The sequence below is a fragment of the Grampus griseus genome (genome assembly GCF_964374135.1).
Source record: "Grampus griseus genome assembly, chromosome: 8".
In the NCBI taxonomy this organism is placed as follows: Eukaryota; Metazoa; Chordata; class Mammalia; order Artiodactyla; family Delphinidae; genus Grampus; species Grampus griseus.
This window is the reverse complement of record NC_139002.1, coordinates 81,314,849-81,386,937: the sequence shown is the minus strand read 5'-3', so window position 1 is coordinate 81,386,937 and position 72,089 is coordinate 81,314,849.

Below are 72,089 nucleotides of genomic sequence, written 5' to 3'. Positions count from 1 at the left end.
TAATACCAAACAGAACCGAACAGCACATTAAAAGGATCATACACCATGATTAAGTGGGGTTTATCCCAGGATTGCAAGGATTCTTCAAAATATGCAAATCAATCAATGTGATACACCATATTAACAAATTGAAGGATAAAAACCATATGATAATCTCAGTAGTTGCAGAAAAAGCTTTTGACAAAATTCAACACCCATTTATGATAAAAAAACTCTCCAGAAGTAGGCATAGAGGGAACTTACCTCAACATAATAAGGGCCATATATGACAAACCCACAGCCAACATCGTTCTCAATGGTGAAAAACTGAAACCATTTCCACTAAGATCAGGAAGAAGACAAGGATGCCCACTCTCACCACTGTTATTCAACATAGTTTTGGAAGTTTTTGCCACAGCAATCAGAGACGAAAAAGAAATAAAAGGAATCCAAATTACAAAAGAAGAATTAAAACTGTCACTGTTTGCCAGTGACATGATACTATACATAGAGTATCCTAAAGATGCTACCAGAAATCTACTAGAGCTAATGAATGAATTTAGTAAAGTGGCAGGATAGGAAATTAATGCAAGGAATCTCTTGCATTCCTATACACTAATGATGAAAAATCTGAAAGAGAAATTAAGGAAACACTCCCATTTACCACTGCAACAAAAAGAATAAAATACCTAGGAATAAACCTGCCTAAGGAGACAAAAGACCTGCAAGCAGATAATTATAAGAAACCTATGAAAGAAATTAAAGATGATACAAACAGATGGAAAGATATACCATGTTCTTGGGTTGGAAAAATCAACATTGTGAAAATGACTATACTACCCAAAGCAATCTACAGATTCAATGCAATCCCTATCAAACTACCAATAGCATTTTTCACAGATACTAGTACAAAAAATTTCACAATTTATATGGAAAGACAAAAGACCCCGATTAGCCAAAGCAATCTTGAGAAAGAAAAATGGAACTGGAGGAATCAGGCTCCCTGACTTCAGACTATACTACAAAGCTACAGTAATCAAGACAGTATGGTACTTGCACAAAAACAGAAACATAGATCAATGGAACAGTATAGAAAGCCCAGAGATAAACCTATGCACATATGGTCACCTTATCTTTGATAAAGGAGGCAAGAATATACAATGGAAAAGAGAAACCCTCTTCAATAAGTGGTGCTGGGAAAACTGGACAGCTACATGTAAAAGAATGAAATTAGAACATTCCCTAACACCGTACACAAAAATTAATTCAAAATGGATTAAAGACCTAAATGTAAGGCCACACACTATAAAACTCTTAGAGGACAACATAGGTAGATCACTCTATGACATAAATCACAGCAAGATCCTTTTTGACACACCTCCTAGAGAAAGGGAAATAAAAGCAAAAATAAAGAAATGGGACCTAATGAAACTTCAGACCTTTTGCCCAGCAAAGGAAACCATAAACAAGATGAAAAGACAACCCTCAGAATGGGAGAAAATATTTGCAAATGAAGCAACTGACAAAGGATTAATCTCTAAAATATACAAGCAGCTTATGCAGCTCAATATCAAAAAGACTAACAACCCAATCCAAAAATGGGCAGAAGACCTAAATCGACATTTCTCCAAGGAAGATATACAGATTGTCAACAAACATATGAAAGGATGCTCAACATCACTAATCATTAGAGAAATGTAAATTAAAACTACAATGAGGTAACACCTCACACCGGTCAGAATGGCCATCATCAAAAAAGTTACAAACAAAAAATGCTGGAGAGGGTGTGGAGATAAGTGAACCGGCTTGCACTGTTGGTGGGAACGTACATTGATACAGCCACTATGGAGTACATTATGGAGGTTCCTTAAGAAACTAAAAATAGAACTACCATATGATCCAGTAATCCCACTACTGGGCATTTAACCTGAGAAAACCATAATTCAAAAAGAGTCATGTACCTCAGTGTTCATTTCAGCACTATTTACAATAGCCAGGACATGGAAGCAACCTAAGTGTCCATCAACAGATGAATGGATAAAGAAGATGTGGCACATATATACCATGCAATATTTCACAGCCATCAAATGAAACAAAATTGAGTTATTTGTAGTGAGGTGGATGGACCTAGAGTCTGTCATACAGAGTGAAGTATATCAGAAAGAGAAAAACAAATACCATATGCTACCACATATATATGGAAACTCTAAAAAAAAAAATTGTTCTGATGAATCTAGGGACAGGACAGGAATAAGGACACAGATGTAGAGAATGGTCTTGAGGACACAGGGAAGGGGAAGCTGGAAAGAAGTGAGAGAGTGGCATTGACATATATATACTACCAAATGTAAAATAGATAGCTAGTGGGAAGCAGCTGCATAACACAGGGAGATCAGTTTGGTGCTTTATGAGCACCTACATGGCTGGGATAGGGAGGGTGAGATAGGGAGGGTGGGAGGGAGATGTAAGAGGGAGGGGATATATGTATATGTATAGCGGATTCACTTTGTTATACAGCAGAAACTCACACAACAATGTAAAGCAATTATACTCCAATAAAGATGTTAAAAAATGTAAAGCAATTATACTCCAATAAAGATGTTAAAAATAAAATTAAATTAAATTAAAAAAATAAAATAAAATTCAAGGAACCCCATTATCACCTTGTGAACTCTAAATGGTCCAAGGATTCGAAGTGGCAACTCCTCTTTGGTAGGCAGCTTAATTTTTCTTTTTTTTGGAGGGGGGGGTTGTTGTCTTGTGTTTTTAATTTTTTGTTCTATAGGAGAGCCTTGAGTCTCTTTACAAAGAGGAATATTTGGGCCACAATGGTAAATAATGGAGCACTCAGTCTCATTTGGACTACTCCTGATATAACTGATTGCTCTGATTTTCCATTTGTTCCCATATGCCACAGGCATAATGATCACTTAAAAATATAAATCAGGCCCCGTCACTCCACTGCATAAACCCTCATGGGACTGCCCATTTTGCTTAAAATTAAATCTAAGTTCCTTGCCATAGCCAAAAGACTGTGATATTGTTTTCCAAGCAAATTACTGGATGATTCTCTTTCCCTTGAAAAATGGAATGAACACCAGAAAATCTATGACATTTAGTGGATCTTCCTATCAAAATGACTCATTCACCATTCAGTCACCCAATAGTAGTCCACAAATGCATTCTTACATGCAGAACTTTCAACTGGTCCCTTAGTGCCTAACACTTGCACATGGATTAACATTTAACAACAGGCCTTTTAGGAAATCTTCCAATAAGAAGGAAAAATTTCAGACAAACAACTTATATTTAATATCCTCACAATTAAGATATTGAAGATTTTGCCTTCAGTAAACAAGGAGAAGATGCCATGAGAAAAAAGGAACAATTCGGAAGAAGAATGCACTCTGGGAGATTGAAATTATCCAAAATAAAACATCCAATAGGAGTCAAGGAAATCTCCAAGGAAGTACACAAAACAACAAAGAGAAAATTGGAAAGGAGACAGAAAACAAACAAGGAAAGAATAGTCGAGGGTCAATACAGGAGTTTCAGTACCTCACTAATGTGGGCACCAGGGAGATCTGAAAAATAGAGAAGTGATGAACTTATCAGAGAAGAAATATAAGAAAAATTTTCAGAATGAAGAACCTGAATCTCTGGAAAGAAGGAGAAGAGGGAGCCATAAGAGATAAATTTTTATTTACCTTAAGACAGGCAGTTAAAGTCTAAAATTAACAAGCTAAGAAATAGAAGTATAGCATGTTATTTAAAATTTTGGAGGTAAATACCATATAAACAGGTATGAGAGTTGAAATGAATCCCTCTGAGAAGTAGATCTGGAGGTTAGGAAATGGTAGGCAAAAGCGGAGAGCAAGGGATTGCTGGTTATATAAATAAATACATGTGTATATTTTAAGATACCAAAGAGAGCATATCTTTGAATATATATATATATATATACACACACACACACACAGTGGTATGTTTGTGTATGTACGTATACTATTTTGATTAAAAAATAAAATAAAGATACAGTAAATAAACTTTTATTTTTTTAAAGATTTTTTCCAAGGTATGGTTTCTCTCTCCTAGTCCTATTGGCTTTTTTTGTGGTATCTTTTGAGAATGTTTCCATTATGGTATTTCTTTGGAACTGGTGTGACTAGCATAATTTGAGACGTCTTTCTAATATGATTCTTATGGAAGTGATCTAAGGACCATGCTTTGGGAAACTGATCTATTCCAAAGAACTCCCTGCAACTGCAAGCATTAAAGCTCAGCTAGGGGTACAGCCAGGCAATTTAAGGCAAAACAACAACAGAAACAGAAAACACAGTTAAATGGGACTTTAACTGGTTTCTTTCTTTGTCCCATATCTTCCCTGGGAATTTGTGGAATTAACTGTGATTATGGGAAGTGGCTGGTGGAGTGTTCAGGTCCCTGGGTACCACCATTTCTTCTGTCCACCCCCTGTAAATATGAATCACAGCATCCGACACAGCAGTTTTCCAGTATTAATAACTTAGAAGGTACCCGAGAAATGCTTATGGAAAGGAGGATAGAAGGGAAAGGGAAAATGGGATGAAAAGAGTGATATGGGGGAAGCAACCAACTTTTTAATGCTGAGATGCTACGAAATTAATAGTAATCCACTAGTTGGAGGTTGGGTGAGCACATAGAAGACAGTCTGATTGTTCTGACTTTGAGGAAAGACCCTCAATCTGTAGTTACTGAGCATCTAAGTGTGTGTCCAGCGCAAGATGTAGAGGAAAACAAACAGAAGCAATGCCTAATGCCCACAATGTTTTCCTCTTCTGGAAAACAAAGTTTTCCAGAAGCAATGCCTAATGCCCACAATGTTTTCCTCTTCTGGAAAACAAAGTTGATGAACATGAAAGAGATAGCAAACAGCTGTATGTCTGCTATACAATGCCACACAGGCAGTGAGTGCAAAAGGAATTAGATGTCAAACAGGTCAGAAATTCATGGAGAAAGAATCCTCAAGAATGAATTAGGCTTGAATAATAACATACTTATGCTACCTACATGTGAAGCACAGGAGAACACGCAGCAGAGCCAGTGCAGAGAAGGATTCACATGGGAGGGAACCTGGACTAAATGAGAATTTACGGGCTTTGGAGCCCAGGGATATAAACGTGTTGCAAGAGTTCTGTACTTTTGCTGAGAGTGTCTCCCAAGTTCTCCCCCACCTGCCACACGATGTGAGGGTTTCCTGGGCAAGTCCAATCCTTTTCCTGCCAGGAGAATTGAGGAGGTCTTTGTGCCCCTTCAAAGCAATGTCCTGAGAAAAACATTTGGACTTCAGAGAAGAAACCTTAAAGGGCAGCTTAGGTGCTTAAGTTCAGAGCCAGTGAGATACTCAGAAATCACATCTTCAATCTTATAGTGGGAAATGAATAATAGCTGTGCAGCTTACTGACAGCAGGGAAGAGCGGGAATTGCCCCAGCCTCTGCTTCCTCATCTACAAAATGGAATAACTGCCTCCGAGATTTGTTGGAAGGTTTTGATGGCAGAACTTATCATTTTTAAAGAGCACTCAGCATACATTCTTATTCCTCTTTTCCTGATTGGAACAGAGTATCATTGATGGTGAGAAATCGTGGGAGGTTGTTAGTCACAAACACCTGGTCTAATCATCAGTCACCTGCACAAACTGGGCTGTACCTTATTCATTGGATTCAGACTGGCTCTTTGGTGGTTTTATTTTGACCAACTCAAGTCAGTCCAAACAGTGTGTGCAGCTCTAGGAAACAGGCTGAGTTTGGCCTGTGCATTTTGGCATCCTGGACAAAGGGGTCACTGGGGAGAGGATGGAAAAGTACCTGGTAATGCCTCCTGATTCCGACTTCCTACAGGCGCCATCCACCTCTTGCTGACTCTGAGTCACCAGCAGCATGCCTCCCCTCCCCGCGACTCATCCGCCCCTTAGGCCCGGCAGTTCTCCTCCGATACTGACTTCCCTTGCTCGCCTCCACACGTGTGCTCAAGGTGGAGGCAACCCTAATGAGGGACCACAGGGCAGCAGCTGCAGCAGGTATTTCTTCCGCAGCCAGCAAGGTGAGGCCTGCAGCAGCCCCCCCTGCAGGGCCTGCCTGGTCCCACAGCCCTGCAGGTCACCCCTCAGGTATAGGAAGCTCCATTCCTGTGTCCTGGAGTCCTCCCAGGAGATGGGGAACTGTCTGAGCTCCAGGCTGGGCTCTTAGAACCCAAAGGCACTAGAGCTGCCTCTCTGGTGAGTAGGAGCTCCCAGAAACTCTCTGGGGACTTGTCCTGTGTACCCCCCAAATGCAGTATGTTAAACGAGCACCAGGGAGAAGCTTACCACAAACTCTCCTTGGAATGACTGTTCCTCAGCCTGATATCAAGGTTCTCCATGATGCCTTTTTGGTCTATTTTCCAAGGTGTCCCTCTTCTCCAAATCAGTGTTTATGATGAACTTGACTAATCAGTCATAACGCTGCCCTGAAAGGCTTAATAAAAGCACAGATTCCATGAGTCAGATTCGGTAAATTGGCGTGGAGTGAAAGGACTCTGTATATAAGAAGTCTCTCAGGTGATTCTACTGATCAGGCAGTGTGGGAACATGGTGCCAGCCCAGCGGTTTTCAGTGTTCTTGGTAGGCAGTCCTAAGGCTAGTTAAGGTGCTTCAACTGTCACTATAGGAGACCGGAGTAGCTGCAGCAAGGAAAACTGAGAATCTCAAGAAAATTCCCTGTTTATTATATGATGTCCCCCCAAAAGATAAGGTGAAGTCCTAAGCCCAGGTGCCTGTGAATGTAAAGGGATTGTTACAGATGTAGTTTAAGATGAAGTCTTATTGGATTAGGATGAGCCCTAAATCCAATATAACTGGTGTCCGAAGAAGAAGAAGATAAGGAGATTTGGGTGCAGAGGCACACAGAGACACAAGGAAGAAGCCATTTGAAGACAGAGGCAGAGATTAGAGTTCTGCTGCTGCACACCAAGGAGCACCAAGGATTACCAGCAACCACCAGAAGCTAGGAAGAGACAAGGAAGGATGAAGTATTCTTCCACAGAGCTTTCAAAGAGAATATAGCCCTGCTAACACCTTGGTTTCATACTTCAAGCCTCCGGAACTCTGGCGGGATAAATGTTGTATTAAGCCACCGAGTCTGTGCAAACTGGTATGGAAGTTGTAGGACACTAACATAATCCCTCTGGTTGACCCCTCTCTTCCTCTCCAATCTGTCTCTCAGTCTCTCAGTCTCTCTGCCTCTCTGTCTCTCTGCCTCTCTCTCTCTCTCTCTCTCTCTCTCTCTCTCTCACACACACACACACACACACACATACACACACTTTGACTAGAGCAGCTTAGTGATTTTATGTTACATTTTGGAGTTGGGCATAACCTCTCATTTGGAGAAGGAAAAAAAGATGTTTTACTACTACCCAAAGTTTAAAAACCTACCACTGTGGCCAAGACTGAACCATAAACCTTTCCGAGACACATCCTGAAGTTTTTTGATGCCATATTTATGCTCATGATATTCTTGACATCTGCATGCTTCACCTACTTTTCACCTGTTAAAATATTATCCATCCGTGAAGCACAATTTTACATGATCTCCGCAAAGTCATACCTTATATCCCATCAGTTAGATGTGATTTATTCTGCTTTTGAATCCCCACTGAATTTTAGATCTTCTCTTACAGCATTTACTTTATTGAAGATTGTATTCTAGCCACATGTGAAATGTTTTAGTTCCTCCCCATTGTGACTGCATTCTGGGCCCTATGTTTTATCCAGCTTTCTATCCTGCTCTCCAATCCCACCCAGTGCCTTACAGAGTGTTTTCCACACACCAGTTGGTATTCCATGAACATTTATTCAATAGAAGCTGATGGTAACATTTTACAAAGGGCCCTATTCATTTGGGTTGTGTGTTGTTTAGGTGTGAATGTTTATTGATGTCTCATATATAGCAAACTGCTATAAATTACTTTATTATAACTTTATAAAAAACTCCTGTGAATAAGAATGAGTGAACAGTGTTAAGACATAAACTTTCTCTAACTTTTAATCTTGCTTTATTAAGGAATTTAAAGGGAGAAGGGAAAGTGAAGTCCTTTGAAAACATGATGTGCTAAATAGTCTTCATTCAATATGCTCCACTGATAAAACATAATTCAAAATTCCCGATGCCAGTGCTTATAGTTTAAGGAAATCACTTGGTGCATCGCAAACACAATCTATTTTATTAACTTTTCCCATGATCTCATGAGAAAACAAAACTTTTGCAGTGTTTTTCAAAGAGATATATTAATACATCTCAAATTCCCAAAACCCTTCCTACCTCCAAATATTCCTGATTCTCAAAAAGTTTCCCTGGCTCATTTTCTTTGCCATAAGGTCGTTTGTTTTTTCTTATTAAAAAGTGGTACAAAACAAAATAGACTCACAGACATAGAAAATAAACATACAGTTACTGAAGGGGAAGGGGGGAGGAATAAATTAGGAGTTTGGGATTAAAATATACATACTACTATATATAAAATAGATAACCAACAAGGACCTACTGTATAGCACAGGGAACTATACTCAATATCTTCTAATAACTTATAGTGGAAGAGAATGTAAAAACAGAAATATGTATATGTGTGTGTATATGTACACACACACAGGTATATATAACTGAATCACTTTGCTGAATCACTTTGCTGTGTACCTGAAACTAATACAACATTGCGAATCAACTATATTTCAATAAAAAAATTTTTTAAAATAGTAGAAATATTTGATTCCATCCTAATAATCCAAGACAATGGATGTTTTTCATTGGAGCAAAGCAAATAAAAATATTAATCCATGAAATAAGATTGAACTTGAAATTGATACTATCTTCATTATATTTTAATAATGAAGCTCAACAAACCAAAACCTAGCTAACTAAAGCCTTCTATCTGACATATTTTACCCTCCACATTTAGGAGATGGAGTCTGATGGTGACAAAAGACACTGTTTTAGGGTTCTTAGGTTAATTTCCAGAATACGTTGGTTTCAACCTACAATTATCTCAATATCTTTCAGCTTCAATGGCTACCTTTACTGTTCCTTGGATGCTACAAGAGCAAGTTCCCTATCTTTAAGTCATTCACACATACCAGAAAACCTGCTACATTGTAATTGCTCAATGAAAATCTATTGAATGGATGGAGCCTTTATTATGAATGATAATAATAAATAAATGAATAATAATAAATATTATTATTATATAAATAATAATAAATGAATGGATTTCTTTATTATCCAAAGAAACCTAGCAAGATTTCCAATCTTCCATTAGACTGAGACAGAAAATTTGGACATTTGTGAAACAAGATAGACTATTAAACAAATAATCATAAAATATCATTGCTCAGAGTCCCCTAATCCCCAAACATTCAAGTTAACTGAGATTTTCTGTTTCCTAATGATATTTAACATCATTTCTTTCTTCATATAAAACTCAAAAAGGCCTCTCAATGTGGAGCACACTCTTTTACACCAATGTGCTGCAGAGGAAGGGGGTGTCTATTCTGGTTAATTGGCTCACAGCACTGGTTTTCAGGTATCAACAGTATTCTCTATTTAGTCATCGAATGATCTCCATCAGGTTACCACATCCTGGTGCTATTCTATTTTCATAAGTGTTCTTTCGTCACCAGCATATTTTCATCCTTCTTAATATTTCCAATGGCATCACTTCACTCCACTAACATAAAAAAACAAGCAATCTAAAAATTATCCTCTGCTGTTTCCCACTCATCCACAGAGAGTGAAGTTGCCATTTACGGACACTTGCTGTTGCCATGTTTTTCAGAAAGTTTGCCATTCCACAAGCTGTTTTTAGCCCCCATACCCACGACACTTCTACAGGCATTTAGTATTTCTTTATCTGATGCTTTTCCAAGGCAATACCTCCGCCTCCTCATTGAATCATGCGGACTGTCTCTTAATCAAATGATATTTTTTGAAGTGTTTCCTCACTGGAGCCCACAAGGTTGTTTCTCATATTTTCCCCTACACCTGCTTCATACACTAACCTAAGGAGAACCACTTACGTCGTTTATTGTCCTTTTTGGAACAGAAATATGATATTTGTCATTTCCCCATTCTCCACAATCTGGCCCAACAGTTGAAAGTATCTAAAAATATCAACTAATACATCTTTATTTTCTTGCTCCCCAGAAATATATTTTCTCTGTTTGTATCTGGTATTTCACAAAAGATTGGCTAGATTAAAACTGTGTGTTGCAGTGAAAACAGCTTGAAAATTAGCAGCAGAAAGATTGGTTCAGAGCTCATTTATTAGAGATGTGACTTTGGACACAAGGATATCTGAACCTCAATTTTCTCATCTGCAAAATGGGAAACGCTGTGATGATATTTCGAGGTAGGACCTTTGGGAGGTAATTAGGTTTACAGGAGGTCATGAGGGTAGGGCCCTCCTGACAAGATTAGTGACCTTATAAGAAGATACACCAGAGAGTTTTCTCTCTCTCTCTTCCTCTATACCACACACACACACACACACACACACACACACACACACACACACGGGAAAGGCCATGTGAGCCCATAGAAGATGGAAGCCATCTACGAGGCAGGAAGAGAGTCCTCACAAGAACCTGACAATGCTGGCACCTTAATCTCAGACTTTCAGCCTCCAGAACTATGAGAAAATAAATTTTTGTTGTTTAAGCCACCCAGTCTATGGTATTTTGTTATGACAGCCCAAGCAGACTAGGAAATGTGGTCTCTGTTGTAACTACTCAACTCATTGTGGCAGAAAGAGAGCCATAGGCAATATGTAAACAAATAAGTGTGATTCGTTACAAAAACGAATGGCTGGGGCTTCCCTGGTGGTGCAGTGGTTGAGAGTCCGCCTGCTGATGCAGGGGACACGGGTTCGTGCCCCTGTCCGGGAAGATCCCACATGCCGCGGAGTGACTAGGCCCGTGAGCCATGGCCGCTGAGCCTGCGCGTCCGGAGCCTGTGCTCCGCAACGGGAGAGGCCACAACAGTGAGAGGCCCATGTACTGCAAAAACAAACAAACAAACAAACAAAAAACGAATGGCTGGGGACTTCCCTGGTGGTGCAGTGGTTAAGAATCCGCTTGCCAATGCAGGGGACAAGGGTTCGATCCCTGGTCCAGGAAGATCCCACATGCCGCGGAGCAACTAAGCCCGTGTGCCAGAACTACTGAGCCCGCATGCTGCAACTACTGAAGCCCACGCACCTAGAGCCCGTGCTCAGCAACAAGTAGCCACCTCAATGAGAAGCCTGCACACCGCAACGAAGAGCAGCCCCCACTTGCCGCAACTAGAGAAAGCCCACGCGCAGTAACTAAGACCCAACGCAGCCAAAAATAAGTAAATAAATAAATAAACTTTATTTAAAAAACACAAAAAAACCCGAATGGCTGGCTACTACTGTCCACAGACAGTAATTTGTCAACTGCTGTTCTAGACCAGGGGTCAACAAACTACCTGCCTCAGACAAAATCCAACCAAGTGCCTGTTTTATTTATTGTCCTGTAATCCAAGAATGGACTTTATATTTTTAAATGATTACATTTAAAATGATTATATAGGTAACTACATAATACTCAATATTTTGCTTCTGGTCCTGCAAATCCTGAAATACTCACTATCATTCTCTTTATGAAAACGTTTGCCAAGCCCTGTACTAAAACATAAGGTCCAGTTGACACCTAAGTTCCATGTACATTGGGTCAGAATTTCTGTCCCTTATGTTAAAGCCCAAAATTGACATTTTGGGAAGGAAATATGGAGGGAAATTTCTTGTGAACTCTTAAATTTCTCCTAAAACTCATCTTCTGCATCTCAATAAAAGGCACCACCAAATTCACAGCTGAGAAAGCACATAACCTGGGAGTTTTCATTAACTCTCTCTTAAGCCTTTATTTAAGCAATTGGAAAGACCTGTCGGTCTCATTTTGAAAATATCTGTACAAATCCAAGCTACTGAAATTATCACTGATGTTGCCCTAGCCCGTGTTATCATCCTGGTCTTCCTGAGATAACTACCACACCCTCTTCCTAACTGCACTTCCAGCTCTTCCTCCCATACTCACCGCCATCTAGTCCATAAGAGAAGCCAGAGGGATTTCTAAAAATTTAAGTTCCTTCTTAACCCCTTGCATAAAATCCTCCAGTAATTCCCCTATAGCATTTAGAGTGAAAATCTAAACTCTTGACTGCGGTCTGAGGGATCCTGGAAAATCTGGCCCCTATCTGCCTGTCAGACGTAAAATCATGTGATCTGAACCCACTTCAGTTTGGTCCCCTCTTGTCTTCTGTCAGTTCCTAGAACCTGGACACACTCTCACTCAAAACAAGGGCTTAGAGCTTGCTTTTCCCTTTGCCGGGAATAATTTTTCCCTGGCTCTTCACCTTGATGACATGCTTTCATCATTTATTTCTCAAATTAAATATCATCAGAGATGTCTGTCATATCTCTCTAAAGTAGATCTCCCTGATCATTCTCCATCACAGCACATTGTTTAATCCTACACGATGAGTTTATTTTGTTTGTAAACTCCATGCACAGTATCCACTTCACCCAGCACAATGCCTGGCACTCAGTAGTGGACACTCAATAAATACGTGCTGAGTAAATGACAGTATGTAACAAAGTTCATACTAATAATCACAAAACCACCCAACATTTGTATCACAATTTGGCAGTTCATAAAATTTTTCAGATGGACTAACTCATTTAATCCTCATGGAAAATGTGCAAAGCCTCAGAGGTGCACAGCTTAGTAAGAGAGATGAAAGAATCTCTGATAACAAGCAGAATGTTATAAGAGCACTGAGAGTGGTACCAATAAGGTATTCTGTGAAGAGAGAAAAATTTTGGGGTCCAGAGCCATTAGGAAAACTGTATTAGTTTCCAACGGCTGCCATAACAAAGTACTACAAACTGGGTTTTTTCTAACAACAAAAATGTATTCATTTATAGTTCTGGAGGCTGGAAGTCTGAAATGAAGTTGTCAGCAGAGCTATGCTAGCTTTGAGACCCTGAGTAGCATCCTTCCTTGCCTCTTCTTAGCTTCCAGTGGTGCCTGTCAATCATTGCCATCCCTGGGCTTGCATCTGCATCACTCCAATCTCTGCCTCTGTCATCCCATACTGTTCTCCTCATGTTTCTCTATCTGCATTTCTGTTTCTTCTTGTTAGACAGCTATCAGGTATATTGGATGAGGGTCCATCCTAAGCAAGTATAACCTCATTTTAACCTGATTACATCTGTAAAGACCCTATTTCCAAATAAAATCACTCTCAAGGTACTGGAAGTCAAGACTGAAACATATCTTTTTGGGGGAACACAACTCAATCCATAATAGAAAGCTTTGCAGGGGAGGTAATAAAAGCAATACATTGAAGGCAATTATACTAAAAATGACGTAAAAGGATTTTCTCAATCCAGTTTCTGCAACAACTCCAAAATTTCAGTAACTTACAACAATAAACATTATCTCACTAACTAATCTGTGGGCTAGGCAAGGGAGTTCTGCTCCAAGTGGCAGGTCAGGTTCAGGTCTTCTTCAAGTCTCTCACTCTGAGACCACTGGTTGCCAGGTGCCGGCTCTTCTCACTTTGGATAGTCAAAGTGCAAGAGATCAAGCACTCCAGGCAAGCACACATGAAGCTTCTGCTGTATCACCTCTGCTAAAACTAAATTGGCCAAAGAAGCTCACCAGACCTAGGCCAATATCCAGTGTAGCTTGGAAAGATACCCTGCCTACTCTCATGGCAGGCCATGGCAAAAGGAATGAAGAATTAAGAACAATTATCCAATCTTCCAAAGGATTATCATCAAATGTTCTCATTCTTCCCATGAAGCTCAGAGACAGAGGCCCAGACCCAGACTTTCTTCTAAAAGTCCTCATGAAGGTCTTGCATATGGGGATATTTATTTATATTGTGCTGCAATTACATGTCTCAGATGAGAAATGTCCTAGGAATTTGAGTATGATGAAGAACTCTCTAGAATTAATGAGAGGCTAGTTTTACTTCACATTATATATATTATATATATTTTATATACATATATATATGTGTATATATACATATATACAATGTATACATTATATATATTTTTTCTTCAGTAATAGCCAAAATGGGGCTTGACAGTGTAACATACAAGAAGGGTATTAGAGGGAAAATGGTCCAAGAGCCCAAAATGAGGGGACAGATATCTTATCTGAGGTCATTTGGAAGAAAACAAGCCAAAAAAATAAGAGCCAATCAAAGCCTGTAAAGAAATATTAACTCAGGTGAAAATTATGAAAGTATCAAGTCTAAAATAGGGAATGGGTTCAAGTGGAAACTAGACAGGAGAGTGAGGGGAGTCTTGGAAAATTGCCAAAAACTTCTCTTAAGCATCCTTAGCTCACCTTCAATGACTGGTATGTGTGGGGTCTATGGGCACATCATACTGGCTCAAATACAGATTCAGGGTACATGTTTTCCATCTGAATACCCCGACTGCAGAGTAACATGCAAAACTAATTTCGTTTTGCTGAAAGAACCCATTCCACTTCCAGGAAGAATGTACTATTGGAAGGTGATGACAGGATAGAGCTGTAGTGGAGGGAATTCCCTATCAGTTAGTATGAAATGAGTCAAAGAGGTCTGAGTGAGGACTTTGCATTTAAATAAATTATCACACCACTGTATTGACAGAGCAGCTTCATAGAGCCAAATGAATGCAAATGTCTATGTTTTCCAGGGCATGGGTACTAGGAGACGAAACAGGAGAATGAAGTTTCTGGAAACTGTGGCATCTAAGAAATGCTAAGTTACTAGAGATATTTCAACCTTGGGGACCCATGGTGAGTGTCTACACATGTGTAAAGGGCCTTTTGATGGAAGAGGGAGTGGACCTGTTCCACATGACTCCAAAATGTAGGTGGATGCTACATTATCATTTCAACATATAGAATGAGAGCTAGTGAGCTTTCTGTAAAGCCTATATGGTAGGAGTAGGTAGGATGGGGTGTAGAAGTATAATTCAGTTTAGACCTCACATTCATAAGAGCCTTGAGTCAAAACTCAAGGTTGTGAGATTGTGTATTTAATCACTGTTTTTCTTTAGTGTTTTTATATGTGCGTCAAAAATATTTATTTACTGTAAACATTATAAATGTAAAATAACCCTTGGCACTTTTTTCTTTTTATATTTTATGAATCTCCAAGAGAAATTGACTTGGGTCTCTCTTAACCTCTAAGAAAGGTTGGTTTCCTGCCATTTACACGGTTCAAAAGGAGGAGGCCATCTATTTATCTAGGATGAGATCAAGGTAATTTGTGTGCTGGGTATTAGTATTGGATTAGATGTCTAAGATTCCATTCAATATTGACATTCTTTAATTCTAACTTCTCTAGTTTATACTTTTCTTGTCTGTAAATTAAGGCAGTTGGACTAGCTCAGCATTTCTCAATGTGGAATCTGAAGCAACACTACATCTTCCTGGAATGCTCTTTGCCCTCTACCCACAGCACCCAACCCCACAAGAGTCTAGATGACTCATATTCCTCCTGGTTTTAATTTGAATGTCAGTTCCTCAGAGTAAATTTTACTAGTTTTTCAGATTAGGGTAAGACCTCTGTTAGACACACGCCTGCCTCACTTAAGCTCCACAAGGGGCTGGACTGATTTATCACCACGCCATTACTGAGCTCATAGCACAGTACCCTACAAAGAGCAGAGACTCAACAAATAGTTATTACATCAATAAACAAATTACTTAGAATATTAATAGGTGTTAAATGATAAAGGGCTTTCATGGTCAAATTTATTGAACAAAATATTCTTAACAGATTTCTTTATTACCATTTTCAAAGTCTAATATGTGAACAACTATGGAAAGGGTACATGTTGTGCTTGCTCAGTTCTGAGATTTACTTTTAAAAACAATTTTATATTTCTCAAATTCTATGTGTTTTTCATAATATAGTGTTTAATATGTTTCTTCCCTACCCTCTCTACAGCTCCACCAAAATCTGTTATTAAATCTTAGTAACTATTTCCTACAATTAATGGTGTCATAGAATTAAAGGAATCCATTAGTTTAGAGTATTTCTCAAATGTGGTTGATTATGGAATCCTTTTTTACAGAGCTTCTCCTGGGACTGTGTTCTGTGGTATACATTTTGGGAAACAGTGGAATAGAAAGCCCCTCCCAAATTTACTAACCTTTGAGTCTATTGGCCAGAATTAGAAAGTGATAACTGTAGGTAAAAAGAACAATAAATATGATTATTGAGACTTGAATATTCTAGAACCTGTTTAGTAATCTCAAACAAGTCACTCAAACAATCTGATTCTCAAGTATTTTATCAGTAAAAGAGGGACAATAATTTCTCTCCTGCTTACTTCATAGGACTATTATTAGAGAATAACAGGAAGGTTAAATGTGGAGAGGTCAGATTCTGGTTAAAAATATTAGAATGAACAGCTTATGTTCCTGTCTTCCCCAAAATAAACTGAAATGACAGTAAAGTGATCATTTAAAAAGGGCTAAGCTTGAAGAAGGAGGAAGAGGAGGAGAGGGAGGAGAAAGAAGAGAAAACAGCAACGTTTTGGAAGCTGGACAGCAGACAGATGAGTGATAACTGATTCAGCAGATCCTAAAATGCTGAAACCTAGGGAGGAAAGCAGACAATTTTATTTGCACCCCTTAACCTCAGGATGTATGTGTAGGAATAAAATCCCTGAGAAGGCAAGAAAAAGAGATCTAGAGCAAAAACAGGACTTGAAATTCTTATTCAAGGAGAAAAGGAAGAGAAGAACATTACCCCCTCCAAAGAGAGAGAGGAAGAGAATAAAAAATAAAGGTCCCAGAACTGACATATGTTTCCTGATTGGAAGTATCTGCTGAGTGCCCACCACAATGAATAAAAGAGAAATACTACCATTATACCTAATCATAAAATTTTAGAATTCAGAAGGTGAAGATAACTGAAAAGCTCTCTGGGTTGATGTGGGGGTAGGAGAAACTCAGAGTGGAATCAAACTTCTCAACAGCAATGACAAAGTTGACAGTTTGCCTGAGGTGTCTGATAATATTGATAATAGATTTACATTTATACAGAGGGATTAAAAATGAATTAGTGACAGGTACATAGAAAACAAATCAAAGAAAACTAAGACAAGTATTTATCCTGGAAAATAAAAAATTTAAAAAGAAAAGACAAAACTGAAAAATGTGTTCATAAAATTATAATAGTATAAACATGGCACATAAATTTTGATATAGCTATATTCAAAGGAGGATTTATTATTTTTCTATTGTGATATAATAAAGTATCACAAATTTAGCAGCTTAAAACAATACACATTTATGCTCTCACATTTCTGTGGATCAGAAGTTCAGACCCAGCCTAGATGTGTCTCTGATCAGGGTCTCACAAGGCCTCAATCAAGGTGTCAGCTGGGCTGCATTCTCATCTGGAGGCTTGACTGGGGAAGAATCCACTTCCAAACTCATTCAGGTTATTGACAGAATTCATTTCCTGGTGACTGTAGGATTCATGGCAAGTTTCTTCTTCAAAGCCAGCAAGGGTGGCATGAATCTACTAGTAAGAGGAAGTCTTATATAATATAACATAACAATGGGAGTAACATCCCATCACCTTTGTCATATTCTATTGTAAGAAGCAAGTCACACATCCTGCCCACACTCAAAGGGAGGAGATGATGCAAGGGTGTAAACACCAGGAGATGGGGATCATTGGGGCCAAAGTCTAAAATATATCAGACAGCATAGAGGGCAGCTTTTTTTCTTTTCTGATACTACATAATGTAGCATGGTATGGTGGAGTTAGATCTGGATGGAATCCTAACTTCTCCACTTAAAAAGAAAAATATATATATATATATAAATATATTTACAAAGCTGTGTAACCATAAATGATTATTGATCAATCAATAAATGATTACTGTTGTTTAAGTCACTAAGTTTTAGGGTAATTTGTTATGCAACAACAGGAAATTAAGACAGATTTTGGTACTAAGAGTGGGGTGCTACCATTACAAAAGCTTAAAATATTGGGTGGTTTTGAAAAAGGGCAGTGGGCAGAAGCTGGAAGGACTTTGAGGAAAGTGTCAATGAAAGCCTGTAGAAGCCTTTGTGGAGGCTGCAGGTAAAAGCTTACAGGAAAGTGAAGACAGTACTACCGAAACCTGGAGGAAAGAGGAGCCTCCTTACAGAATAGCAGCAAGCTTAGCAGTACTGTCCCCTCTGATAACATGAGAAATAGAAAATATACCTAATGAACTGGGAGACCCAGTTAAGTAGACTTCCAGACAACGTGGTGAAGGTGCTACTTCACTTCTTTTGCTGTATATAGAAAAATGCAAGCAGAGAAAGGCTAAAGGAAAGACCAATAAAACAGAGCCAAGAATTGTTGAGTTTAAAAATTCTCAGCCTCTCCAGATGACCTGTGATGCTAAAATTAAGAAATGGCTTCTGGGCAAAGATCAAATCTAGGACACTTTCAGGAAAACATAATCTAAAAATGAAGCCAAAGGTGTGTACTCAGGAAGATTCAAGACAGTACCTCACAGAATCAAACCATAGAACTTCTAAGCAGTTTAAGGATATTGACCTTCAGTAATCTCAACAGAAGACCAAGGAAGAGAAATTCTTATCTCAGAGATATTTGCAGGTGTGGCTTTTGTCTATTTAATATCTCAGAAGGAATAAGAAAGAAAGTAATCTTTATTCCTTTGTCCTATCACAGTGCTTCCAAAAACCCTGACTCAGAATGTTGACCTGGAGACTTTGCAATCCCTAAAGAGACTTCCATCTCAAGGACAGCTGAACAGTGTATGTCCTGAATGACTCCAGTGACCCCAGGAAAAGTTACTGTATGAAAAGTATACATCTGTTTCTCACCTATGCTTTCAGAAGTGAATTTTTAGTTTGTTATGATAGTTTAAATTCACTGAGAGAGTGGTCATTCCAACCACTGGCCCTTCTTCCCTCAACGGCCCCATTTCCACATTAAGGGGAAGATATGCAACTAATATGAGGAAAGGGTTATCTCCTTACAGCTATAATATTTTACTTATACACAAAGACAACTACATTGTTCCCAGAAATTACAGAGATAATGAGATAAAGAGGGAAGGGGGAAGGGAGAGAACAGGTTGGGAGTTCTTGAAAATTTTAAAGTAAGCTATCTCCACCCTCACTTCCAGTGTCCCTCCCATGTGCACTCTAAGTCCCTGAAAGAATCAATCAATCTTAATTCAAGAGTAATGAGATAATCCAAGGGAGTTTGAAATTCAACCGGACAAAGGAGAAGTTCTTAGAAAACGCAGAGTAAGAGTAGAGTCATTGTGTTGTCCGAGCAAATTATTGCATAAAATTGAAAGTCTGCCTCAAACACCAAAATAGAAGGCTATTGTATGCAGGGTCAGTAAATTACCTCAATTGAGTATGTACAGTAGAACAGGTGTCAAAATCTATTACTTGTATAAAGCAGTAACTTAAAGGCCTACTTGTGTATGGAGATCTGTCTCTTTTAGATATAGGGTTAAATGAGAATTTCCCAAAATGACTAACATAGTTCCCCAAATCTAGCTTCTCTAAGGAGAAGGTATCTGGTCAACAAGAACATAGAACTTCATGAAGTAAAGAGACTTTGTAATTTAATGAATAAATCGTGCAGAGGTTTAAATTGACCAAAGAAAATGACCTTAAATAAGAATGGAGGTCCACAGAATAGTCAAGTAACAATTGCCATGGTATGAAACCAGGAAAGAAGAAATTCCTGGGCTACTCAGATCATTTTTATTCATAAGTAGCAAATGATAGGCATTTGGGAAAGCTTTTCCAGGGATTAAACTCATTTTCTGTAGATGATAATAATAATAAAAATAACATATTTTTTAACATCTTTATTGGAGATTAATTGTACAATGTTGTATTAGTTTCTGCTGTATAAAAAAGTGAATCAGCTGTATGTATACATATATCCCCATATCCCCTCCCTCTTACGTCTCCCTCCTACCCTCCCTATCCCACCCCTCTAGGTGGTCACAAAACACCGAGCGGATCTCCCTGTGCTATGCGGCTGCTTCCCACAAGCTATCTATTTTAAATTTGGTAGTGTATATATGTCAATGCTACTCTCTCACTTCATCCCACATTACACTTCCCCCTTCCTATATCCTCAAGTCCATTCTCTACATCTGTGTCTTTATTCCAGTCCTGCCCCTAGGTAAATCAGAACCTTTTTTTTTTTAGATTCCATATATATGTGTTAGCATATGGCATTTGTTTCTCTCTTTCTGACTTACTTCACTCTGTATGACAGACTCTAGGTCCATCCACCTCAAATAACTCAATTTCCTTCCTTCTTATGGCTGAGTAATATTCCATTATATATATGTGCCACATCTTCTTTATCCATTCACCTGTCGACGGACACTTAGGTTGCTTCCATGTACTGGCTATTGTAAATAGTGCTGCAATGAACATTGTGGTACATGACTCTTTTTGAATTATGGTTTTCTCAGGCTATATGCCCAGTAGTGGGATTGCTGGGTCATATGGTAGTTTGATTTTTAGTTTTTTAAGGAACCTCCATACTGTTCTCCATAGTGGCTGTATCAATTTACATTCCTACCAACAGTGCAAGAGGGTTCCCTTTTCTCCACACCCTCTCCAGGATTTATTGTTTGTAGATTTCTGATGATGGCCATTCTGACTGGTGTGAGGTGATACCTCATTGTAGTTTTCATTTGCATTTCTCTAATGATTAATGTCGTTGAGCATTCTTTCATGTGTTTGTTGCCAATCTCTATATCTTCTTTGGAGAAATGTCTATTTAGGTCTTCTGCCCATTTTTAAATTGGTATTTTTTTTTTGATATACAGCTGCATGAGCTACTTGTATATTTTAGAGATTAATCCTTGGTTAGTTGCTTCATTTGCTAATATATTCTCCCGTTCTGAGGCTTGTCTTTTCATCTTGTTCATGGTTTCCTTTGCTGGGAAAAAGCTTTGAAGTTTCATTAGGTCACATTTGTTTATTTTTGTTTTTATTTCCATTTCTTTAGCAGGTGGGTCAAAAAGAATCTTGCGGTGATTTATGTCAAAGAGTGTTCTTCCTATGTTTTCCTTTAGGACTCTTTTAGTGTCTAGCTTTACATTTTAGTCTTTAATCCATTTTGAGTTTATTTTTGTGTATGGTGTTAGAGAGTGTTCTAATTTCATTCTTTTACATGTAGCTGTCCAGTTTTCCCAGCACCACTTATTGAAGAGGCTGTCTTTTCTCCATTGTATATTCTTGCATCCTTTATCAAAGATAAGGTGACCATATGTGTGTGGGTTTATCTCTGGGCTTTCTATCCTGTTCCATTGATCTATATTTCTGTTTTTGTTCCAGTGCCATACTCTCTTGATTACTGTAGCCTTGTAATATAGTCTGAAGCCAGGGAACCTGATTCCTCCAGCTCTGCTTTCCTTTCTCAAGATTGCTTTAGCTATTCAGGGTCTTTTGTGTTTCGATACAAATTGTAAAAATTTTTTGTTCTAGTTCTGTGAAAAATGCCATTGGTAGTTTGATAAGGATTGCATTGAACCTGTAGATTGCTTTTGGATAGTATAGTCATTTTTACAATGTTGATCTTCCAAATCAAGAACATGGTATATCTCTCCATCTGCTTGTATCATCTTTAATTTCCTTCATCAAGGTCTTATGTTTTCTGCATACACGTCTTCTGTCTCCTTAGGTAGGTTTATCCTTAGGTATTTTATTCTTTTTGTTGCAGTGATAAATGGGAGTGTTTCCTCAATTTCTCTTTCAAATTTTTCATCATTAGTGTATAGGAGTGCAAGAGATTTCTGTGCATTAATTTTGTATCCTGCTACTTTACCAAATTCATTGATTAGCTTTAGTAGTTTTCTGGTGGCATCCTTCGGATTCTCTATGTATAGTTAGCATGTCATCTGCAAACAGTGACAGTTTTACTTCTTTTCTGATTTGAATTCCTGTTATTTCTTTTTCTTCTGTGATTGCTGTGGCTAAAACTTCCAAAACGTATGTTGAATAATAGTGGTGAGAGTGGGCATCCTTGTCTTCTTCCTGATTTTAGAGGAAATATTTTCAGTTTTTCATCATTGAGAACGATGTTGGCTGTGTGTTTGTCATATATGGCCTTTATCATGTTGAGGTAAGTTTCCTCTATGCCTACTTTCTGGAGAGTTTTTATCATAAATGAGTGTTGAATTTTGTCAAAACCTTTTTCTGCATCTATTGAGATTATCATATGTTTTTTATCCTTCAATTTGTTACTATGGTGTATCACATTGATTGATTTGCGTTTATTGAAGAATCCTTGCATTACTGGGATAAATCCCACTTGATCATGGTACATGATCCTTTTAATGGGGTGTTGGATTCTGTTTGCTAGTATTTTGTTGAGGATTTTCACATCTATGTTCATCAGTGATATTGGCCTGTAGCTTTCTTTTTTTTTGATATCTTTGTCTGGTTTTGGTATCAGGGTGATGGTGGCCTCATAGAATGAGTTTGAGAGTGTTCCTCCCTCTGCTATATTTTGGAAAGGGTTTGAGAAGAATAGGTGTTAGCTCTTCTCTAAATTTTTGGTAGAATTTGCCTGTGAAGCCATCTGATCTGGTCCTGGCCTTTAGTTTGTTGGAAGATTTTTAATCACAGTTTCAATTTCCATGCTTATGATTGGTCTGTTTATATTTTCTACTTCTTCCTGGTTCAGTCTCAGAAGGTTGTGCTTTTCTAAGAATTTGTCCATTTCTTCCAGGTTGTCCATTTTATTAACATATAGTTGCTTATAGTAATATCTCATTATCCTTTGTATTTCTGCAGTGTCAGTTGTTACTTCTTTTTTATTTCTTCTTCTGTTGATTTGAGTATGCTCCCTTATTTTCTTGATGAGTCTGGCTAGTGGTTTATCAACTTTTTTTATCTCCTCAAAGAACCAGCTTTTAATTTTATTGATCTTTGCTATCATTCCCTTCATTTCTTTTCCATTTATTTCTGATCTGATCTTTATGATTTCTTTCCTTTTGCTAACACAGGGTTTTTTTTTGTTGTTCTTCTTCTTTCTCTAATTTCTTTAGGTTTGAGGTTAGGTTGTTTATTTGAGATTTTTCTTGTTTCTTGAGATAGGATTGTGTTGCTATAAACTTCCCACTTAGAACTGCTTTTGCTGCATCCCATAGGTTTGGGGTGGTCATGTTTTCATTGTCATTTGTTTCTAGGTATTTTTTGATTTCCTCTTTGATTTCTTCAGTGATCTCTTGGATATTTAGTAGTGTGATGTTTAGCCTCCACGTGTTTGTATTTTTTACAATTTTCTTTCCTGTAATTGATATCTAGTCTCTTAGAGTTGTGGTTGGAAAAGATACGTGATATGATTTCAATTTTCTTAAATTTACCAAGGCTTGATTTGTGACCCAAGACATTTTCTGTCCTGAGGAATGTTCATGAGCCCTTGAGAAGAAAGTGTATTCTGTTGTTTTGGGATGGAATTTCCTATATATCTCAATTAAGTTCATCTTGTTTAATATGTCATTTAAATCTTGTGTTTCTTTATTTATTTTCATTGTGGATGATCTGTCCATTGGTGAAAGTTGGGTTTTAAAGTCCCCTACTATTATTGTGCTACTGTCAATTTCCCCTTTTATGGTTGTTAGCACTTGCCTTATGTATTGAGGTGCTCCTATGTTTGGTGCATAAATATTTACAATTGTTATATCTTCCTCTTGGATCGATCGCTTGATCATTACATACTGTCCTTCTTTGTCTCTTGTAATAGTATTTATTTTAAAGTCCATTTTGTCTAATATGAGAATTGCTACTCCAGCCTTCTTCTGATTTCCGTTTTTATTTTGTCTGATATGAGAATTGCTACTCCAGCCTTCTTCTGATTTCTGTTTGTATGGAATATCTTTTTTCCATCCCTTCACTTTCAGTCTGTATATGTCCCTAGGTCTGAAGTGGGTCTTTTGTAGACAGCATGTATACAGGTTTTGTTTTTGTATTTATTCAGCCAGTCTATGTCTTTTGGTTGGAGCATTTAATCCAATTACACTTAAGGTAATTATTGATAGTATGTTCCTATTACCATTTTCTTAATTGTTTTGGGTATTTTTTCGTAGGTCTTTTCCTTCTTTTGTGTTTCTTGCCTAGAGAAGTTCCTTTAACATTTGTTGTAAAGCTGGTTTGGTGGTGCTGAAATCTCTTAGCTTTTGCTTGTCTGTAAAGATTTTATTTTCTCTGTCGAATCTGAATGAGATCCTTGCTATGTACAGTAATCTTGGTTGTAGGTTTTTCACTTTCACCACTTTAAATATGTCCTGTCACTCCCTTCTAGTTTGTGGAGTTTCTGCTGGAAGATCAGCTGTTAACCTTATGGGGATTCCCTTGTATATTATTTGTTGATTTTCCCTTGCTGCTTTTAATATTTTTTCTTTGTATTTAATTTTTTGATAGTTTGATTAATATGTGTCTTGGCATGTTTCTCCTTGGATTTATCCTTTATGGGACTCTCTGCACTTCCTGGACTTGATCGACTATTTCCTTTCCCTTATTAGGGAAGTTTTCAACTATAATCTCTTCAAATATTTTCTCATTCCCTTTCTTTTACTCTTCTCCTTCTGGGACCCATATAATTTTAATATTGGTGTGTTTAATGTTGTCCCTGGGGTCTCTGAGACTGTCCTCAATTCTTTTCATTCTTTTTTTTTTTTTATTCTGCTCTGTGGTAGTTATTTCCACTATTTTATCTTCCAGGTCACTTGTCCTTTCTTCTGCCTCAGTTTTTCTGCTATTGATTCCTTCTAGAGAATTTTAAATTTCATTTCTTGTGTTGTTCATCATTGTGTGTTTCCTCTTTAGTTCTTCTAGGTCCTTGTTAAACGTTTCTTGTATTTCCTTCATTCTATTTCCTAGATTTTGGATATCTTTACTATCATTACTCTGAATTCTTTTTCAGGTAGACTGCCTATTTCCTCTTCATTTGTTTGGTCAAGTGGGTTTTTACCTCTCTCCTTCATCTGCTGTATATTTCTTTGTGTTCTCATTTTACTTAACTTACTGTGTTTGGGGTCTCCTTTTCACAGGCTGCCTGTTTGTAGTTCCCATTGTTTTTGGTGTCTGCCCCCACTAGGTAAGGTTGGTTCAGTGGGTTGTGTAGGCTTCCTGGTGGAGGGGACTGGTCTCTGTGCTCTGGTGGGTGGGGCTGGATCTTGTCTTTCTGGTGGGCCGGGCTGCATCCAGTGGTGTGTTTTGGTATGTCTATGGACTTAGTATGATTTTCAGCAGCCTCTCTTCTAATGGATGAGGATATGTTCTTGTCTTGCTAGTTGTTTGGCATGGGGCATCCAGCACTTTAGCTTGCTGGCCTTTGGGTGGAGCTGGGTCTTAGTGTTGAGATGGAGATCTCTGGGAGAGCTCTTGCTGATTGACAGTACATGGGGCCGGGAGGTTTCTGGTGATCCAATGTCCTCATCTCGGCTCTCCCACCTCAGAGGCTCAGGACTGACACCAGGCTGGAGCACAAATACCCTGTCAGCCACACGGCTCAGAAGAAAAGGAAGAAAAAAAGAAAGAAAAGATAAATAAATAAATTTATTTAAATAAAAAATTATTAAAATAAAAATGTTTTTAAGTAATAATAAAAAATGAAGAGGGCAACCAAACCAATAAACAAATCCACAAATCATTACAAGCTTTAAAAACTATACTAAGATAAATATAAAAATCAGAAACAAGTCAGTTGCAGACAGCAAACCACAATTCTACAGTTGCTCCCAAAGTCCACCACCTCAATTTTGGGATGATTCGTTGTCTATTTAGGTATTCCACAGATGCAGGGTACATCAAGTTGATTGTGGGGACTTCCTCTACTGCTCCTGAGGCTGCATGGAGAAATTTCATTTCTTTTCTTTGTTCTCACAGCTCCTGGGGTTCAGCTTGGTTTTGGCCCCAGCTCTGCCAGTAGGTCACCTGATGGCGTCTGTTCCCCACCCAGCAGGGGGGAGTTAAAGCAGTGGCTGATTAGGGGGCTCGTGCTCACTCATGCTGGGGGTGGGAGGAGTACTGTAATTATAACTGGAATGTAGGGCGAGCCTGAGGCGGCAGAGGCCAGCATGACATTGCAACAGCCTGAGGCGCGCTGTGTGTTCTCCTGGAGAAATTGTCCCTCGATCACCGGACCCTGGCAGGCGCAGGCTGCACAGGCTCCTGGGGTGGTGTGGATAGTGACCTGTGCTTGCACACAGGATTCTTGGTGGCTGAAGCAGCAGCATTAGTGTTTCACGCCTGTCTCTGGGGTCTGAGCTCATAGCCGTGGCTCGCGCCCTTCTCTGGAGCTCATTTAGGTGGTGCTCTGCTTTCTGTGGGCAGATGGGGGAAGAATCCCCTCTCCTCTTGCACCCCAAAACAATGGTCTCTTGCCTCTTGGCAGCTCAAGACTTTTTCCCGGACTCCCTCCCGGCTAGCTGTGGTGCACTAGCCCCCTTCAGGCTGTGTTCACGCAGCTAACCCCAGTCCTCTCCCTGGGATCCGACCTCCGAAGATGCAGCCTCAGCTCCCAGCTCCTGTCCGCCCTGGTGGGAGAGCAGACAAGGCTCTCAGGCTGGTGAGTGCTGGTGGGCACAGATCCTCTGTGCAGGAATCTCTCCACTTTGCCCTCCGCACCCCTATGGCTGCACTCTCTTCCGTGGCTCCGAAGCTTCCCCCCTCTGCCACCCTCAGTCTCCGCCCACGAAGGGGCTTCCTAGGGTGCGGAAACCTTTCCTCCTTCACAGCTCCCTCCCACTGGTACAGGTCCCATCCCTATTCTTTTGTCTCTGTTTTTTCTTTTTTCTTTTGCCCTACCTAGGTATGTGGGGATTTTCTTGCCTTTTGGGAAGTTTGAGGTCTTCTGCCAGCATTCAGTAGGTGTTCTGTAGGAGTTGTTCCACTTGTAGATATATTTTTGATGTATTTGTGGGGAGGAAGGTGATCTCCATGTCTTACTCCTCCGCCATCTTGAAGGTCCCCCAGTAACACTTATGAATGCTGAATATGAACTAAGCCCAAGTAACCTACTCATCAGTCCTCACAACCACACAATGAGCTAAGTGCTATAAGGTTTCACAGTTTACATATAGGAAGAAGCTTAGAAGTTAAATAAGTAGCCCAACATTACGTGGCTAGTACATGAAAAGGCAGGCAATGGAGGTAAGCTCATGCTTTTAACCACACCAGATAGGGACAGTAAACAAAACTAACCTTTGAAAAATTATAGAAATATCAAACTATTCTATGCATAAAAATTAGGACCCTGTTTCAAGAAGGCACAGACCAGTATGGAACACACAGCAGAAGATAAGCACACGATAGTTTTCATAATTGTTGGATGTAAATTTTAGTTAAGTTCACTGTTTAACAGCAGAAAGATATGGATTTTATTCCAACATGTAGATACATTCATTTATACAATGTATCTTGTTATCTTCATTAGTCCTGAGTTTGAAACCACTCCAGATATTGTCTTTATATCAGAAATAACTAAATAACTAGTATAAAATAACTAGGTTGACTGCTTAACTACCACCATTAAGACTATGATGCTCAGATGGAACAAAACCAAGAAGCAGCTACCTCTGACAGGATGCTATTGTGATAAAGTTTAGTTTTGTCTCAGAATGGGAAAACAATGCAGTTTAATCTGGTGTGACCAAAATAAAATGCTTAGCTAAGTTCCTTTAATTGAACATCCTTTTACCACTCACATAAAATATCCTATTTTTACTGCTTATTTCCACTAGTGACATTTACTAAAGTTTCTTATAAAATCTAAAAAGGTCTATACAAATTCCAAAATTATCTAGGCTTTGAGCTATCTTCTAAATTCCTGAGTCTAATTGATTGTGCCTCTAAAGAAACATTCCATACAAGTGAGACAAATATCCTAAATATACCTCGCACATTCTTAACCACGTCCTCTTGTGCATACCCTCCCTGACCCTGAAGGTCATACCATTTTCCTTTAGATTGGATGGACATTCATCCAATGAATCACTCTCAGGAGTTGTCTTCCACTTCCCAGCCCTAATTGATAGAGATGGGACCTTTCAGAAAGTATCTGTAATAACAACTGAATATTTTGCAGAAAATTTTGCAATGCTGTAAAAGGGACTAACTGCCAAAATGATTTCCATCCCAACCACTCTGTTCTGGATAAAAACAAAAGGGGTACATGACTTTGTACTAATGGGATGAGGTGGATATTTCTTTGTTGGGAGGAGTAATCTAAAATTGAATGCAGACTTTAATGAACTATTAAACTCCCTAACAGGACATCTTGAAACTTGATAAGCATAGGAATGTAGATTTCGATTCCTTTTCTATAAAATCATATAGCTCTGCTAATCCAAAATTTATACAAACCAAAACATCTAATTCTTTTATGAAAGAGAAGGAGCATTGTTTGGGTGCTTTTTTTTTTTTTGGATGTGTTGGGTCTTTGTTGCTGCGCAGGCTTTCTCTAGTTGTGGTGAGCGGGGGCTACTCTTTGTTGTGGTGCACGGGCTTATTGCATTGGCTTCTCTTGTTATGGAGCATGGGCTCTAGTCGAGTGGGCTTCAGTAGTCGCAGCACATGAGCCCTACAGTGAGCAGGCTTCAATAGTTGTGGCTCGGGCTTAGTTGCTCCTCGGCATGGGGGATCATCCTGCACCAGGGATAGAACCCGTGTCTGCTGCATTGGCAGGTGGATTCTTAACCACTGCACCACCAGGGAAGTCTTATTTGGGTGCTTATTATGTGGCAGGCACTGAGGCACTGAGGACTCTGACAGCCATGATAGTGAGCTCTTTAAAGATAAGGATGATGTCTGATATTCTTTTGTATCCTAAGTATCTAGTACATTGCTCCCAACTGTTTAATGATTTAAATGAAACAGATTTAAAAAAGAAAAACTTTCCCTAGTTTTAAAACACTTGTTTAACTTTTTTTGTTATTATTTCTAAATGTCAGATGGAACGTAGCTTGTTATTCAGATGGGTTTTAATTGGACTTTAATCCTTTGACACAAGAAACGAGAATCTAAAAAGTTGACAAGATTGGCCTTGGTAAGATGCAAACCTCAAGGCATATTCTGGTGGATCAAATTCTCTTTTATCTTACTTAAAACACAAGTGCTTAAAAGAATGTGGCCTTGTGAGATTGTTTAGTAAGACATGAAAGAGCAGCTCAAGAGGTTGACTCTAGAGAGGACAAGTAGGAGAAGCATGGTCCTGCTTTGCCTCCTGCATGTCAGGTCTCCTGTCGAGCACTCGGACTTCAGAGAAACCACTGGAGGAGTCAAGGTGCTGTCAAGAGGTCCTGCATGGAACAAAGAAGATAGGGAGGCAGAAATGTGAATTTTCTGTGGAAGTAGAGAATAAGAATCAAAATGTTAATGATTTTTTACAGTGGCAGGGTGTAGTGGAGGCAATTGAAGGAGATGAACAATTCAACCACGATATTCCTCTGGAAGTTGGGAATTTTTTTTTTAAGTAGTAAAGTTTTATTGTAAAGCAGCTCACTACACAATGCGGTCAATTTTCTCTGTATCAGGTTGAGTCGTGAAGAGATATAGAGTTGAATATACAACGTGTGATTGCTCACTAAGCCATAGGAAACCAGAATCCTTTAACATCCTTGTCCTAACTATGGTTATTTGTATATTTAAGATTTATACCCCATCAATTCCAAAAAAGCTGAAAGCAACTTACTAGCTAATACAAAATGTAACTTAAAGCAAACCAGAGACTCCCCTTAACTAGAATAATTTCTCAGCGAAGATGCTCTTGTGCATCTTTGGATAGGTTGGGCAAGCATTCTGATAGATTTGAAAAAAAACTGGCTCTAAACATTCTGATAAATCTCACAAAAATGCAAAAACATTGAGTTATACCAATTCCATTTCCTGTCATAGCAAGGGTTTAAACCTAGGTAGAGTTAGAATTTCTCCTGGGATTTGAATCTAGGAGGAATTTATCATGTAAAACTAGCAAGAGGGATGCTGTATCACAATAGCATAGATGCTGTCTTTCACCTCAGTTCTACAAAAGTCAGAGAAAGATTGTTCAAATGGATAATTTTTATATCAAACCTCTACAAAGGCAGAGAGTATCATCTTCTGCATAATAATATAAATTATTATTAAATTATTATATTTTAACTTATTTATTATTAATAAAAATTTATAAATAATAATAGAATTATTATATATAATAATAAAATAAATAACAATAAAAATTATTATTAATAAAAAATATTATATTAAAATTATTATTATTAAATTATTATAAATTATTATCAAATACTCTGCTTGACTTAATACAGAGATAGAATATAAAGTCTCTAGTTCCACAGGTAATTGGCATGTTTATTTAAATGTCAGCAGTCTTAGGAGAACACTTGGCTAAATTTATGATCAAATGCCCTAGTAATTGCCAATGATACAAAAAGTCTATATTATTAATTAGTGACAATAGTAACTAATGAGTGTAGAGATTTTTTTTCAGCTTATCAAACACTTTTTACAGTCATTATCACATTAAATTTTTATTATAACCCTATAATCAGATAGGTATCAGGATCAGCCTTCTTTTAGGGATGAAGAAAGAAAGGCTTGAAACTGTTATGTAATAGGTCAAGATGGTGTATCTGGTAAGGAGTAGTCAGAACTCAAACACAGGTTTTAAGTTTTACTACTTATGTCCCTAAAATTGTATGTCCCTTCTACTACATATTTTCTTGTCACCTCTAGTTAAATATCAACCCAAAGTACAGTTGTCTTATGAAACAGGCGGATTTGGTTTGGGATCAGATAAAAGCCTTACTTTAGCAAGTTTTAGTCAACAAGGTGAAAGAAGATAGAAAGAGGGGGAAGGTTCTGAAAATATAATTTGTTGGGATGTGATCCAGATCCTGCCATCCTTGTAGACTACTGTAAGAAAGAAAATTGTCCTCTTCTCAATCATTGATACTAATCATTGAGAAGGCAGAGTTTGATAGCATATAATACAAACAAAAAATTTTCTTAAAATTGTATAATAAAGATATTAAAACTATCCAGTTTTCCTTAATGAATTTCATCCTCACTTTTGTAATTCTATAATACTCTTCATTGCCATCAAAACCTTTCTTCTTAGCACAATTGCTGGAAAGTCCTCTTGGGGAAGACATAATTTTCTAACTCCCTTCCAGTGGTCAAGGGCAAGGATAGGTTCTGCCAAGTGACAAACTCTCTATTCAGTGTCCCTGTCTAATTCTTCTAGGAAACCAGTGGTATTTATTCCTCCAACAGACTTTCAGAGGTGGAGGCCCAGTTAGGGATTCCATAACTTGGTTACAGAAAACAGTATATTCATTCTCTTTTAATTTGCCTTTTTGCCCTAAATTTACACATTCCTCTTTTTATTTATTCACTCACTTAAGCTGCTAGGCCTGCTAGGGGGGTTGACTCCAAAAGACAAAACCAAAAGTGTGATTCTTGAAGGGAAAACAGCTGCTGATAAACTGCTCTTTAAGGTCTATCCTTGCTATAAATAACAAAACCACTTTACCAGCGTCAAAGGACCTAGTCTTCTCAGGAGGGAATGTGCATGCCACACACGTCAAGCCTGTATACTCCAATGTTGTAAGTACTAGAGAACTGATTAAAAATTGATTTATGCATGTTGACTAATATTACATATCCTGGCTTCAAGACAATTATGTAGACAAACTGGGTTTTTTTGTTTTGTTTTTCTTTTGACAAGGCAAATAGTAGAAATGAGAATGTCAAATAACCTGAGAAAATTTATGAAAATTCTCCCTGATAGAATGCAATAGCCCTTTTGTATTTCTGAGGACTCTTTAAACAAAGTCATTTAGGATGACTGAGATTTTCCAGGTATAAGCCAGGGATATTCAGATTATTTTCCCAAGTTTGCTGGTGGTATGATCTGAGGCATATGACTTTGGTATCTACCTGGAAGGGACATCACTTGATTAACTTGATACTACTGAGTGCCCTAAACAGTAAGGTTAGACGTGGATTGCATTAAAAGAGACCACTGTAAGATTTACAGGGCAATCTTTATTAATCTGATAAACATTTACTGAATGGGTAGCTACAACATATGAGGACAAATCTTAAGTGCTGGGGATGTAGCAGTGAACCAGACAAATGAGTTCTTTGCCCTAACTGACACTATGGTCCAGTAGGGAAGACAGACATAAAAGAATCACAGAGAAGTTATATATTTAGAATTGTGCTGATGTTTTAACAGAAAATTAGAAAGGGCCTATTAGCAGATGTAACCTGCAAGATGAAACTTAGACTGGGAAATTGAATGATCAACCCAGGTCTCCTTGCGAAGTCCCTTTTGAGGGAAAGGCTAAAACAGTGAGTAGGAGTTAGGTAGGTAAAGAATGCAGGGATGTGTGTGTGCCCATGTGTATCAGGGCATGCATGGGGGAAGTGAGAAGATGAACATTCTAGGAAGAGGGCACAGCAACATTTGATGACACAAAGGGGAAAAGAGAGAAGCTTAGAGTGAATACAAGGAGACAGTTTGGAGGTTATTGCTAGAGCTCATGCAAGAGATTATTATTGGACTAAGTTGTGGGAGTACAGATGGAGAAAAGTGAATGGACTGTACAGGAACTGGGAGGTGACTGGATGTGAAGGGGGAACACTCTAGGTTTTGGTCATGAGTAACTCTTTGGAGGGAGGTGCCATTTTCTGAAATGGAAAACACAAGAAAAGATTTACAAAAGCAAAATTGAAGTCTTAAGAGCAAATTATGAATTTATACATACACATATAAACTATATTTTTTTGGAAAACAAAGTTATAGGAAGATTGTATGCAAAAACAAGCAGTACTTGAATGTGAAAATAAAAGGAGTAAGTATATCAACATATCACCAATCACTTTAAGGGTCCTCTAACCAATATTTTTGAGTAGCTTACTTCTTAAAGTATTGTTCTAATGTGGGTATTTGTTTAAAATTTCTCTAGAACACTTTAGAATATTCCTAAGTTAAAAGAAAATTATGAAAGAGCTTTTACCCTGTATCTCAGATACCAGCTTTCCAGATGAAAAAGACTTGGTCTTGCACATCACTGAGAAGAATGGCAGATGTGGTATGAAAAAGTTTAAGATTGGTCTGGCCAGTGAATGTTTTTCATTTTCTTGGGGATAAAGCTCCCAAAGGAACTCTTCTGTTGCAAGTAGCATTTAGACTTTAAAACAACATCACAAAAGTAGATAAGCTATTTGACAAAATGACCAGGACCTACAAAATGTTTGGATGTGAAGTAGAGATAACTCCTAGGTTTTGAACATGAGTTAAAAACAACAGTAGAAATTATAAAAACTTTATAACTTATAGAAACTTCTAGAACATTCTTATCTTCGTAACTCATTTGCTTATGTTATTATATTTCTCATGGGGAAAACATGATGATAAGCTAAAAATCCTGCAAAATGAACTAAATTTTGGAACACTATAACTATTGTGCCCCTTTAAAGCTTGGAAAAAAACACATATGTTGAGGATAAATTAAAGACATTCTGCTCCAGACAGTGGATAGCAAATTTGCCAAACCAAGAAACACTTTCTCCCCAGAAATCACCCAGGCCAACATTTATTTAAAAGACTGAAATAAATTAAAAGATGACACATCTAGAGCAACTTATTAAGGGAAACCCAGTATTTCAAGAGCAAGGTCTCTAACATTCATGGAGGATGCCAAGAAAGATTAAAAACCTACTCTCCCACAACACAGCTGTTGGTACCTCTATTATCGATGGTTCTAGGCTGGCTGGACAAAAGGTCTGCTCCAAATTGGCAATCCTTATGTTCTTATTATGCATGTTTCATCACTGTGTTCTAGAGGAAGAAAGACCATTGCCACCAACCAACATCTTCTCATTCTGGAGTCATCTAAAAATACCTGCAGACAGTATTACCCTGCTATTACCTCACACTCCTGCCCATCAGCCATGGCCACCTCCTACCTCCCCGCTCACTAATAGCACAGTCCTGTATCACCTCCCACTCAGCCAAGCAACACTACTGTAGCTGCTTTAGATACACTCATATCTATATATATAGTCTCATATATAAATATATATTCAGACATATACTCATGTGCACGCAAAAATGCTTTTACAAAAGAAGAAGGGGAAGCTAGTTATGTGAAAGTAGCTGTACTTTGGAAAGTTAACGTGATATGCCATTTAGGACACAGTTCCCGTTCTGTCCGGGTGTCCACGCAAATGTGTGTAGGGAGGCATTTGCCAATCCCAAACATGAGAAGCATTTGCTTTTATTAACCTCTGACCCTTGAGCAATTGCAGCCTCCGTTTCCTAAATCTATTGCATTATGCATTCTATTTCTTCCCTTTAAATATTGTAGTATAATATTATAAACTTAATATTTAAATTATAATTTTCTAGACCAGGCTGGTACATTTTCTATTTTAAGGATATTTTATGGATACTGTCTCAGAATTCAACAGATATCTATTCTACTACTATTTCATTTTACTGTTTTTTTTTCATTATTATTATTACTACTATTTAGTGACAGACTGAGTTATTGGTATGTCATTTGGTGACAGAAATGAGTGAGATAAAAAGGGTTCAGGAGCTGAAGCAGTAACAAGACTGGGAGATGCTTGGTCTCTGATAGCAATGGCAGGCAAAACCACCGCTCATATAATCAGAGCAACCACGGCTTGCAGCTGGGAGCTGGGATCCCACGACTCCTCAACTAGTCTGCACCTAGCACCAAGCCCAAATGAACGCCGCGCAGTAGCACCTAGGGCTGTGACAAGTAACTGAGATCACAGTTGCGGAAGCCCTCTGCGGGTGAAAATGGCACGGTATGGCGAGGAAAGTTTCCATTACTTGCTTCATCAGAACATCTGCGCTGATCATTAAGCAGATAGTGGAGTGGGCACTGGGGACAGAGGACTAGGCTAGTTGTCACAAACCCAGGATTCAAATCCTGACTCTGACACCAACTTGCTCAGTGACTGAGCAAATCTCTTCAAATAGCTGAGCCTTAGATTTTCCCATCTGGGCAATAGATACCTCTTCCATTTGCCCTACAAATTATTGTAAACATTGAATTAGAGTTGAATGTGAAATGCTTTAGAAAGTAAACCACAGGATATGGCTGTGTGTTTACGACTGAAAAACTGCACCTGGATACTGTCCATATTCGAAACTAAAAGAAGTGTCTTTCACACACACACATACACACACACCCCATCTTCCCTGTCTCAGCTAATGACACCACATCCGTAGAATGTAGGCTCCATGAAGGCAGGTATTTGGAAGAGTACTAGTGCCAGACATACAGTGGGCTCTCAATAAGTATTTATTGCATTAAAAAACTGAATCTACCCAGTTGCTTAAATGAGGCCATGTTATCTATGATACATTCTTGTCCTTCATTCTGGCACATCTAATAAATCACCTCCAGCTGGCTCTGACACCTGGCTATGTCAGTCTCTTCCACTCAGTGGTGTACCAGCAAATGCTTAACACCCAGCTGTCAGGGAAATGTTTCTGGCATTTGCCAATTTTAGTGATGTATATATTCCCATTATGGCCCATTTCAATCAACCAACATGATGGCACATTGAGTTGGGAAGAGGTCCCCACAATAGACTCTCAGGGCTGGTGTGTCAGCTCTAGCTCACCACAGCTCCTGGGGTTCTCATCCTAGACAAGGCGCCCTCCTAGCAGCCTGGCTTGATTCCTGGATGGTCCTCATTGTAACCCACCACCCACATTGCCAATAGCATGATCTTTCAAACACATATATCTGATCATGTGGTTTTCCTATTTCAAAACCTTCAATGCATTCCTCTTGCTTACATAATAAATATCAAATACATAGTATGATAGACAAGGCACTTCTTAATCTGAAGGCAGTTTCCTGAGACCCTCTTCAGTGTCAACGTGTACTCTAGCCATACTGAACACAGGTTCTTCAACATCTTATGCATTTTTATTTCTCTCTGGTCTGCTCATGCTGTTCCCACTTCCTGTTTAGGCACTTTCCTCTCCACCTGGTAGACCACCTCCAAGTTCTCCAGGCCCCAATAAAAAAAATCATTTCCTCATCAAAGCATTCTCTGATTATTACTTATTTTCTCTTCACCCTTCACTTACCTATCAGCCCAGACAGAATGAATTTCTCACTCACTTACATCTCTATATCACTGTAGTCCTACTCATGATAACAAATATGAGCTTTTCTTACAGTTATTTGCTTATTTCTTTCTCTCTTTCCTGCTGGTCTGTGAGCTCCTCTTAAGTAGGACCTTGTCCTTAATGAGCCCTCGGAAGATGCTGAATCACTAAATTGATGTCTTTCAAAGCTACTCAAAGTTCTCTGTGGACAGGCAGCATCAACTTCAGCAGGGACCTTGTCAGAAAAGCAGAATCTCAGAGCCCACCCAGACCTACTAAAGCAGAATTTGCCTTTAAAAAGAGTTCCTGGTGATTCATAAGCACATTAAAGTTTGAAAAGCCATACTGAAGTTTGAAAAGGTCTAAAGAAAGATAACTAGGGCCAACTATTGAGGAACTTGACAGCTAGGCAAAAATATTAAAGTCTTTGGGAAATAGGAGTCTATTGACTGTTCTTGAACTGAGACAATATAGAAGAACACTATTTGTAGGTAATTAATCTCACAACTTGGATGAAATGATTTAAAAGGCAGAGACTATAGCAGTGGTTCTTGACTTAGGACATTTATCTCCCCTCTCCACATCAAGGAATATTTGGCAATGTCTGAAGACATTTTGGGTTGTCACAACCGGGAAATTGCTACTGTCATCTGGTGGGTAGAGGTCAGGAATGCTGTTAAACCTCCTACAGCACCCCTCACAATGAAGAGCCATCCAGCCCAAAATGTTAACAGAGGAGAGACTGAAAAACCCTGGAATAAGAGGAAGGAAAGGCAAGAAGCTAATGAAGTTATTCAGGCTTGTGGTGATGAACCATCACTTGTGTCAGGGTGGTGCTAGGTCAGCTCAGAAGAAGGGGAAGAAATAAGAGTGGCTTCACAATAAATTAACAGAATTTAGTGATGAAGGCCAAAAGAGAGGGAGGTAGAAGAGAGCTCCCAGTTTTCTCCTTTGGGTAAAAGGAAGAATGGCAGGAACACTGGCAATAATAGAAGCAGCTGTCATTTAGATGCATGAAAGCAAGATGCAGAAGGATTTAGACAAGTCACAGGGATCCTGATTTCACTAAACTTATCTATTGAGCACCTGCTAAGTTACTGGAGCTGTGCCCATTCACATATTTGACCTTTTTCATCCTCCAACAACAATCTTTAAAGTAGTTATTAGTAGATTTTTCCTGCTGAAAAAACTGAGGTTCAGAGAAGTTATCTAACTTGTTAAAGAAAGAACTGGGCCTCAAACCCACAACTTCTGACACTCAAACCCAATATATTCTCCTCTCTAGGGGATATAGCAAATGGAATTTTATCAGTTGCTGCTGACTCATCATGACATAGCTGCCTATCTGAAAAGGCATTCAGAGGCATGTTCAGGTTCATCAACAAAAAGTGTCATTATCAATTAGATCCCTGTCACGGAATGGGAGGGAGTCATGAGAGTACATATGCTGCATATTTGTGATGCTCATTCTGTACTACGTGGACTCAGAGTCAGAGACTGTAGACTCAGCCCTTCATTCATTGTAAGGACCAGACATAAACATTTGAAATTAACATGATTTTAGTTCTCACAATTAGTGAACTTTTACTCTTCCATATAACATCACTAAATCCCTATCCTATTTCTTCTTATAAACCAATGGAAATGAACAGAAAATTAGGTAGCATTCAATATACACGTTATTAATGTCAATTAATAGTGACATTATCAATATTGACAAATTATTAACATCATTGAGCAAGAACAAAGCTCCAATCTTGCCCAAATTTATAATATTCTAGATCTTTTTTTGATAGAATAAAACCAAAATTATTTAAGTTTATGTTAAAACTGGTGATTTGAGGAGGAACCACCAATTGCAGGGCCAAGGGAAGAGACCTGAGTCGGCAAAAAGGAAAGGAGAAAGCTAAAGACATTTTCCTGTTCTATGCTTTCTTGCCCCCATAAAGGTGCACTCCAGTTTCCTCCCTGACAACCCCTACTGATAGTTTAGAGCCAAACAAAAGCGATACCTCCTTTTTGTATCTTTCCTGGACCCTCCTGGATAGAATTAGTTTTCCCTCAGTTGAGCTCTCATAGCACAGAATATATAGTTCTGCATAATACACTATATTAATGATGTATTTACATGTTTATATCTCTACAACGGTATGACCTGCTTTGAATCAGGGGTTGTTTTTGATTCATTTTGTAGCCTTAGCATACAGAGCAGGGCCTGACTCCCAGCTGGTACTTAATAAATGTTTGTTGAATTCAATTAGCATAAAGTCAGTCCCAGCAAATGAGTGTTTTAGGTTGACCTTTTGCTGCATCTTTGTCTCCTTTCAAATGTACTTCATCTTCTTAAGCTGTTTGCATTGATGTACACTGTTTAAATGATTTAGTGAAGAATAAAGAGAGATGGGTGTCTGGTTTCTTCCACTTAGCATATGATTTCAAGGTTTATTCACATCGTAGCATGTGTCACTAATTCATTTCTTTTTATGGCTAAATAATATTCTATTGTATAGATATATCATTTTTTAATCCATTTTCTCTTGATGGATATTTATTTGAGTTGTTTCCACATTTTGGCTATTATAAATGAAGTTGCTATGAATATTCAAGTACAAGTTGTTATTTAGACACCTGATTTCATTTATGTAAAATAGCCAGAATAGGTAAATCCATAGAGATCTAAAGCAGGTGAGTGATTGCCAGAGCCTAGGGGAAGGGAGGAATGAGGAGTGACTGATTAACAGGTATGGGGTTTCTGTTTGGGATGATGAAAAAGTTCTGGAACTAAATAGTAACGTTGGTTGTACAACATTTTGAATTACTTAATGCCACTTATTATATACTTTAAAATTGTTAAAATGGTAAATTTTATGTTATACATATTTTACCACAATAAAAAAATATTTTAAAGAGATTGATAAAAAGTCAATACAATTGGACAAAATTAGCTACCAGGAGCAAGATTCTTTGTTCATGAAAAACATTCCACCTGTGTTTCTGCAGCTCCCTTAAGTTTGCATGCAGAATCTGAGTTATTATTTCCAATGCTGAAGAAAACCTTATCTAGTGTTTCTGGTGATATCGACACAAAAATTTTGTATAATAATTTTGTAATATATATCAAGAACCATAACAGTGTTCATGCCATTTAAACTTAGAATAATTCCAAGGATTTATGTTAAGGAAATGTTTCACAAGAATAATATAGCTCTGTGGGGAAAAAAAAGTTTATTACAAATATGCCTATAATACCTGAATGATGAGAGAAAATACAACAATAGAGGATTGTTAGTTAACATCTGCAACATTAACATGATAAGATATCTATGGAAACTATTTAAATATTTTATGTTAGGTAAAAAGAACAGAATACTACATTTTTTACTCCTTATGAATACAATTTAGTTACAATGTATGCAAGCGATTGACAGAGATTGCACATTGAAATAGAAAGTGTAATAGGACTGAAAATGACTCTTTTTCCTTTTTACAAATCCCTTTACTATCCCTTCAGTTATTCTTTCATTCAAAGAATTTTTCATTCAAATGAATTCAAATGAATTCTTTCATTCAAAGTATTTTTGAGAAACTATAATGTGCCGGGCACTATGTTAAGAGTTGCGGCCACCATGATGAACAAGACAGTCAGGTTCCCTGCCCTCAGCAAGCTTTCACTGTAACAGAGAAGATAAACAGAAGCAAATAATTATACAGTTAATTATTTAATTGCGATTGTGACAAGTGGTATGAAGGAGATGTATAAAGTTTCTAAGAATAAGCAGATGTTTCATTTGAGGTCTCTCTTGGATACTTAGTGGAAATGTTTAGTAAAACACTGAATATAAGAAGGGAAGTCAGAACTATCCAAATAATTTGGGAGGTTATTAGACTTTTGATGGTAATTTAAGGCAACTGCTGTGACTGCCTGGAAGGGAAACATAAAGTGAGAAGCTAAGAAGGCTTAGGAATAAGATCCTGAGGAATTCCAATAAACAGAAGCAGTCTACAGTAGTTGCCAAGAACAGGGATTCTGGAGTTATATTTCCTAGGTTCAAATTCCCAGATTTGAGAGTTATTTAAATTTTCTGTGTCTCTATTTTCTAATCTGTAAAGACAGGATAACCTCTCATAGGATTTTACAAGGACTTATTGATATAGTATACATAGGGTACTTAGAAGAGTGCCTAGCATATACTAAAATCTATATAAGTGTTGGCTGTGTGAAGGTCAGATATAAGACAAGAATCTCCCAAAGAATCCTAAAAAAAAAAGCCAAGGCAGTAGGAGGAAAAAATCAGGAGAGTAAAGTAAAAAGGCAGTGGATAAGAGTGTCAAATATTGCTGAAAATTTATATAAAATGAGGACTGGAACATTTACATTTCATTTATGTTACAGAGATGCTGGTGGAGTAGAGGATAGGGGAGCAAGACTGGTGTGTGATAAGGAGGGAATTCTTATTTGTTTTCTTTTTTCTAACAACAGTAGTAATATTGTTATGATTTTTTAAAAGGAGATAGAGGAAGCAAAGAAAAACTCAGAGAGTTAAAAGTCACATACACACCGTCATTACAGTATTAAAGCATTGTAAACCTGACTACATATCTACTTTTACAGTGAGTTTTATACTTTCATATGTTTTCATGTTGCTAATTAGGTTCCTTTTATTTCCCCTTTAAGAACTCCTTTCAGAATTCCACTCCTGAGTATATATCCAGAAAGAAAAATAAAAATGCTAATTCAAGAAGATACATGCATCCCACTGTTCATAGCAGCACTATTTACATTAACCAAGACATGGAAGCAACCCAAGTGTCCATCAATAGACAAATGGATAAAGAAGATGTGGTATATATATACATAATGGAATATTACTCAGTCATAAAAAATGAAATTCTGCCATTTACAGCAACATGGATGTACCTAGACAATATTATGCTTAATGAAATAAGTCAGACAGAGAAAGACAAACACTGTATGATATCACTTATATGTGGAATCTAAAAAATAATGCAATTGCATGTACATGCAAAACAGAAACAGACTCACAGACATAGAAGACAAACTTGTGGTTACCAAAGGGAAGAGGGAATGGGGGGAAGGGTAAATTAAGGCTATGGGATTAACAAATGCAAACTACTATGTATAAAATAGAAAAGAAACAAGGATATATTGTGTAGCAAAGGGAATTATAGCCACTATTTTGTAAAAACTTATAATGGAATATAATCTGCAAAAATACTGAATCACTATGCTGTACACCTGAAACAAATATAATACTGTAAATCAACTATACTAAACAAAAAGAACTCGACTGAGCTCTGCCCACAAGAGCAACAGCCAGCTCTACCCACCACCAATCCCTCCCATCAGGAAACTTCCACAAACCTCTTAGATAGCCTCATCCATTAGAGGGCAGACAGCAGAAGCAAGAAGAACTACAATCCTGCAGCCTGTGGAACAAAACCCACATTCACAGAAAGACAAGATGAAAAGGCAGAGGGCTATGTACCAGATGAAGGAACAAGATAAAACCCCAGAAAAACAACTAAATGAAATGGAGATAGGCAATCTTCCAGAAAACAATTCAGAATAATGATAGTGAAGATGATCCAGGACCTCGGAAAAAGAATGGAGGCAAAGATCGAGAAGATGCAAGAAATGTTGAAAAAAGATCTAGAAGAATTAAAGAACAAACAAACAGAGATGAACAATACAATAACTGAAATGAAAAATACACTAGAAGGAATCAATAGCAGAATAACTGAGGCAGAAGAACAGATAAGTGACTTGGAAGACAGAATGGTGGAATTCACTGGTGCAGAACAGAATAAAGAAAAAAGAATGAAAGGAAAGGAAGACAGTCTAACAGACCTCTGGGACAACATTAAATGCAACAATATTCGCATTATAGCGGTCCCAGAAGGAGAAGAGAGAGAGAAAGGGCCCGAGAAAATACTTGAAGAGATTATAGCCGAAAACATCTCTAACAAGGGAAAGGAAATAGCGACCCAAGTCCAGGAAGTGCAGAGAGTCCCATACAGGATAAATGCAAGGAGAAACATGCCAAGACACATAGTAATCAAATAGGCAAAAATTAAAGACAAAGAAAAATTATTGAAAGCAACAGGGGAAGAAGGACAAATAACATACGAGGGAACTCCCATAAGGTTAACAGCTGATTTCTCAGCAGAAACTCTACAAAGCAGAAGGGAGTGGCATCATATACTTAAAGTGATGAAAGGGAAGAACCTACAACCAAGATTACTCTACCCAGTGAGGATCTCACTCAGGTTTGATGGAGAAATCAAAAGCTTTACAAACGAGCAAAAGCTAAGAGAATTCAGCACCACCAAACCAGCTCTACAACAAATGCTAAAGGAACTTCTCTAAGTGGGAAACACAAGAGAGGAAAAGGACCTACAAAACCAAATGCAAAACAATTAAGAAAATGGTAATAGGAACATACATATCAATAATTACCTTAAGCGTGAATGGATTAAAAGCTCCAACCAAAAGACACAGGCTTGTTGAATGGATACAAAAGCAAGGCCCATATATATGCTGTCTACAAGACACCCACTTCACACCTAGTGACACATACAGAATGAAATTGAGGGAATGGGAAAAGATATTCCATGTAAATGGAAATCAAAAAAAGCTGGAGTAGCAATACTCATATCAGATAAAATAGACTTTAAAATAAAGAATGTTATAAAAGACAAGGAAGGACATTATGTAATGATCAAGGGATCAATCCAAGAAGAAGATGTAACAACTATAAATATATATGCACCCAACATAGGAGCACCACAATACATAAGGCAACTGCTAACAGCTCTAAAAGAGGAAATTGACAGTAACACAATAATAGTGGGGGATTTTAACACCTCACAGCAATGGACAGATCATCCAAACAGTAAATTAATATGGAAACACAATCTTTAAATGACACAATAGATCAGATAGATTTAATTGATATTTATAGGACATTCCATCCAAAAACAGCAGATTACACTTTCTTCTAAAGTGTGCACAGAACATTCTATTCTCCAGGACAGATCACTTCCTGGGTCAAAAATAAAGCCTCAGTAAATTTAAGAAAATTGAAAGCATATCAAGCATCTTTTCTGACCACAATGCAATGAGATTAGAAATCAATTACAGGGAAAAACCATAAAAAACACAAACACATGGAGGCTAAGCAATACGTTACTAAATAACCAAGAGATCACTGAAGAAATCAAAGAGGAAATCAAAAAATACCTAGAGAAAAATGACAATGAAAATACGATGATCCAAAACCTATGGGATGCAGCAAAAGCTGTTCTAAGAGGGAAGTTTATAGCTAAGAAAGCCTACCTCAAGAAACAAGAAACATCTCAAATAACAATCTAACGTTACACCTAAAGGAACTAGAGAAAGAAGAACAAAAAAACCCCAAACTTAGCAGAAGGAAAGAAATCATAAAGATCAGAGCAGAAATAAATGAAATAGAAACAAAGAAAACAATAACAAAGATCAATAAAACTAAAAGCTGGTTCTTTGAGAAGATAAACAAATTGATAAACCATTAGCCAGAGTCATCAAGAAAAAGAGGGAGAGGACTCAAATCAATAAAATTAGAAATGAAAAAGGAGAAGTTACAACACACACCACAGAAACACAAAGCATCCTAAGAGACGACCACAAGCAACTCTACGCCAATAAAATGGACAACCTGGAAGAAATGGACAAATTTTTAGAAAGGTATAACCTTCCAAGACTGAACCAGGAAGAAATGGAAAATATGACCAGACCAATCACAAGTAATGAAATTGAAACTGTGATTAAAAATCTTCCAACAAACAAAAGTCCAGGACCAGATGGCTTCACAGGTGAATTCTATCAAACATTTAGAGAAGAGCTAACACCAATCCTTCTCAGACTCTTCCAAAAAATTTCAGAGGAAGGAACACTCCCAAACTCGTTCTATGAGGCCACCATCATCTGGATAACAAAACCAAAGATACTACAAAAAAAGAAAACTACAGGCCAATATCACTGATGAACATAGATGCAAAAATCCTCACCAAAATACTAGCAAACAGAATCCAACAGCACATTAAAAGGATCATACACCATGATCAACTGGGATTTATCCCAGGGATGCAAGGATTCTTCAATATAGGTAAATCAATGTGATACACCATAGTAACAAACTGAAGAATAAAAACCATATGATTATCTCAATAGATGCAGAAAAAGCTTTTGACAAAATTCAACATCCTTTCATGATAAGAACTCTCCAGAAAGCGGGCATAGAGGGAAACTACCTCAACATAATAAAGGCCATATATGACAAACCCACAGCAAACATCATTCTCAATGGTGAAAAACTGAAAGCATTTCCTCTAAGATCAGGAACAAGACAAGGATGTCCACTCTCACCACTATTATTCAACATAGTTTTGGAAGTCCTAGCCACGGCAATCAGAGAAGAAAAATAAATAAAAAGAATACAATTTGTAAAAGAAGAAGTAAAATTGTCACTGTTTGCAGATGACATGATAATATACATAGAGAATCCTAAAGATGCCACCAGAAAACTACTAGAGCTAATCAATGAATTTGGTAAAGTAGCGGGATACAAAATTAATGCACAGAAATCTCTTGCATTCCTATACACTAATGATGAAATATCTGAAAGAGAAGTTAAGGAAACAGTCTCATTTACCATTGCAAAGAAAGAATAAAATACCTAGGAATAAACCTACCCAGGGAGACAAAAGACCTTTATGCAGAAAACTAAGACACTGATGAAAGAAATTAAAGATGATACAAATAGATGGAGAGATATAACATGTTCTTGGATTGGAAGAATCAATATTGTGAAAATGACCGTACTACCCAAAGCAGTCTACAGATTCAATGCAATCCCTATCAAATTACCAATAGTATATTTTACAGAAGTAGAACAAAAACTCTTAAAATTTGTATTGAGACAAAAAAGACCCCGAATAGCCAAAGCATTCTTGAGGGAAAAAAACATAGCTGGAGGAACCAGACTCCCTGACTTCAGAGGATACTACAAAGCTACAGTAATCAAGACAATATGGTACTGGCACAAAAACAGAAATTAGATTAATGGAACAGGATAGAAAGCCCAGAGATAAACCCACGAACCTATGGTCAACTACTCTATGACAAAGGAGGCAAGGATATACAATGGAGAAAAGACAGCCTCTTTAATAAGTGGTGCTGGGAAAACTGGACAGTTACACTTAAAAGAATGAAATTGGAACACCATACACAAAAATAAACTCAAAATGGATTAGAGAACTAAATGTAAGACCAGGCACTATAAAACTCTTAGAGGAAAACATAGGAAGAACAGTCTTTGACATAAATCACAGCAAGATCTTTTTGATCCACCTCCTAGAGTAATGGAAATAAAAACAAAAATAAACAAATGGGACCTAATGAAACTTCAAAGCTTTTGCACAGCAAAGGAAACCATAAACAACACCAAAAGACAACCCTCAGAATGGGAGAAAATATTTGCAAATCAATCATCAGACAAAGGATTAATCTCCAAAATATATAAACAGGCTCATGCAGCTCAATATTAAAAAAAACAAACAACCCAATCCAAAAATGGGCAAAAGACCCAAATAGTCATTTCTCCAAAGAAGACATACAGATAGCCAAGAAGCACATGAAAAGCTTCTCAACACCACTAATTATTAAGGAAATGCAAATCAAAACTACAGTGAGGTATCACCCCACACCAGTTAGAATAGGCATCATCAGAAAATCTACAAACAACAAATGCTAGAGAGGGTGTGGAGGAAAGGGAACCTTCTTGCACTGTTGGTGGGAAAGTAAATTGATACAGCCACTATGGAGGACAGTATGGAGGTTACTTAAAAAAGTAAAAATAGAATTACTATATGACCCAGCAATCCCACTACTGGGTATATACCCAGAGAAAACCATAATTCAAAAAGACACATGCACCTCAATGTTCATTGCAGCACTATTTACAATAGCCAGGTCATGGAAGCAACCTAAATGCCCATCAACAGACGAATGGATAAAGAAGATGTGGTGCATATATACAATGGAATATTACTCGGCCATAAAAAGGAATGAAACTGGGTCATTTGTAGAGACGTTGATGCATCTAGAGACTGTCATACAGAGTGAAGCAAGTCAGAAAGAGAAAAACAAATATCGTATATTAATGCATATATGTGGAACCTAGAAAATGGTACAGATGAACCAGTTTGCAGAGCAGAAATTGAGCACAGAATTAGAGAAAAACATATGGACACCAAAGGGGAAGGTAGCGGGGGGTGGGAATTGTGGTGTGATAAATTGAGAGATTGGGATTGACATGTATACACTTATGTGTATAAAATGGATACTAATAAGAAAAAAATTTTTAAGTAATATTATAAATTTTAAAAAGGAAAAAGAACTCCTTTCAGTAATTTCTTGTAAGGCAGGTCTAGTGATGATGAACTCCCTCAGCTTTTCTTTGTCTTGGAATGTGTTTATTTCTCCTTCCTTTCTGAAGGACAGCTTTGCTGAGTATAGTATTCTTGGTTGGCAGTTTTTTTCTTTCAGCACTGTGAATGTATCATCTCACTCTCTCCTGGCCTGCAAGGTTTCTGCTGAGAAATCCACTGAGAGTTTTATGGCGGCTCCGTTGTAGGTTTTCTGTCATTATTTCTCAAAATAAGCTTTCAGTCTCTTTCTTTTTCTCTGCTTCTTCTGGGAAAAGCGGCAGTTTTGTAAGATAAATAAGTTCTAGAAACCTACTATAAAGCATGGTATCTATAGCTAACAGTACTATATTGTATACCTAAAATTTGCCAGGATGGCAGATCTTACATTAAACATTCTTACCACACACACATACACACACACACACACACACACACACACACACACACATGCATGCATGCAAATGATATTAACAACAAAGAGGCAGGAGGAAACTTTGGGAGGTGATGGATATGTTTATGTCCTTGATGGTGGTGATGATTTTATAGGGTTATACTTATCTCCAAACTCAAGTTGTATACTTTAGATACATAAAAATTTTTACATGACATCATACCTCGATAAAGTTGTTTTGAAAAATCTCAGAGAGCATCTTACACAAAGTGTCAATGTGGCCTCCAGCCCTAAATGTCACACAGACTATAATGGTACATAAGAAATTACTCTTCAGGATGGTAACTGTTTTTTTTTTTTTTTTTTTTTTGCTCTGCCACCAAACCTAAATGTAAAGGCTTAAATATTTCCAATATCTCTTTTAAAGGCCAGCCCTATAATTGCTGTCCTGGCTCTTCCCTTAAGCCCCTACAATTCCCTTTGTTAGTGTCCAAATGATTGAGTTACAGAGGAGATGGTCAGATTTATCATCACAATTGGTTTCACTGTAATCACATTTGGACCCAAATCTGAGTAGAGTGAAAGCGTGAGTATTGAGACCCTTTTGCTAATAATGAGAAATGCTTTGGACATTTCTGGTTTGAAAAAGAAATGCTAACTGTTGACTGCCAAGAAATGAAGGAGATTCCATAATATGAGAGTGGTAAATATTGGCTGTGATGGTGATAGCAATAGATGACACTCAGAACAGTGGTGCTTGAATCAAGAAGGACTCTCAAGTACTCTGGGATGACCAGCCATATAAGGACAGGCAGGAACTAGGAACAGGCAATCCTGGGTCTCTGAGTAGGATCATAGGGTCCAGCATCACCAGTATCAATGGGTTGGGTGAAGGCAGGGAATCAAACACTCACAGGTCAGACTAGTCATATCCATAACAAATATGGTGTGAGAAAATGGCTTGAAGCACACAGCCTGATCTGAAATCTTCAAAGGAAAAATGAAATGGAATGAAAGGAAAAGGAAGGGAAAAAAGGGAAGGGATGGGAAGGAAAGGGATGGGAGGGGAAGAAAGGAGAAAGGTAAGGGAGGGGAGCGGAGAAAGAGAGGAGCACTGAAATTAAAAGGGGCTTAGACTGGCTGGTAGCTTGAGCATCAGAGAACTTCTTGTTTATGACTTAACCCATTTCCTCCTTTGTAAAATGGGAGTGATGTTGATGACTTCAGAGGATTGCCATGAGAGAATTAAATAACAAAGTAAAGTACCTGGCACATAGTTGCTCATCAGCTGTTGATTTTCTGCCTTCCTCAATGACAAGTATTGCTCCAGCAGCTGCCTGGGGATTTCATGTTGTTATTTTTATTGAGGCAGCCAGACCTCCATGTTGGGCCTATCCAGAAAGTCTAAATTTTAATTTCAGAGAAGCTTTAACCCAGATAAGGAATTGGCTCTTTTGGTTTCAAAGAACCTAATGATCTGCTTGACTTTCTGCCCCAGTGACTCTCTGCTCTTCTCAGCTGCCAGTTCTATTATACCACAGACTAGAAGGGCAATGCTACCCCTATATAGAGCCATCTTAAGGATTTCTAGACAAATGGCTTAGAAGTTCAATGTCAAGTCACCCTGCAAATGATCATGAAGTGTACTGCAGATGTGTCCTAATTTCACTCTTCTTAGCCTTGGTTTCATAGGGTCTTAGATGAACCAAAAGTTGTATTACTTTTGTTGATACCCATACTTATTTCTTAGAGTACTGCCCAACCTATAGCCTTGGACTATGATATTCATACCATGTGACCTCATTGCTTGATCATGGCCGATTGAACCAGTGACAAGCATCGGCCCAAGACTGGCCAATCATATTTCCTCTTCTATGCATTTAGAATCTGGACACACAAAAGCGTTACTATATTTTGCAGCAAGCCAAGCAGAGAGTCCATGCAAAGCAAAGACCACTAAGTTGGGGAGATATAAACCAATTGGGAGTGAGTAGAAAAGACCAATCTGCTGAGAGAGAGGGATGAAATATCTGCCTGGAGAAGGAGAGATGAGAGCCGGTGTGTCTTCAGAAACAGAGCAAGGACAGAGAATGGGTGTCTGATGATTTTCCAGATCCCTTGAGGCTTGGCTGTAATTCTAGCATTTTATTTATGGGTAATTTTCCTGTGACTGCACAATGCATTCCCTTGTTCTTAAGTTATATGAATGTATCTCTTCTTTTGTTGCTGTTTTTCAACCAAATATGCCCAAGACATCAGGCCAAGAGTCCTATCTTTGAATCAGTCTTGGGGTAGAGTGTCTCCTGCCAGACTGTCTTAACTCCACCCCCCACCTGCCTGCAACACTCTTCTTCCAAAGTCAGCTTCTGCTCTCTGGCTCTGCCCATATGAAAGAAACTGCCCACTGCCTAGATTCACTACTGTTGTCCATTGTATCAGTCATTCTCTTAACAAGTCTATGGGTGACAAAGAGTGGGACTATATTTTTTAAATAAAATAGAAACTTCTCAGAGTTTTCAGGATATAGAAAGAAAGAATATAAAATCACATACATACACATGCACTATAATTTCCAGTTCAGGAGGGAAATGTTGAAAATTCGAAGAGGGTATCTTTGGTTCTAATTCTAGCTCTGCTGCATTCAAAATAATGTGGCCTTGGGCAATCATGGCCTAGGAAAAATTCAGCCATTTAATCTTAAAAACAGGGATATTACCCATCTCATGCAGTTATTGTAAGGATTAAATGAGAGAATGAATATGAAAATATTCTGTGAACAATTCAGTGCTATACAAAAATAAGGAAACATCATCTCCTTTACGAGAAATATACTTAAAGACCTGGGTTAACAGAAGTATCTCAAGTAGCAATACCAGTAAACTCAGAAGCTTAGATTTTGTATCGAGATCTAAGTGACATATAACCTTGTGTATGTTTAAGGTTTACAGTGCATTGATTTGATACATTTATATATTTCAGTATGATTACCACTGTAGCATTAGCTAACACGTCTATCACAGCACATAATTATTTCTATTTTGTGGTGAGAACAATTAAGATCTAGTCTCTCAGACACTTTGAAATTTATAATACAATATTGTTGACTATAATCACTATGCTGTGCATTGGAGCTCCAGGATTTATCTACTAGTTGTAAACTTATACTCTTAAACAACATTTCTCCAATTCCGCTGCCTCCCAGCCTCTGGTAACCACCATTCTACTCTCTGTTGCTTCAACTTCAGCTTTTTGAAATTCCACATGTAAGTGATATCATATTTGTCTTCCTCTGTCTGACTTATCTCACTTAGTATAATGCCTTCAAGTTCCATTCATGCTATCGCATTTCTCGTGGCTGAATAATATTCCATTGTACATACAGACATACATCAGAGATACTGAGGGTTCAGTTCCAGACCACTGAAATCAAGTGAATAGCTCAATAAAGCAAGTCACACAATTTTTTTGGTTTCCAGTGAATATAAAAGTCATGTCTACACTATACTACAGTGTTTTAAGGGAGCAATAGCATTATGTCTTAAAAAATATACATACCTTAGTTAAAAAGTACTATATTGCTAAAAAATGCTAACCATCATCTGAGCCTTCAGCTGATGGAGGGTCTTGCCTCAGTGTTGATGGCTGCTGACTGATCAGGGTGGTGTTGCTGAAGGTTGGGGTGGCTGTGGCAATTTCTTAAAATAAGACAACAATGAAGTTTGCCACATTGATTGACTCTTACCTTCATGAATGATTTCTCTGTAACATGAAATGCTGTTTGATAGCATTTTACCCACAGTAGAACTTCTTGCAGAATTGGGATCAATCCTCTGAAACCCTCCCTCTGCTTTATAAACTAATTTTATGTAATATTCTAAATTCTCTGTTGTCATTTCAACTGTCTTCATCACATCTTCACCAGGAGTAGATTCCATCTCAAGAAACCACTTTCTTCCTACATCCATAAGAAGTAACTCCTCATCCATTAAAGTTTTATCATGAGATAGCAGCAATTCAGTCACATATTCAGGCTATACTGCTAATTCTAGTTCTCTTGCTATTTCCAACACACATGAAGTTTTTCCCTCCACCGAAGTCTTGAACCCCTCAAAGTCATCCATGGGGGTTGGAATCAGCTTCCTCCAAGTTACAGTTAATGTTGATATTTTGACTTCTTCCCCTGAATCATGAATGTTCCTAATGGCATATAGAATGGTGTATCCTTTCCAGAAGGTTTTCAACTGACTTGTCCTGATCCATCAGAGGAATCCCTACCTATGGCAGATATAGCCTTATGAAAAGTATTTAAGTAATGGGACTTGAAAGTTGAAATTACTCCTTGATCCATGGGCTACAAAATGGATGTTGTGTTATAGCAGGCATAAAGAACATGAATCTAGTTATACGTCTCCATCAGAGCTCTTGGGTGACAAGGTATATTGTCAATAAGCAGCGATATTTTGAAAGGAATCTTTTTTTCTGGCAGTAGGTCTCAACAGTGTGCTTAAAATATTCAGTAAAACATGTTGTAAACAGTTATGCTGTCATCCAGGCTTTGTTGGTCCATTTATAGAGCACAGGGTAGATTTAGCATAATTCTTTAGGGTCCTAGGATTTTCAGAATGGTAAATGAGCATTGGCTTCAACTTGAAGTCACCAGCTGCATTAGCCCATAAGAAGAGAATCAGCCTGTCCTTTAAAGCTTTGAAGCTTTGACTTCTCCTCTCTAGCTATGACAGTCCTAGATGGCATCTTCTTCCAATATAAGCTTGTTTCATCTACATTGAAAATTTCTTGTTTAGTATAAACACTTTCATTAATTTCTCAGCTAGACCTTCTGGATAACTTCCTGTAGCTTCTACATCAGCACTTGCTACTTCACCTTGCACTTGTATGTTATAGAGATGGCGTCTTTCCTTAAGCCTCATGAATCAACTTCTGCCAGCTCCAAACTTTTCTCCAACAGCCTCATCAACTCTCTCAGCATTCAGAGAATTGAAAAGAGTTATAGCCTTGGCTTTGATTAGGCTTTGGCTTAAGGGAATGTTGTGGCTGGTTGGATCTTCTATTCAGACCAGTCAAATTTTCACCATGTCAGCAATAAGGTTGTTTCACTTTCTTATCATTCATACTTTCACTGGAGCAGCACTTTCAGTTTCCTTCAAGGACTTTTCCTTTTCATTCACAACTTGGCTAACTGTGTGGCACGAGAGGCCTAGCTTTTGGCCTATCTTGGCTTTCAACATGCCTTCCTCATTAAGCTTAATCATTCCTAGCTTTTGATTTAAAGTGAGAGATGTTCAACTCTTCCTTTCATTTGAACACTTAGAGGGCACTGTAGGGTTATTAATTGGCCTAAATTCAATATTGTTGTATCTCAGGGAATAGGGAGACCCAAGCAGAAGGAGAGAAATGGGGAAATGGTTGGTCAATGGGGCTGTCAGAACACACACAACATTTATCGATTAAGTTCATCATCTTATATGGGTGCAGTTCATGGCACCCCATAACAATTACAATAGTAACATCAAAGATCACTGATCAGAGATCACCATAACAAATATAGTAATAATAAAAAAAGTTTGAAAATTGCAAGCATTACCAAAATATGACACAGAGACACAAAGTGAGCAGATGCTATTGGAGTGTGTACCAGTAGACTTGCTCTACGCAGGGTCGCTACAAACCTTCCATTTGTAAAAAATGAAATGTCTGAGAAGCACAATAAAGTAAAACACAATAAAACAAGATATGCCTGTATTTGAGAATCATTTACTTCAAAAACAGTAGAGACTCCCTCTCTACTATTTTTGAAGTAAATTAATGTCTTCCACTGACATACCAGCTACTGTTATTTTGCTGTTTAGACTGAGTTGAAGAGGAGGAAGAGAAACTGGGCTTCTGGGCTGATATATGATATTCCCAAACCAAAGAAACTACCTAAAAAATATGTATAAACTTCATTGGGCAGTGACCTCTATGACCTGCTCAATTATCCATACGTTAACTCAAAAAAAAAAGAAAAGAAATGTAGGGGCTTAAAATTAGCTTAGTACTATAATAGGCATAATAAGGGTAAAAAAGGAAATGATCTAGTTTTTATCCTCAGATAGCTTTTGATCAGTCAGAAAACAAGACAATTTCATTTAATTCAGCACTTATTCATGCGTTTATCACTCATATGTTCAATCATTCAATCAACTAACATTCATGAAGATACTACTCCGTACTAAGAGTAAACTGCTTCAACTAAAGTGTTTTTAAAGAACATCCCAGTTCCTATCCTCAGGGACAGAGGTAAAGAAATAACTATAATTCCTTCTTTTCTTCATTGTTCTTTCCTTTCTCTCTCCTTCTTTTTCCTTCCTTATCTTCCTTCCTTCCTTCTCTTAATCCAGTTACTATTTAGAAAGCCTTGACTATTGACAAGCACTGGGCTCTGTGCTTGTAACCCACAGGACAGAAAAAGGCAAGTGTAGGTTGTGGTAATTAGCTTCCAAGGTGGCCCAAAGATCCCTGCCTCCTGGTGTTCACACCCTTGCTAATCCCTTTCCAGACTGATCTATGCAACCAATAGGATATTGTGGAAATGATAGTTTATGACTCTTGAGGCTGGGTCTTAAAAGACACTGTCTCTTCTATCTTGTTCTCTTGGGGCACTTGCTCTGGGGGAAACCAGCTGATGTTTTATAAGATACTCAGGGAGCCATACGGACAGGGTCACCCAGCAAGAAACTTAGGCCTCTTGCCATCCACCAGCAGTAACTGGGTAGGTATGTGAGTGAGCTAACTTGGGAGCAGATCTTTCAGACCAAGTGAAACCATTAAATGACTGCAGTCCCACTGACATCTGGACTACAACCTCATGAAAGACTCTAAGCCAGATATGCAGAGACAATACAGACACTAAATACGTAATTACAAGTGTGAATAAGTAGACACATTGTGAGATACATTATTGAGGAGATAGGAACAGAGTGCACACACAGAAGTGGATTACCCAGCCCAGCCTAGCAAAATTGAACAATGTGTCACCGAAAGAGGCAAGAGTTAGGTCTTGATAAATGATTTAGTGTTAGTCGAGTAGTGGGACCTCATGTGTAAAGCAATAGAGCTGTGAGCAAACTTGGCAGAATGCAGTTTCTGAGTGACCACCATTTTTGAAAGGAAAGGAAATAAGATTCCTCTCCAGGCGTTAAACAATGAATCTACACATTATGAATTGGAGTTAAGATATTTGAAACAAAATTTAAAGAAAGAATGGCTCTCATACCTGTAACAAGATTAAGAATGTTAACATATGTAAAGAAATAATTATAGGACTTTCCCACAGGATGAGTAAGGCAGTAATAGGTCAGTGCCTATCCAAGTCTTATCTACAAGGGTGGGGAGGGGAGGCTGCTGTCATGCTAACACAGGTACCCTGCCCACCTTAAGGTTATACCCCCGTAGTGGAGAGTAGAGTGCTATCAGAATTTGAAGTTATGAAGCATGAGAAGCATATGACTTGTTCCCCCTGCTTTGATACTGTGCTCTTAAAAGGGTGCTGTGTTTGTGTAGTCTAGCTAATCCAATGGAGAGTTACAGATCTCATTGTAATTTAGTAAACAGGCATTCTGGCTTCATACATCAGGTCATTGTGACTGTAGGTAGGAATAGTTTTGAGAACAGATTTCTGGACCTTACAAGGATGTAGACCAGACTAAGACCTTCTTAGCCACCTGATTGGGTGGTGGGCTGGTCGTCCTCCAAATACGTTTTCACTGCATCAGCATGCCCTACCTGCTTTTCCAAGCATGATGGCAAAGAACAGGAACTCTGGAGCCAACACCACTTAGATTTAAATCCAAGCCATGTGAAATTGGGCAAGTTACTTAATCCCTCTGTGCCTCAGTTTGTAAGCCACTCTGTGTTTCGTATGGTGATTATAGTGCAACAGCCCTCATGGGGTTGTGTGAGGATTGAAAGAGTTAGTATCACATGTAAAGGGCTTAATACACTATCTGGTTCCATATTATTATTTTTCCATCGAAACTTTCTACAGAGGAAATTCTAGTAACTGAAAGTAGTTCATTCACTTATAAAATACAAATGGGGAAAGTAGAAGACAAAAGACGAGAGGCCACATATAGAGGACCTTGGAACTTAGACTTTATTCTAAAGGCAGTTAAGACCATTGAAAGATTATAAGCTAAAGACTGGTGATTATATGTGCACCATAGAAAACTCATGGCTGTAGCAGGTAGAGGATGATTTACAAAGGGTGAAAAACTGGAGGCAGGGAAAGTAACTAGGTGACAGGGGCCCACAGTTCCATGAGATGGCAGTGGGGATTGAAAGAAGAGTAGGGATTCAAAAGCCATTTAGAAAATAGAGTAATAGGACATGGTAATCAGTTAGAAATGGGGTTGAGGATAACACAGTGGCCAGGCTGGGGTAAAATACAAGCTCCTCCTCACGGAACCACATGCCAGTTATTTATTCACTCTGTGCCTTGGTTTACTCATCTGTAAAATGAGGACATTAGTGGTACTTACTCCAAGGATTGTATGAGTATTAAGGTTTTATTAAAATGTAAAATGTGAGGTATACTAATACTGACCTCATACGGTTGGCATGACAGAGTGCTTAGAACAGTGTGTGGCACATAATAGGTGCTATAGGAATGGGACGAACCTAGGATACGTCTTAGGTTATTGGCTTGCGTGAGTGGGTGGGTGGTAATGTGAATCACTGAGATAGGGAAGGAAAGAATAGAAGCAAGTATTTCAAATGCTGGGTTTTATGTGCTTGTGCTGTCCAAGTATATAGGTTCAGCATGTGGGCGTGTGTGCATGAAGGTTCACACATGCATGTTTACTAGTGTCACACACAGTCACAAATCTTGTGCATACGTTATCTTATTTACAGGAGAGGTAGCTATTACTGAAACAGCAATTACTGTAAATAATACATGTCACATATGAAGTTGCAACTTTGATCAAGCATTATGGTGTCCACCTCATAAGGTCATTATAATGATTGAATGAGAGTACATGTAAAATATCTGCACGATGGCCTGGTACCCAGTAAGAACTCAGAAGAGAGTCATTATTAACACCGTTAGTGTGGCCATGTTGTTGCTAATGTGCTTTGCATGAGGTTAGACAGCTATTGAGCAGCAAGGTTGGGCTTCAAATCCAGGACTGTCCAATTGAAAAGCGGAGGCTCATAATCACTGCTAGTGAGTAGGTCTGTGGCCCCTACAGTGTAGATGGCTCAAAGCTAAGTGGTATGAAGGATACACACAGACTGAAACACACAAAGACCTTAAAGTCTTACAGGGGTTGCCGGACAGTCTGGTTGAAAAGAAAAGAAGTATCCGATGTGGGATGAAGCTTGCCTTGACCAGAACAATGAATCATCAACTAGGTTTTAAAATTCAGTCAGGTGAGGAGAGTTGGGAGGGTGCCCTGGTGTCAGGGTGAGCAGAGTCCAGAAGGTGTGAATGAATAGGAGGCATACTGATGATTCAGAAAAGCCATGATAGGAAGTGTCAGCTCCCCAAACACAGATTTGCAGACCAAATGGGTACTAACCTAACTGCTCCAATGCCCTGAGATTAAGCCCAAGCATTGCCTCTAGGACTGACCTGGAATGAAACTTCAGTTGTCGAAAGGAAGCAGCCAGGGCCGTGTTTGCTTGGCGCTGCTTGCAGGAGTTACACCCATAAGAAATTGTAGGAGGTGCACATGGAACTCCCCACCCACTGGGGTTGGTATCCGAGCTAACTGAACACATTTCCAAAGCCTCCCGTGTGAGAAGGAAAAAATAAAAATGTTCTCGCAACATTTTTGAAGTTCATAAATGTGGCAAATGTTCAATAACTATATTTAACTCTCGTTGCGTATTCCCTGGTTTTTGAAATATATTAAACCAACAATTTTACGCACTTGACAGGAAAGGCACAGTTTTCTGCTCCTTTTCCTTTCACCCTTTGAAGTGACCACCCACGTCCGCTACTATCTTGAAGTTGGGGCTCAAGATTTACCTTTTCCAAAAGTTGTCCTGGCTAAACATGCCTCTCATTGAGTTTTTCCTCCCTTTGCTTAGCATTTTGATATTGGATGTGAGCGAGGTCCTGGTGGCAAGCAGGAGAATGGAAAGATGGAAGGAAAAGGTTCAGAGTCCAACATCCACAAGGCAGAAAGTCAGAGGTGAACAGTCAGGATCTGCTGCGCCTTCAATTATCCCTGTTGCACTGTAAACATTGCTCTAGGTTCCTGCTCCTGCAAAGTAGGGTCCTTGGACCAGAGTCATCATGAACACCTGGGTGCTTGTAAAAAATGCACTCTTAGATCTGCCCCAGATCTACTGAATCAAAATCTTCATTTTTACAAGCTGCGCAGGTGATCCTCATACACAGTGACATTCTAGAAGCACTGTGCTAATGCAGATGTTTCACACTGCATTACAGCTGTTTTGTCTCCTTGCCTGTCTCTCCCTATGCTGTGGTTCTTCCAAGGATGAACTGCATTTTATGGATTCCTATAGCCCAGCACCTAACCCAGTGCCCAGGAAAGAGAAACAGTTACCACGGATTCTGTGCTTATTATTTGCCAGGTGGTGATATACATACTTTCAATCATTTAATCTTTACAACAATCCTATGAGGTCACCGTTATTTCCATTTTGCAGATAAAATAATCAGGGCTCAAACACCATAAGTAATTCATCTAAAGTCACAGAAATAGAAAGCAGCAGAACTGGCATTCAGATGGACCCTTATCGGACTATACAAACCGACCTCTTCACCACTATTTTATACTTCCCTAGATGTTTAACAGATATTTATGGAATTACACAGAATTTGCTGTGCACAATCTCGGCTGAGTCTCTGCTTCTTTCTGTCATAAAGTGAAAGGACAAGGGCTGCAGTTTTCATTTACCATGCAGTTTCTAAAGTGCAGAAGCATCCTGTCTGCGTTCAAGGAAGTGGCCTGTAACTATACTAGGAATTCCGCATCCCCCAGCCCTCTCCTCTTGTAAGATCGGCAAGTGTTAGTAAGCCCTGCAGACAAGCAATCCGTCAGGCAGAAGGCAGCCCAGAGCCCTTAAATAAAACATCCTCACAACCTTCCTCAGAGAGCATGGAGACAAATACCGCGGATGTGAACGGTGTCGCTGGGATTACCAATGACGTGCTAATGGCTGCTCAGGCAATCTCCGTGCCTCTTGCGCTCTGAGTCACCCGCTCCCTTTGGAGCCTGCGCTCACGTCATTAAGGGACCGAGAGCTATTCACAGATCACTGACTAAAGACAAGCTTGAGTCCGGCCTGCACCCCCCTGGCCCTCTGCAAAAGACTAAGGTCACGGACAGGAGGCCCTGGAGCTTTTTACCGCCTCCACAATGAAGGGAGAAGGAAAGACAAGTCTTTCTCTCTTCCTTGCATCCATCACTTTAGCTGTACTTTTGCAGATGCGAACTTTCCTCTTGCTCCAGAATACGTTGAAACTCTTTGCAAGGAACAAGCAGAATCTTGAGGAGGGTGATATACTTTTGACAGTTTATTATTATTCTAAAAAAAACTTTCTGATGTTATTTTTAATTCCACAGACATTTCATTACTAATCAACCCCAGAGCTTTCAGTTTCTAGAATACACACACATTTCCTTTTTTGGATTTTTTGTGTGACTGCTTGGTTGAAATTATTGTAAATTCACTTGTTTGTTCTTGCCATAATGGGATCATCTAAAAGACTAGGAAACATTAAATGTAATATTTCCGGACACCACATTTTCTCCTACCCTGACTTAATCCTTTGAAGTAAAACATCACTTGGTTTTCCCACTGGGCACTTCTCCCTAAAATAAAATCACAGGTCTGCTTTGGTCATCTGACACTTAGATATTTCCAAGTTAACTTTCAGGGAGTCACAACTTGACAAGCCTAAAAAGTACTGTATTTAGCTGCAATTTGGGAGTGATTTGGGAATGAAGATTGAATCTGAAGAAGCAAGATGGGGTAGAGTATTTTGAGGTGAATGAAACAGGTAACAACGCAGAATTATTTTTTCCTGAATAAACCAGGATCTATTTGATGGTCACTTTTTTGTTCTTTCTCAAAATCAATCCAACATTTATACAAGTTTGAGCTCTTCAAGGTTAATCACAGGTTTTATCCTAGAAGATAATTTTCCTGATTGGCAGAAAAGAAAGCTATTCATTATATAAAGCAAACTGGCTGGTGATACATTTTTAGCCCAATTTGCTTTCTATGCTAATACCAAAACACGTGAACTTAAGCATTTGGTTGGTGAAGAAAATATCACACTGGAATTATTAAGATCAGTCATCAAAGTGATAAGAAAAGGGAATAATTTTTTCCAGACTTCCAGACTTTTTGAACTCTTATATCCAGCCTGAGAGCAGAGTTCTCAGCATCAGTTACATTGTTCAGTCAAAGAATGACCATGGAGAAAAATAAATAAATAAATAACATGTCTCCCATTTCTATTAAAATAAGAGTCAGGTTTAATACAGACACATTTTCCCCTAGGAGTGGTAAACAAAATATCTCCTTTGGGAAATATCATTTGGAGAAAGGAAGACATCTTTTTGAACAAATAAAATTTTAATTTATAAAAGAACTTTTACAAAGGCACAATGGGATCAATTCTGCTTGTAATCATGGGAACATGATCAGTTTATTTAGAGAATTTGGGGTATCTGGTGTGTTGAAGAGCCATAGGGGATTTCTTGATTATATGCACCTTGATTTACGGTTCTTAGGTTTGTTTAAAAAAACATATACACCCAAATTATAAGTTTTCATCATTATAGAGTTATGTATCTTACAGAAGGCCACTAGAATTTATATTTCATTCTGTTTTCCCCAGTGATTGATGGGTCCAGAGAATAAAGTCGTGCTAATATACAGCTTCAGACTGTTCTAGAGTCAACTCAAGGATGATTTCCAGGTGGTTGGAATGGGGATGAGAGAGCAATTTTTATGCAGCTCATTTGTTGACAATGAACTAATTTGAAGACTTTCCTTGGAAATCCACCAGAATGGTGGGACAAGGCAGTATCAACCAAGTTATCTTCACATGTAGCACCAAGATACTGCTACTGGAAACTCAGGGTCCTTGTCCTCTCTGAAGATCTGGGAAAGAAATCACCACCAAGTACTTACACTGTTCTACACTCTTATCCTCATGAATTTATTCAATACTTTCAATAACCCTGTGAGGAAGGAATTATTGTTACTCGTGAGTTTAGAAAAGTTAAGTAATTCATAAATCATAGGTAGTGAGCATTTCAAAACTACTTTGAGGATCATGCGTATGTGTGCTTTTGTGTGTGTGTGTGTGTAAACAGATAAGGAGAGGCGGTTTATAGAACATTCTGGAAGCCCCTTGCAAATGTTCCTCTTGAAAAGAAACTGGATTTATTATAGTAGATTTATATAGGAGCATTTTAAAACTAATTTTAAGTATATTAGCTCAGGAAAGAAATGTTCTTGCTGCTTCACTGTTTAAAAAAAAAAAACTGAAATGTATCTTCAATCTATTTTACTGCTTACCATACTTTCTACATATTTTATGTGTGTTCTTTCAATAGGGAAAAGGAAGTACCTGGGTAAGGGAACACACCTATAGTTAGCCAGAGCCCCAGTAAACAAATATTAGATGGAGAAGCCAAAAAGAATTGAGGCTTTGGAATAAGACAGACCTAGGTTCTATGTAAACTCCACCACTTTTATTTTAATGATCCTGCTGAAGTTTATTAGCCTCTCTGAGCATCAACCTCCACATCTATAAAATAACCAAATCATGATACTTATGGAGTGACTGTAAGGGTTAACTTAGAAAAATATATATCAAAAAACCCCCCAAACTGGCATTGTGTTCTTGCCTGACGAATGTCAATTCTCTATTGCATGCTTTTTGGGGGGATCTAGTGGCTGCCAAAGGTCCCAGGACCAAACCAAAGTGATGACTCTCGAAGAAACACTTACAGATCCATACCCAACTCCTCTTAGCTGAGCTCCAAGCCAAAATTCACCCCCAAGAGAGCAGAAAGTCCTGGGAAATTAGAGATTCATAATATATTTTCTAATTCCTGGAGGCCTTATGACAGCATCTTGAACTTTTAGCTGGCTTGATAAATTTTGGCAATTAATGTTTGGAAATAATTTTGTCAAAGATGTAACCGTTCACCACGTGGGCTGGAAAGATTAACCCTTTTCGTGTTATTATAATAATCATTATGATTGCTAAAGATAACTGGGCAATAATAGAACATTTTAAAATTAGTTTGTCCTCACTCTCTGAAATTGAAAGAGCCCATTCATGGTCTAAAGAGAAAGTCTTACATTTCTAATGATAGAGTGTCATCAATGCTTCAAGCATCAGTTCTTCATTGCTAGTTCCTCATTACAGATTGAGATTTTGGGCCAAGGCAAGAGTGTCTATTTACGTCTTAAATACACTGGGATCTTCATCATTACTGTCGTGAAGTATGGCCATGCTCATTGGTCAAACAGAGAGGCTATTGAAATAAAACCGAAGAAAAAGCAAGAATTACTCCATTTTCCTAAGTAACATCATGAGTTCCTGAAACGTAGAGTACACTGTTCACTCATTCTTCCATTCAGTCATTTATAATAAGCACCTACCATGTCCCAGGCCTTGTAATAGGAAGTCTAAGAAAAGCAGATTCCTGACCTTAATGAGCTACCATTCTAGAGAGACTCCCTCTAAGTCAGGGTTACTCAAAATTGGCACTATTGACATTTTGGGCCAGATGATTGCTGTGCACTGTAGGATATTTATCCCTGACCTCTACCACTAGTGCCAGTGGCACCTCCTTCTCAGTATTGACAACCAAAAACATCTCCAGACATTGACAAATGTCCCCAGGGAGGGAGTTGGGGACAAAGTTGTCCCTGGTTGAGGACCACTGGCCTAGATGCACATACCAATAAGTAACTGCCATTGGTGGAAGCTCCCTGTGCTGTTCTTGGTCCAGGTCACCTAAACTTCCTGGTTCAAAAATAAATTCTAGGCTATTTTTGGTTTCCTGAAAAAGTTTATGACACAACAGCTCAATATAACTCAGATGAAGTCACACACACTTATGAAATTTAAACCTTTCCCAAGCAACTTATTATTTTCAGGGAAAATAAGGTACTAAATGCAAATGCCTGGGAGGCTTTGATATCTATCAGATCCAATAATGAACACAGTTTAGGGAGAACTGTTGCATACAATGTAGATTTTGCAGAAGGTATCATAGAAGAGCAAGTATCCTGTGACCACTGGAGAAACTGTTTTACCCATCCATACAACTCTATAATGATCTATACATATCCTTCACCTGGGTTCCAGAAGTTTCACGCGACTTAAAATATGTAATCAGTCACTTAAAACTAAAACAAAGAGACAAAGAAAAACAAAACACCTTAGGAAAATCCCTCCATTATTTAGGATCATTTAGATGCGAGGTATAGCAATTGGACTTTCAAGTGTCAACTCAGATCAATTGGTAGTGGCTGTCTGGAGTCCTGGGCTGGGAAAAGTTCTAAGATCACACCTGAGGGAAAGAATGCCATGTTTGATTAGTGATGTCTATGCTGTCCACTGAAGAGTAAATTGCGTATACCTGCTATTTGCCATCCTTGATCCAGATACCATTTTCAGTGCTAGTGTCCATTATTTACACAGACTGGTTAACTTCAAAGATGAAGTCTATAAATGGGCTTGCTGTATCCAGTTCTGACGAGCTCTTCAATATTATATATGTTATCCTACTTGTTTCTACTAAACGATTTGGAGGACTGTGTTTTCTTTCTAATAGGTTATATCACGAGCTAGTAAAACTAAAGCTCACATCTCAAGAAAATGATTAGGAGTAATACAAGCCTTCTCTGAGGATTTATTGATCTTTCTTTCAGTTTTTCATTTTAGAGAGGCATAACCTAGGAGCATGGACATATGCCATCAATATGATTTCTAGGTTCTTCTTAAGTGTTTTATTGAAATCTATATATCCCTCTCTCCATTTAAATATTTACTTATTAATTTATTCATTTAGTAAATATTTATTTAAGTCCATCATTGTGCGAGTAGGATGCCAAATGATTAAATCAGACATGAACTCTTCCCACAGGGACCTTAAAATCTAGCAGAAGAGATAAGAAATGCATACATCACAAGGTTACAAAAGATAAAATGACAAACGCCATTGAAGAAATTTTTAAGAAAGGAATTGCAGGAAGACTAGGGGGTAGAGCCTCCTTTCCAGGTAGGAGATCAGCAAAGAGATTGCCTTTGAGTGAGATGTGATGTACTGGTAAGATCATACTGACAGAGATAGAAGATATTCTAGGCAGCAAAGAAGGCTATAGTAAAAGCAGAGAAGGGGAATGTTTGGGGATATAGATTGAAAAAGAACCCAGCAAGTAGCTCTGTTTGAGTGGAACACAGTATTAAAAAAGAGGTAACGAGAAATAAATTTGGAAACACAGAGTGGACTCAGACCTACTCTGAGTATAAAATCAGAGTAGGTAGATGTGATCTTTTAACAGATGAAATTCCAATTATACTTATTGGACGAGAGAGTTGGGTCATAACCCCCTTCTTTTTTTATTTATGTTTCATGAACATGATTCATGAAAGAATCATGTTAGAAGAATGGGCTGCTTGCCCACTTACCAAAGGGAACCAGGCATCCTCCTCTATGCTGACGACAGTTTTATTTTTATAAACTGGGAGAGGTCTTAAGAAAAGGACTGATTCTTTCAGCTAATTACCAGACACGTGATTTTTAATTTAATATACAAAAATAGAGATCATTTTATTTGATATTCATTCTTTCATTTTAAAGGCAGACTTAAATATTGACTTAAAGAACTCCAAACAACTGGACAGTTTTTCAGCTATCTGGGGGACATCTGCTGTCTGCTCTTGCAAAGTGGTAGAGCCTGTTGCACATCCTTCAGGGGATATACTGAGATGATTTTACAACTGAAGCAGCTAAAAGATGAAATTGTACTAACTACTGTGATTAAGGGCCTACAATGTGACAGGCATTGTGTAAACTCTTACTTAATTCTTCATTCTATAAATATTAATGGACACCTACTGTGTAGAAGATGCACTAAATACTTGGTATAGAATGGCCAGTAACGACAGATAGGAGCTCCTTCCCACTTTCAAGGAGCAGAGAGTGCACGGAGAGATTAATCAAATGATCATAGTAATAAAGTAAAATTACAAACGGACAACAGAGCTGTAAAGGGACGATAACAAGGTTCTCGGAAAACACATAAAAAAAGGAAAGAACCCAACACAGACTGTGAAGTAAAGAAAGGCTGATTCAGGAAGGTCACTAAATAAAAGTGGGATGGGTAGAAGGAAAAACATTGTGATCAAAAGGGACAACAGTTCTGAAGCAGTAGGGAGCATGTCATGTTTGAAGAATTCAAAGAATGCCAGTAAGTTGGAAAACAAAGAGAGATAGAGAGAAGAATGTGTGATGAGAGATAGGTAAGGTGAGATGAGGTAAGAATTTGGGTATAAATCTATGAACAAAGAGAAAACAGAAAGGTTTCAAGTTTGGGGAGTTTAGAAGAAGAGAATCTGATCCGATTTCCACTGCAAGAGCATTACTTTCACTGCCATGTGGAAATAGAAAGGTCAAGGTACAGATGTGAATTCTTTAAAGGCTGTTATAGTAACCCGGGCAAGAGCTGAGGGTCTGTACTAAGGAATGTGTAGGAGACATAAAGGGGAAAGACAGAGAGAGGTGAATGGCTCTGGTAGATATGTAGGTGGTGACATTGGCAGGATCAAAGTATGGGGAAGATGAAGAAAGCAAGAGAGATGTTAAGGATGAGATGGAGATTCTAGAAGATGGAACTGGATATACGGTGGTTCAAGTCATCCCCAAGGGGCACAGGAAACCGGGAAGTGGTCTGATTTCATAAGAGCCTGAAGTAGGAAGAAAACCAAAAGAGAGTGGCGTCCTGGAGAACATGTTTCAAGAAGAAGACAGCAATTTTCTCAAATGCTGCTGATGACAAAAGAAATAGTTCTAGGTCTGAATGCCTCAAATTTTGTGTCATTTTTCTACATCATTTTGTTCACCAGTTTACAGAGAATCTATTCCAAGGTTTACATCTGGCAGCCATTGGGCCAGGTGTATCCACAAATATATTTTGTTTGACCAGTTCAGACTGTTTCAAAAAATAGAATTTGAAAGCCTTTATGTTGGTCATGTGCTCTGCAGTTAACCCTTGAAGTTTTGTTTAAAACAAGTATTTTTAACCTGGACCTTACGGGCATGTATGACAATGATACCAAATACACACACACACACACACACACACACACACAACAACAACAACAACAACAACAACAACATGGTGATTATTGTACTTAAACTTCTCCTCAGCCATAATGTAAAAAATTTTAAGGTATATCCTTTGAAATTTTGCATTCCGCCTAGTTCTAGTGTCTACAGCAAGGAGAATTATGGCCTCTGAGAATATTACATGCCCTAATCCTAGTACTTTGAATATGTTACCTTCCCTGGCAAAAGGGACTTAGCTGATGTGATTAAGGTTAATTGGTTGACCTTAAAATAAGGAGATTATCCTGGATTATGGAGTGGGCCCAATGTAATCACATGATCACCTAAAAGCAGAAGAGAAAAGCAGAGGGGAAAACAGAGAGATTCAAAGTATGAGAAGAATTTGCTCTTATTGGCCTGAAGTTGGAGAGGGCTACTTGACGAGGCAATGGGGCCCTCAGACTGACAACCAAAGAAACAATATTCTGCCAACAACCTAAATGAACACTGCAGAAGATTGTTCCCCCTGAGCCTCCGGAAAAGAAGGCAGCTCTGCTCACACTTTGATTTCAGCTTTCAAGGCCCTGAGCAGAGAATCCACCCAAGTTATCCTGGACTTCTGACCTACAGAACTGTGAGACAATAAGTGTTTAAGCTGCTAAGTGTGTGGTAATTTATTACACAGCAATAGAAAGTGAATACAGCATCCTTAATAAAGTATATATCAATTTTGTAGTATATCTGTGGTTATCCCAAGTCTAACTTCCTCTGGAAAGACTTCTTAGATCATTCTATCTGATTTCCATCCTCTAAACTCAGAGCGCTTATCTGCACCACCTAACAACATATTTGTTGTTTGCCTTGTCTGGCTATTCAATTCTCATGTTGTTTCACTTTTCATGTGTATTTTCAAAACGTCTATTAAAAAGACTGAAAGTTTCTTGAAGACAGGGGCTGAATCTTTTACCCTCAAAATCAACTTCTGAAAATCTCATCTGGTTAAGTCACTGCGCTACTTAAATTATTGAATGGCTTTCTGTTGCCATCAGCACAAAGTTTTCTGGGCATGACCAACACAGATGGCAGAGCACAATATGGCTCCTCCCCACTCCCTAGCTCCATCTCATAAGGCACCACAGCACCCTCCTGCTGGATCTTCAGCCACAGTGGTCTCATCTCAGTCTCCCTTATTGGCTATGCTCATTCCTGCTCCAGGGCCTTTGCAGATGCTGTTGCTTCTGCCTGGAGCTCTCTTTCCTCCTTTCTGTGCTTGGTAAATTCCAGATGTTCCTTTAGATCTCAACTCAATGGTCCCTACTTCTCAAAAGAAGCCTTTTGTGGCCTCTTTTACTAGGTCAATGAACATTTTTATAAGTTTTCATAGCAAAGTGAGAGAATGGCATGGACGTATATACACTACCAAACGTAAAATAGATAGCTAATGGGAAGCAGCAGCACAGCACAGGGAGATCAGCTCGGTGCTTTGTGACCACCTAGAGGGGTGGGATAGGGAGGGTGGGAGGGAGGGAGAGGCAAGGGGGAAGAGATATGGGGACATATGTATATGTATAACTGATTCACCTTGTTATAAAGCAGAAACTAACAGACCATTGTAAAGCACTTATACTCCAATAAAGATGTTAAAAAAAAAATTTTCATAGAATCACTCTTTCCTTATTCAAGCAATTTAATACTTGAATCTGTGATAAACTAATTAATGTCGTGTCACCTCCCAGTAAAAATTCCAAGATGGTAGAGAACATTCCATTTTTGTTCTTTGGTATAGTCCCAGTTCCTGACAGGGTGCATGTCATGTAATGGTGTTTTAAAAAAATTTTTATAAATACATATATAATTGTAGTAGACAGAATAACGTCCCCCTCCCCTCCCCAAGATATTCACGTCCTAATCCCTGGAAGCCGTGAATATGTTAGATTGCATGGCAAAGGAGAATTAAGGTTGCAGATGGAATTAAAGTTGCTTACCAGCTGACCTTAAAATAAGATTATCCTGGATTATCTAGGTGGTAATAAAAGTGGAAGAGGGAAGCAGAGAAGAAGAATCAGTCAAAGGAAGATGTGATTACAGAAGAGAGACAGTCATGGACAGATATGCAACGCTGCTCGCTTTGAAGATGGAGAGAGGGGAGCGTGAGCTAAGGAATGGGGCAGCCTCTAGAAGTTGCAAAATGCAAGGAAATGGATTCTCCCCTAGAGCCTCCAGAGGGAGCACAGCCCTGGCAACGCCTTGATTTTATCCCATAAAGGATTTCTAACCTGAAGAACTGTAAGATAATAAATTTGTGTTGTTTAAGCCCCTAAATTTGTGATAGCTTGTTACAGCAGCAATAGAAAACTAACAGAACGACCTAGACCATTGCTTTGCCCACAGAAATTCAATACATTTCCTAATTGACTTCAGCTCAAAAACATTTACTGAGTAAAATTGAATTGTTAACAATCTAGTATACTGTGACAAGATGTATACAATTTAGAGCTGTAAAAGAAAAACTTTAAAAATATTACCTCTAACCTCTTTCCCATAATACAGATAAAAAAAATAATTGAAGCTCAAAGAAGTAAAGAAACTAGCAAAAATTATATATCTAGCTGGTGAGAAAGCCTCAGGGAGACCACCTATGTTGTGAGACAATGAGACGAAAAAAGTCATGAAAAGAGTTAGGGAAACAGCTTTGAATAATCTGTTCTACATATGGTGATCTCCAGGAGTAACAAGTAACGCAGTATTTTTCTGTCTTGCAGACTAAAAGGCTAGGAGGTCTCTACCTAATTTTTTCAAAGAATACTAAATAACAAATACAATAACAAATAACAGATTGTCTGCAAGAGGAGAAAAAGTACTCTTTGAGTAAGATTTGCCACATGGGATTAGTGAGTGTCTCATTATCTGTTGCTTGAGTTAAAAAAAAATGCTCACATTATATAAATAGATTCCTTTACTCTTTGGAACAAAAATTATGTGTGTTTAGGTTGTAAAATGAAATACTGGCAAGCCAGAGAGCTAGCTATTATGTTAACAAATATCGGTGAGGTTTTTTTTGTGTCATAATATAGTAGGCCATCGGTTCAGGTCAATAGTGTGACTTGCTACTTGCCAAAGAGTTTATTTAAAATTATACTATTTGAGACCTAAATACATGTCTTCTGTTACCTACCAGATCTAGAGGATTTTCAACAGACACATAAAAAGCTAGTGCAAATCATCAACCTACTCTGAGACAAAAGCAGAAGCATGACAAATACACAAATAATTCACGTCATCAGTGCCTTTGACGTCAGCAATGGACTTCAGTTGGGAACAGTCATGAGAAGGAAGAAGTATTGGGATTTTCAAACAGTGGACCATCTAAAATAGCATCCAGTCACTGTGGAATATGAATATTCTAGTCTTGGTTTTTCTGTTAGCTCAGTCAGTTTTTTAATCTGACAAATTTTAATGGAAAACATAATCCTGCCATAACACAGGTATTTGCAAACATCATTAATATTAGTAAAACTGACTCTGGTTAATAGGGCCATGCAAATGCAAATCATTATTAAAGAGACTGTGTACAAATTAGAGAAAAATGACTAATAGTAACATATTTTTCTGAGACGTCTTCCCCCAAGCAAGGCAAAAAATACCAGTCAACTAGTCAGCCAGGCTTTATTTAGTATCTAATCTGTTCTCAAAAGTATCCAAGACTAGAGATGCAAGAGAAGCAGGTGGTCACTGCATTTATGAAAACAATTAATTCTAATGGCTAAGGTTTATGGAGAACTCACTATATGCCAGAAAAATTTACCTGGCTTAGTCATAATCTTCACAGCAGCCCTGCGGTGTGTAAGTTTCCATTCCCATTCTACAAATGAAGAACTATGGGGAAGTTGCAAAGCAGTCGAGTATCTTACCAAAGGCTATACAGCTAGCACAATGTGGAGTCCGACTGATCCCAAACAGGTGTTCCTTCCACTCACTCTGCTGTTTTCATTTCTTTTCAGAAACGGTGCAACACATTGCCAAGAACCATAGATTTAGGAGGGCTATCATAAAGCAGACTGTACACAAATGCATGTTTGCTGTCTTTGAGAACCAGTAGAATGTGGTGGCTAAATGCTAAGACTTTGGATTCAGCGTGCTTGCGTTCAAATCCCACTTTCTCCAACTGGGAAATTGGCTTGATGTGCCTCAGACATTTTTATTTCTATTACCTCACTCATAGAGTCTTTAATGAGGAAACCCAAATGCAACACCAGCTTCCTTATAGGGTCATTTTGAGGTAATGCAGAGGCAACACTACCTTCTTCATTGTGTATGTGTCATGAAGTAACACGTACACAGCACTTAGAATAGAGCTGGGCCCATAACTGACATTCTGTGATTGTTAGCTATCATCAGTGTGAATCAAAGCAAGAGGGAGTAAATTTGATAAGGGTGTTTGATAGGCAGGATTGAATGAATAAAGCAGAAAAATTAAAAGATTGATCAAAGTTTCCCCTTTTTGAGCAGTCATTGAGTATGAGCACAAGCATGTCGTAGTCCATGGAAATGAATAAGATACATTTTTGGACCTGTCTTCAAGCAGCTTTTAGATCCACCTGCATTTACCATTGGGGCCAGATTAGGACAAGGGAGCTTTTGGTTGGTCTCAGGAGACTCAGTCAAACCCCAGATCCAGTCAACCCAGCCTCATGCTTATTCTTTATCTTCGGCCTACACTCTGATCCCCTCCCTCCATTCTTCCTGACCTAGAACGCTAGCTCTCTTCATCTATTCTTATCTGCCACCTTGAAATTGCACCTCGAAAGTTACAAAATACCTTTCCGTCCACGTAACGAGATCTTTTCCAGTTCTCTCCCAACCAAACCCTCTCAAAACAAAAGCTTTAAGTTATGTAGTTTTCCAAACACATGTTACTGTTTTATCCCCCATATTCTGATATCAGAGCTCTTATCCTTTCACATTATCCTTTTGCCATATAACGACTAGTTCTTCCAGTCAGGCGTAAACAAAACTCCTATGCAGAGACTTCTCTGATCTGTTCAAGGCAATCCCCCCCTCTTCTGTGCCCCTTCTGTAGCTTATATCTAAGTCTACGATGCCCTTACCAAGTTGTAGGGCAACTGGTCTTGGCTCCTTGTCACTGCCAAATTCCTTAAGACATAGACTTTGCCTGGTACCTGGCCCCATAGTAGCCATTCAGACCACTTAATTTCTAGAACACTGATATTCTATGCTATAAAAGTTAGCGCTTGGCTTTGCACATATGACTTAGTAGTAGTGTTGAGGAGTAAGACTCATCATTTGAGCAAAATCTTAATCAGTAAATCAACAAATAATTGCCGAAATGATTTTTATCTTCCTAGCTCAGTTCTCTGAGGCATACAAAGGAAGTATCCAAAGAACTTAGTATATAACTGGGGGGAAACAAAACTGATCTAGACTTAGGTGATTAGACTTTTAATTATTAATCTCTTTCCTGTTTTCTTTTATCTCCTGACTTGTGTTGTCCACAGGATATAATCACTAAGAAGTTTATTTATTTTATCTGTTGTACAGTTAGTACCATTGGGGACAAATTTTTTTCTGTGCTTGGAAACCTCAACTACAGAAAGGCATATGAATGCACAGATGGGTGAGCAACTGTTAGAAAAGGAAGACTCTGGGGAGCCATTAAAAACAAGAATTAATTCTGAATAGCAAAGGGAAATTACCCTAAAGGGTAAGTATAAAAGCAGCATGAGTGCTCCTTATATGAAATGAGAACATTCTATACAAGAATTTAGGGAGTAATAAAATCCATCCTTACATTTTATTATTTTACAATCATTCTTTCTCTTTGATAATTGTAAGAATATAATCTATAACAATTATTTAGCTCATTCATATAGAATGTTCTGGTAAAAAGTGGCAGAAGACACTCAAGCAAAAGTATATGAGCAAAAGAATATGCCTCATTCAACCCCGAAGAGAATCTCAAGTATTTTCTGTCAAATGGGAGACTAGGAAATCCTTTTCTGTGTTCTGCTCTGGCTTCTCAAGAACTCAAGGTGACTTGTAAATGAAAACTATGCTGTTCTCTTCTAAAGCTGTCTGGCCCAAGAAATATTCCAGCATAGGCCGAATAGTTTATCTACTCTTGATTCTTAAGAAAAAAGTAAAATAATATGGATATTAATAGGTATGTGTTATTCATATATTTATTCAAGAAATTATTGAACATTTCCTAAATACAAGGCAGCATGCCAGCTACTAAGAATAAATGGAAAGCTAAAAGATAAATAATAATAGTTAACAATTACTGATTGGTAAGAACTTTGCATGAATTATTTTAAGCCTTGTGACAATCCTTGTAGTATTAGCATTTTCCTTATTTTCAGGTAAAGTAACTGAACCTTAGGAAGATTAAATAACTTTTCCAATGTCATGTTACTTATAAAGTAGTAAATTTAGGATTCAAATCCAGGACTATCATATTACGAGGGTAAGAGATTTCATGGAAGAGATGACATCGAATTAAGCTTTGAAAGATGAACAAGTGCATTAGCTAGATTATGCTAGGATATGCTGTGGTAACAACGAATCCCAAGATCTCAACA